We start from the raw sequence: 70,755 nt of genomic DNA, 5'->3' as shown, positions 1-70,755 counted from the left end.
CACCAGATGGACTTGAACCAGTGTCCAGTCTACAAAGAGGAGGGTCAACACAGAGGAAACATTTCTTCTATGCATCCAAGTGAAGCCAGCCATGGTTGAGAAGAACCTTTGACTTATCTTCACATAGACCGAACTGGTAAAAGAAAGCCCATGTTACCCCTGAGGAACAGATCCTCAAACGACCTGAAGAGTAAAAATAAATTGTTTTATCTGGGCCAACTGTAGGGTCTTAAATACCCAAAAGGAAAGTATAACCAAAGATTAATTGGGTCAATATCATTTTTAAGAGTTCATGTATATAGCGAAAGACTACAAAACAAGAAACAATGCCAGACAGGAGATACCTTCCTTTGAGTTATTGGCCAAGGTGGCACAAGAGACTCCCAGACAGTAACCCGGCATAGAACTGGGAAAATGAACAGCTGGCCCCAATCTTGTCTAAAGGAATATTGACAACTGATTGCTGTTAGATAAGGAACAGCTGATGTTCCTAAAACAAGGATCTCTAGATAGGCTGACTAGATTCAGCAGACAGACAAGCACTGGGAAATGGCTGGGACAACACAGTGGACAGTAACAGGGATGACAGAGTATATAGGCTCGAGTTTGTAGGAGGGGAGAGGTTGTGGGAGGGTGCCATTTGGGAAGTGAGTATATAGATGAATAAGATTGTGTGGGATGGTTTGTATGATATGCACACAGAAAAATTGACAAATTAATTTAAAAAAGTCATATTTGAGGAGGAAGCATAAAAATTTACTTCATGTCAAATAGTAAAGCTGATAAACATCAGCAGTGAAATCTACCTGATGACTTAGTATTCAGGTACTAAGGATCCAAGTGTAACCCACTATGACTAGTAATCATCAGATGCATAGAGATTAAAGACACATGTGCAAACATCTAAGCATTAGTAGCATTAAAAATGTAGGAAACAGCATATTTTAAAATGAAATGGAGATCTTCTTTAAAGGGTAAAAACTCATTCAATTTTATCTTACAGGGCTTATACTGAGTTCAATATTGTATAACGGTATTAATTCAACTCTGAACCTAAAAATTTATAGCCACTTTTGAAACAGATGTATCCTTCCTCTGGAGTGTGTTACGGAATATGTTAAAGCTGTAATTAAATGCTTCTTCTAATCATGTGGTTATTAAATTTTAAAAAATTTTAAAAATTCTTCAAAGCATAAAAATTTGCTCCTTAATAATTAGTAGATGTGAAAAACACTACCATTGAAATCTACCTGATGACTTTATATACATGCTCAGATACCAAGGATCTCAGAAAGTAACCAACTGTGACTAGGAATAACCAGATATGTAGAGATTAGAAGCACATGTGTAAACATCTTAGTGTTAATTTCATTAAAAATAATTTTTTTCTGTATGAAACTGTGTATTTTAATAAGGAAATGGAGATATTTTTTAAAGGCTAAACCCTCATTTAATTTTATATCTTATAGGTTTTATACTGAGTACAATATTGTATAACTGTATTAATTCAACTGTAAACCTAAAAATTTACAGACAATTTTGAAAGAGATGCATCTTAGCTCTGGAAATTGTTATTATATGTCAATGCTGTTGTAATGAAATACTTCATCTAATTATGTGATTATTAAATAAATAAATTGAAAAAAAAAGGTTGTAGGCTGGGCTAGGGATGTAGCTCAGTAGTAGAGGGCTTGCCTATGTGCATAAGGCCTGGGCTGAATCCCTAGAGGAGAATGTCATAGATTGACATAATGTTCGGAGAGACATTAAGGCAAGTAGAAATTAGAGAACTGTTAATCAGCCCAGTAAGGAAACAGAAACAATCATTCATCTCATGATGTCCTTGCTTCTGGTATATCATAGGATAAAGAGAAATTTCTTGTGAATTACCAGTTAATTTTCTGGAGCTAGAAATCTTCTAAAGAAGATAATTGGAAGATAGTAGCTATGAAATTGTTCTTTAATTTTTTTATTTAGCCAATGCAAAGTACAATGTAGAATCCAGTTTACAGAAATAATATATTACTGAATTTGGTTATTTGCAGATTTCAAGATATTTTCAAAATAGACAACATTTTAGGTTGAAAATAGACCCTAAATATGGAGTCACATTATTGAATTTCTACAGGGTCCACCTTCCACCAGTATTATTAAAAGTAACACTTCTAAGTGTTCAGAACTTCTAATGGTCATAGCAAAGTAAACCAAACAGAAAACAAAGAAGGTAGAAAGTCTCTGCATGGATCACTTAAAATTCTCCCTCTTCCAATCTACAGGGCCTTCCTGTTCTATAAACGTACTGCGTGTCCCATACTTCCTTAAAGGTAAAATTCTAGTTGTGATTTGGGTTCTACCAACCAGAGGAGCTCTTCTGAGATTTTGATTCATGGCTGAATCATGTGCAGAGAAAGACAGGATTTGGGACTCCTGACATTTGGGTCTCAGGGTTTCCTATTGGAAGTGTAGTCTGTAGCTGCAGTCATCCCCCCAAATTCTGTATGATGCTTATATCCTTAAATAATCTGTTACATACACTAGAGGAGTGACTGTTGTAGCCTGCCTAATACAGTAGATATCTTACAGCATTGCATTCTCAGCTAAGTTGAAATGAACAGAAAAGAAAATGCTCTTTCAAATACAATGCCTTACAGTTGGTGTACTTACTGCATCAAATACCTCATTTAAATATCCTGTATGCATGTGTCTTGGAACAACCCAGGAAGAGTGATAGACTTAAGTGTGGCAGAAGGATGCACCAAGAGGGGTTGACAGATTGAAAACAACTAAATACTAAGCAAGATTTCAAATGTACCATATAGCTGGGCATGGCGGTGCATGCCTTTAATCCCAGGTGAATCTCTGTGAGTTCAAGGCTAACCTGGTCTACATAGTGAGTTCCAGGTCAGCTAGGGCTACTGGGAGGCTCTGTCTCAAAAAGACCAAAAAGAAAAAAAAGAAAAGAAAAAAGAAAAAAAGTGAAATGCACCATATAAAGTTTTCTAGACTGGACGTCTAAAAACTATCAGTTAAGGAAGAAAGAAAGGAAAACTAAGAAATAAGGAGAGGAAGAATATTTAACACTTTATAGGTGGTATTTGTTCTGTAGAATGTGCAAACATTATCTCATTTCCAATGATGGGCAGAGGGATTCCATTTTAGAGGTGAGAAAACTGGGCTTCAAGATCTGGGATTTAAAACCAAGTCCACCTGTCCCAGAATCCACACATTATAATGGTGGTAGAGAGAGACTTCGTAAAATTTGTGGTTATTGTGCTAGTAAGATAGCTCAGTGAGTAAAGGTGCTTCCCACCTGATGATCTGAGTTAATCCCTGGGACTCGCATGGTAGAAGGAGAGGACTGATTTCTACAAGCTGTCCTGTGACCTCCACATCCACGCTCACACACACACACACACACACACACACACACACACACACAAATGTAATAGAGCAATTGTTCAAGAATTTCAGCTTATCTTTGAAGAGATGTTCATTCAATACCTAACAAAAGGCTTGACTATGGAATGAGATTTAGAACTGTGGCCATCTTTTCCTCTTGGGCTTTATCTACAGCTTATAATTTTTTTCTCTACATAAATTAACATCTTTCTATTTTGAATGCTTAAACTAAGCAAATTTGAAATAATAATATGGATGTTTCTATACATTTCTCCCCATTCCTAAAAATGTTGCTAGTTTTTTGCATCAGAGTGCCTATAAATATCTTTGCAGAAGGAGTGTAGGAGTCGTCTATGAAGATGAACTGTGCACTAATGAAAGCACATTATTCCTGTACAGATTTAAACTAAGGAGCCACATAAATGAATAACCTTTCTAAGGACATGTTGCATCACCAATAGAGTTTACTTGATTTATTTTGACGACTGCTTCTAATTGCTTAATATCACACATTACTTGGATAATAAGAAGCTTAATAAACATTGCTGTTTTTAATCAAGAGACAGGCGTGTGCATATATCTACTAGGTAGGCATTCATGAATTGATGTGCATGGGTGTGTGTGCATGGGTGTGTGTGCACGTGTGTGTGTGTGTGTGTGTGTGTGTGTGTAGGGGGGATGTTAAAAAAGAAAGGGGGTCTCTGAGATGAGAAGAGGGTGAGAGATATATGTAGAATGTGCGAAGTTTGGGTGTGTGTGCACGTGTGTGTGTGTGTGTGTGTGTGTGTGTGTATTGGGGATGCCTTCAAAGAAAGTTGGGTTCTCAGATGTGAAAAGAGGTTGAGTTACATGTGGAATGTGCGCAGTTTCTTCAATAAGTAAATATTTCTAATTCTCAGTTGTGAAACAAACAATAACTAAAATCTATTTTAGGCTAAGTTATGTGCTAAAGCTAATTTGCATTTTGGTCTTTTGTGGGGATGGTTTATTATATGTTAATCTAGCGCCCTCTTGTGTAATAGGTTTTAATAACGAAGTTTTGCAATTTACTGATCTGCATTTGTAGTGATGCATAATCATTAGATAATAATGTTACTTTATCTCCTTTTGATTTCCAAAGTATACATAAAACAACACAAAAGTGAATAAGTTTGTGAGTCCCACGCCATGCCATGAGGTTGGAGAACAAAAAAAGCTTTTCAGAATCAAGACATTTCCTAAGAAAAATCTAAGAAAAATAATTTTACAGTAAATAATAATTAGTTGTGATGGATTTTTGGAATTTTCGGGCAAAAGGAAAATGTGGAGTTCCAGCGAGAGACGGAATGGTTGGCCCTTGTCTATCCAGGGGCATGCTGTTCTCGCTGGTGGAGCTGGCTCCAGGCTAAGTAGCTATGAGGAGCACAGTCTTCTCAGTGTTTTCATATTTCAGGAAATCTCATGTGACAACTGTTGAGATCAGACTATGCCTTACTCTAAGTTACTCCATATTGTATAAAGCAGTGAATTTTCAGTCTGTGCTCTGCCCTAGGAGACTCCATTTTATGAGCAGCTTTTGACTCCATTTTGAGGGATAAGGATGACTGCAACCCCTGGGTGGACCCAGAAGCTACACCATCTGTGAGGCACCACCACCCAGCACAGACTGATAAATGACTTATTCCTGGGGGTAGAAAGCTAATCCTTCTATAAATCTATTGGGGTGAATTCAGAGTGCATGGGCTCATGGGTGTATTAAAATCTTATCAGGAAACCAGGTCCAAGAACTTGCCAGACCAAGGAAAGGGTCTAATTCTCCTTGGACCCCATAATATAATGAAATCCTAACACTGTAATAGTATGAACCCACATCAACCTGTCACCTGATTCCTGGTGTGTGCATCAAGGACTGACAAGCAGAGGACTATCCTTGGAGCTTTGGCTCAGCTCAGTCCCCCTGCTGCTGATGGAACCTACTCTGTTGCCTGCCCATCCACCTATTCACCTTTCTGGACCTAGACTCGGTTCTGTCATTTCCTGCTCTGGACCTGGTTCGGCCTTACATCTTGCAGCTTAATGCTTTTCTTGCAAACTCTCACTCCAGAAACACCCTCAGCAGCCCCCCTCTCCATGCTGGTCTGGTTCATTTATCAGTACAGACTCTCTTTTGGTCCATTTCTGAAACCTTTGAACTCTGCTTGCAACCCTTTAAATTTGTATTCATTTTGTAAGCCATATATATGCATATAGATTTGCTGTGTGATATGAGTTAATATTGTAATTAAGATTGGAATAAAATTACAGTCTTAATTTACCCTAATAAACTTAAAAATAATGATTGGAATAAAAGAACCTGCTTTCGCCTCAGCCAGTTACCAAAGTGGTTGGGATTATATGAAAAATTCCTGTCAACGAAACTGCAAAGTAATGTGAATTTATTGTTGTTCAATAAATTCTAATATTGTGGAAAGACACAAATGTGTTTGTTCACCCATGTTTCTGGCATAGCATGCTCATGACAATAACCAATAGAAGAAGTGAGGCTGCTGTAATCAAAGACAGAGATGGTCCCCTGTGTGTGGCACCCTCTCCTCACAGTGACTGAGGATTGTAGAGTTTGTAAATCATCAGCCGTCTCTAGACCATGAATTGACTTCACAACTGCTGGCTTTTCTCTCTCCCACACTGCTTTGGGTTGAATTTTGCCTCCCCAAATGCATATGTTGAAGTCCTAACTCTAACCCTTGCCCCCAGAACCTCAGAATGTGATCCTCCATTTTGTTTTGTTTTGCTTTGTTTTGAGACAAGGTCTCACTATTTAGCCCAGGCTGTCCTCCTATACTTTATCCTGTGTAGCCTCAGGAGTGATGGAATTATAGGCAATGGCCAACAGACCCACCAGAATATGTCCTTATTTGGAGATAGGGTCTTTATAGAGGTAGTGAAGTTGAAATGAGGTCTCTCAGACTCCAATACAATCCATTAGGATGCTTACAAATAGGGAACAATTTAGGCTGAGTGGGGTGGTACATGCCTATAATCCCAGCACTTGGGAGGTGGAGGCAGAAAGATCAAGAGTTCAAAGCCAACATCTTCAATGTCTATCATACGTTTTATGTAGTCCAGGGACCAGCCTGGACTACATAAAATCCTGTCTTTAAAAAAGGAGTAGAATGAAATCTGTGAACACCAGGATTGGTGTGCTTGATGCAGCCTGTAAACTACGAAGAAGCATGGAACAGTCTCTCTCTTTCTCTCTCTCTCTCCCTCCCTCCCTCCCTCTCTCTCTCTCCCCCTCTCTCGCTCTCTCTCTCTCCCTCCCTCCCTCCCCCCCTTCAGAAGGAAGTGCCTCTGCCATCACTTCTTCTACCCTCCAGAATTATGAGAGAATAAATTTCTGTTTTAAGCCTCTATCATGGGTTACTTTGTTACACAAATACATCACTTTGCTGTTAATGGCACAGGCACCTTCTCACTGCTAGGTGAAATAGCACAGTCAGCCCAGAATTAAGGTTTAGGCTGAGCAATTAAAAGTCCCCACGGAGAGCGACATGAGAATATTGAGGTGTCTTTGAGAACAGCAGAGCCTTTCTAGGCTCTTAGTGAGCTTGGCCTGGGGTTGGGGGGCTACTGTTCTGGACAGCCGGTAAAGCCACCCCAAACCAGTTACTTTCTGGTTCTCATCTCACAAATTCAAAGAATGAAATTCAGGAACCACCAATGGCAAATTTTAGAGAGAAGTTTATTGCTCACTTATAGGTGGGAGCTTAAGAGGGAGAGCAGGGGAGGAGAACAGAGCTCCTGTACCCCAGGAGGGGTGGACTGGTTAGTTTTTATTGTCAACTTGACACAAACTAGAGTCACCTGGGCAGAGGGAACCTCAACTGAAGAATTTCCTTGATCATGTCTGTAAGAGATTGTCGTGATTAATGATTGATGTGGGAGAGCCCAGCTCACTGTGGGTGGGACCATCCCTAGGCAGGTGGGCCTGGGTTGTATAAAAGAGCTAGATGAGGGCTGGAGGCATGCTCTGTGGTTAAGAGCACTGGCTGCTCTTGCTCCCAGCACCCACATGGCGCCTAAGAACCTTCTGTAACTTCAGTTCCATGGGATCTGAAGCCTCTTCTAACTTCCATGGACATTGCACAACACAGGCGCACTTATATACATGTAATAAAATACACTCATACACATAAAATAAAAATAATAACATTTTTTAAAAAGAACCTAGATGAGTGAGAGATCAAGACAGTAAATAGTGTTCTGCCAAGGTTTCTGCTTGAATTCCTGCTCTGACATCCGTTGATGACAGATTGTGGCCTGGAACTTTAAGCCAAATAAACCCTTTTCTTCCCTAACTTACTTTTGGTCAGAGTGTTTATCACAGCACCAACAATAAAAGCAAGCTGGAACATGGGGTCCCAGGAAATAGGGTATGATTGAGCTGCTCGTGTGGGGCTTTTAAAGGACTTATGGCAGGAACTGGGGTGAGATGTAGAGAAGGGGATGAGCTGGTCAGTCCAGTTGGCCTAACCAGGTGTCCAGGTGCCTCCTCGCAGCCTTAGTCCTGTAACTATGTATACCCTCCAGGCAGAGCTGCTCATTTAGGAGATACGGAAACAGGAACCAGCGCTCTCTTCTGGCATTCCTGACCTCCAGCTAAGACATTCTTAGAACTGTGGCTTTGGGATGCCTTCCCCACCTGACCAGTTTCTATCTCCTGTTTTCATCAATATGAAAATTTCATAATATAAAACAATAATCCAATTATAGAAAATACCTGTGAAATTTTTTTCTAGTTGTCTAATAGAGTTCTAAAATTTCCGTTTATGGGAAGTTATTTTAAGGAACCTCTACACACTAATACATTTTCCCATTAATATATTATTTTTTTTAATGAGACTATTTTTCTGTGTGTAGTCAAAGCAACATTTTATCACTTAAGATTTTTATTTTAATGCTATATAATAACCAGCCCATGTTTAGAATTCCCTCAGTGTCTCCCAAATAATATATACCTGACTTATTTAAAACATGATCCATTTTGAGACTTTGTACTTCATCTGATTGCTCTTTCTCTGAGTCCTTTTTGATCTCGCTATCACATTTTAAAGGTACTGTCTTACTGAAAAGAGTAGTTCACATGAGGAAAATAGTATAACTCAAATTCCGAGTTTATCTGTTTCACTTAGCTTACTTTTATAAATTACATATTAGATAAAAATCTGTTATATTTAAATGTTTGAGGTGAGAATATATCCACCTGGTGCGCTTTACATCATGTTACCATCTGTTGTAGATGGGTGATATCTGTTTGTCAGCCAGGAGATATGAAGAGGCTACTGGGGTGGGACAACATGTCGATCCCTTGCTTGCAACCAGCAATTAACTTCTTGGGTTACTGTGGCCCCACACAGATACACAGTCACTTATGTAATAGCATCTTCACAAGTTCGCTGATGGTCAATATTTAGCCAAGTATAAAGTGTTATGAGATAATGCCGAATGGGGCAATCCCATCAATTGGGACCTTTAGGTTTCCTTGAGGAATAACCTTTCTGGAAGGCAGAGAGTTTATCTTTTCTCATAAATTTTCAAGGTGAAGTGTTAGTTAACTAGATGCCCAAAATAGTGAAAAGTGAGGTCTTCTCTTTGACCTATTCCTTTCATTAATATAATTATGAACTCGTGGTCTTGTTTTTAATATAAATTCAGTGAATTCCAGGGGCTATGGAGATTGTTCAGTTGGTTAACCTTTTGCCACATGAGCATGAGGAGGACCTGAGTTTGATTTTCAGCACCCCATAAAAAAATCCAGGTGTGTTAGAATGTATTTGCAATCCCAATTCTGGGGAGCTAGAAACAGGAGGACCCCGAGTCTGGTTGGCCAGCCAGTCTAGACTAATCAATAAGCCCCAGGCCAGTCAGAGACTCTTTTGCCAAAAATTTCCTTAGAAATGACATCCAAGTTTGATTTCTGGTTTCCACTCATACATATATACATGTATGTGCCTCTGTACATACCAGTGTACCCCCACATGAACACGCATACCTCCCCACACAAAATAAATTTAATGAATTTCAAAAACCTATAATCATAGAATGCGAGCGCTTGTTCAATTTGCACTAGTGGGAGACTCTTCAGGCTGGCCTGTGAGTCCTTTCTGCATGACTCCATTAGTCTTTGGAACTTTCCTTGTCTTTCTAGACACAGATCTAGATTCTAGATGCTTTTCACAAGCAACAGTATAAAAGACTCAAATCCCAATTCTAAAAGAGCTAATTGCTAATGTAGTAATATATCTTGGATATGTTGGTGAACAGAGTTAGAAAATACATATGTATGTTTAAAAAAATGAATTGATCTCATTAACTTCCATTAACTTTCAGCATTATGATAGTAGAATTTCTATAATTTTATGCATTTATCACATACTCTTTATATTTTTGTATATAAAGTAAAAAATTCATTTTTAAAAACTCATTGTAGGCTAAGGAGATTGTTCAGTGGGTAAAGGGCTTGCTGTGAGGGACTGATGGCCTGAGTTTGGCTCCTCAAAATTTATATAAAGTGACACAGTAACATACACGTCTGTAATTCCAGTGCTCCTCCAGGGAGACAGGAAACAGAGACAGAAGGTTCTCTAAAAGCTTGAGGATTAGCTAGCCTGGTATACACAGCAGTGAACAAGAGAGACCCTGCCTCAAACAAGGTGCAAGGTGAGGACTGATGTCTATGGTTGTCTTCTGACCTATATGGGCATGCAGTGGCCCACCTATACCTGTATTCACACACACATACACACACACACACACACACACACACACGGCGGGGGGGGGGAGGAATACACAAATGACTATGAAGTTGAAAAGAGTTTAAGATTTTGTTGTCCTGGGGCTGAGGAGATGGCTCAGCAGTTAAGAGCACTGACTGCTCTTGCAGAGGACCCGGATTCAATTCCCAGCACCCACATGGCAGCTACGAACTATTCCTAACTCCAGTTCCAGGGCACTCCGAAGCCCTCTTTCTGACCTCCTTAGCAATGCACAGCACGGGTGCACTCACATACATGCAGGCAATACACTCATACACATAAAATAGAAATAATAAATAAAATATATAAAAAGATTTTGTTGTCCTTAGAATTCATCCCATTAGTCATACATAGTAAAGATTTAAATTTTAAAGTTACTTGAAATTCCTCTAGAGTTTCCCTAATAATTTATTATTACAATCAGGTTCATTTGTTTTGTTTGACCTTCATTTTAGCAACTGAGAATTTAATTAAATTGTATTATTTAGTAGGTAATTGTGGGAATGATGTTTCTGAGAACGACTCTTTGTAACAAGTCTTTGCAAAGTGGACTTTTGTATAACACTGAAGGTCATATATTTTGAGGACATTTAGAATGATGTTTATATACTGTGTATTCAAGCTTGTTCAGAATTAACTGATCTCTGTGAAAAACAGTGTAATGAGTCCTACAACGATTTGGAATCCCAATGTAATTAACTCTTACAAGCTAAGACAATCATATAGCTTTAATCTTGCATCATGCTCCCTGTTTGTGACTCAGTTATGCCCAACTCAGAACAACTTACGTGAGAGCGGGATTTGGCAACAATGACGTTAAAAACAACGTGTCCCCCACAAATGTTGTAAGCAATGTGAAAACATGGGTTTATGACATCTGTTTGTGGTTTTGTATTCTGTTCTGAGTCAGTAGGGTCAGAAACACAACTTCTTTTGCAAAAATTGTTATCAAAGATTTCTCATGTCTTTCACATACCATGCTTGATATGCTGTTTAATAAAAATAAGAAGAGCCCTTTGTGAGGGAGAATAGAATAGAGTGGAATGGAATGGGATGGAATGGAATGAATAGAATAGGGAAGAGAAGAGAAGAGAAGAGAAGAGACGAGAAGAGGAGTGAAACAAAAGAATACATACAGTTCCGAGAGAACAGTTCTGAGACAAATCAGAACACCTCAGAACAGATTGGGCCCACTCTTAGCTTAAATGACTTTAATCCAGCACTTGCTACAGGTAATGACTCAGCAACAGAAATCAGATAGAACTCTTTCTATCTCACTCCTCTACCTTTTCACCCTAACAAAGAAATCATATTTAACACATTTTAAACCTTGTAATATTTATTTTAGCATGTATAAAATGTTTTACTACTTTCCTACATAAAAGGCAGCATATTACTTATTGTTGTACTTTCTTGCTTATATCCTAGACACCTCTCCATGACAGTTTATCATTCTACCTTTTCATGACTTTAAGTAGTACTCTACAAAGTTGTCCATGACAGCGCCTTTTGAATATTCTCACTATGTTTAGGGATAGATAGAATGATAGATAGAATCCAGAAAGATGAATTGACATACTATCCCCTGCAATAGTGGTTTGCAGTTGTCCCTTAGAACCCAGGAGAGATGAGTTCAAATACTCCTGTGATATAAAATCCACAGGTGCTCGTCTCTTATATAAAATGGCATAGTGTTTACATATGACTTATGCACATGATCCTGTATACTTCATTTTTTAAAATGATGTGAAGTCATTTTTATTTCAGTACCCGACAAAATACCCCATAAATTAAAAAATAGGTCTCTACAAGTCACATTTCTGTCTTCATCACCAGTAGCAAATATATTAGGCGGGAACATGTCACTTCAGTAACCTTGTAAGGAAAGTACAGGACACCGCAGGCAACACAGAGTATCGTAATTTTCAAAACTTTAACCTTTTCACCCATTTGGTAAATATACGATGTTTATAATTTAATCATTTGGCTAGCATTCCACAAATAGACCTGTAATTTAATGATTGTTGCTCATGAACACATACACAGTGCTTATCTACACAAACTCCAGTTTGTCTTCATGTACTGGCAAGGATTGTATACAATCATAAGCTGTGTTTGTATTGGTCCCATTGAATATTCACAATACAAAGGCCCTTTAAATCACCTCTAGATTACTTGTAATACCTAAAACAATGCAAATGCTGTGTTGATAGTTGTGCTGTATTGTTTGGGAAGTAACAATAAGGAAAAAAGATTGCATATTCAAGCAAGGTGCAGATTTTTCCTGAATGTTTTCTATCTTCAGTTGGTTGCATCTGAAGATGAAGAGTACATGGATAGGAAGGTTGGGTTTGGCATTTATTTCCTGGGTTCCTCCAACACTCTGAACCAGATGTGGATACTTGGGGCAGGCCACTCCGCCTGATTCCATTTTGTGTGGTGTTGGTGGTCACAGCGCATTTGGCTTTTGATGGATCTGAGATGGGTTTCTGGAGCAGAAGTGGCATGGGTGATTAGAATACTTGCATGTCCATGTCCACTTCCTGGCAACAGGGTAAACAGTGCCATCTGGCAGTGGTTGCAGGGAGAATCCCTTTGCTAACCTCCTTCGATAGTTGAGCCCTGAACCTGATTTTCTAGTTCACCCACCATTTCTCAGAGCTTCCTGCAGTTCTTTTAGTAAATTCTTTTTCCTGCTTGATATGCCTGAATTTGCTTTTCTTCCTTACAACTAAGAACTCTAACCTAAATACTCTTTATAAAAAAAATAGTGACTCAACCATACTAAAAATAGAGGGAGGAAAGAAATGGCCCATTTTTCCTTACTTCCTTGGAAATTAAGCTTGACCCATTCTTGGTCTCTCCTTGACATTTGTTTCATCCTCATTATTCTGCTGTGAAAATATGCCAGAGTTTGAATTGCCCAACGCTGAGCTACCCTGATGGACTTTGGTTTGTCATAAATGTGCCCAATTATTCTATTTTGAAATAAGAAAGTTTGTAATTTACTTTTGACTTTACAGGAACAAGTCAGTAAGTAGTGTTTCTCCATGGTCTCTGCTCCAACTGCTGCCTCCAGGTTTCTGCCCTGAGTTCCTCCCCTGGTTTCCCTTGAAGATGAAGAGTGATCAGGATGTGTAAGCTGAAATAAACCTTTTCCTCCTGAGTTTTATCTCAGCAAAAGAAGAGTAACTAAAGAAGAGAAATTGGCATCAGAGTGGGGATCTTGGTATGATGGGCCTGGCCATCTTGTGTGTTTGTGTTTGTGTGCGTGCATGTGTGCATGCATACGTGCATGTGTGTTTTGGGGACTGTGGAAGCATTTGGAACTTTAGGCTTGCTGGATAAGCCATTGAGTGCTTGGAGCTTAGTGAGCTGTTCTGTGGGTACTTGGAACATAGTTCTAAAAGAAATGGAGACTGGAGGCTTTGCTTCTGAGTTTCCGAGAAAAGTTTGAGAGTTCCTTAAAGACTCTAGAAGGGCTGTTTATGTGATATTTTGAATTAAGAATCTATGGAAATTGGGCTAGAGAGATGGCTTAGCAGTTAAGAGCAGTTGTTCTTCCAGAGGACCTGGGTTTGGTTCCCAGCACCCACATGGCAGCTAACAACTATCTGTAACTCTGATTCCAGGGGATTCAATGCCCTCTTCTGGCTTCTGCAGGCATTGCGAAACATGGGTGCACTTCCATACATGCAGGCAAAACAGTCATACCCAGAAAAAAACGCAAGAATCCATGGAAGCGAAACCTTTTGTGCTTTACTGGGACATTGGCTACTGATCAGCTGGAGCTGAAAAATCAGCTGTGAGTGTGGCTGCGGGGACGGCGGGGGGGGGGGACAGCCATGGGACCTGAATGGATTACACGGAACTGCAAAAAGACCAGGGGATTAGTGTGGTTTTATTTCTTTACTCTTATCCTTGCCCGAGTGCAAAAGCACAGGCAACTCTATTTTTATACTCATGCTCATCAGAGCTACAGTTGAATGTTTACAGAACAGTTGATAATAATAAAGAGGCTAGAATATAGCAGTTAATCAAAATATAATGACCAGGATAAACATACCACCATAATATGTCTTGAGAGATAAAGGTGTCTCCTGAGAAACTAGGGGAGTACCAGCATTCTGGAGATAACTCCTCAGCAGGCGTTCCTGCATAAATTTTCTCATGAGACAAGACTCTCTAGGCATACATGTCCAAGATTTGGCTAAACTTACTAAGCATATTTTTAAAGCCATAGGAACACTATTTCACAATCCCTTCGTGAGAGAAACCAGAGACGAACATCACTGAGGTGAAACATTCTGGGAAGTATTTCCTCAGGGATAGCACAGAGAAGGGGGTCCAGAGGGGGCCAAGGCTGCATCTCAAGCTGGCAGCTAAACTTAGTAATGTGTAAACGTCTCCCATATGGTACTGGTTTTGAAGGCATAAAGAGACCATGGAGAGATGCTGAGGCTTGGCATCATAAGAGGCCAAGAGAGGTCATTGGTGGAGGTGCAGCCTCAGTTGCAGTGAAGACCCCACTATTTTGGAGATGCCAGGATTGTGGGATGACCACCAGGGACAGTGGCAGGTGAGTGGAGCTGGCCGGAGCCTACTGTGTGCTGTGTGCTGTGGACAGCAGAGCTGGGGAAGTGGAGCTGCCCAAGCCTTTTGGAGACCAGAAGATCATGAGTGAATCTCAGACACTAAGCTATTTATACTGTTAAATTTCTGTTTTGTTTTTATTTGATTTTACTCTGGTTCTTCCCCCTTTGGAGTAAGAGACAATTTTTTTTTTTAATGTTACAGAATTCCATAGTTAAGAGAGTTTGGATTATTTTAAGGAGACATTAAGCTTTTAAAATATTACAATTTTTAAAAAAATAATAAAATATTTTTTTAAAAAGAAGGGGCTGGAGAGATGGCTCAGCGGTTAAGAGCACTGAGTGTTCTTACAGAAGACCCAGGTTTGAATCCCAGCTCCCACATAGCAGCTAGTAACTGTCCGTAACTCCAGCTCTGGGGGATCCAATAGCCTCTTCTATCCTCCATGGGCATTGCACAAAATGGGTGCACTTACTTACATGCAGGCAACACACTCATACATATAAAATAAAAATAATAAATAAAATATTTAAAATATTGCAATTTTTAAGGACTGTGGAACTTTTAAAGTTGTAATATGTTTTATATTGTGATATTAATATATTAATGAGAACTTTGGGACAAGAAATGGAAAGGTTATGGTTTAACAGAGTGTTTGTGTGTCAAGTTTATAAGGGGTCAATTGTGCTAGATAGCTTCAGTTGTTGACATGACACACTTGGGAAAAGAGAACCTCAGTTGGGGAACTGCCTCTGTTGAATTATCCTGTGGGCATGTCTGTAAAGCATTTTCTTGATTATTGAATTATATGGAAGGGCCCAGCCCACTGTGGGTAGTGCCACCCCTGGGCAGGTGATCCTGGGTGGCATAAGAAAGCAGGTGAAGCATAGGCCAGAGCAGCAAGCTGGTAGTAAGCAGCCTTCCTCAATGGTCTCTGCTTCAGTTCCTGCCTCCAGGTTCCTGCCCTGGCTTCCCTCAGTGATGAACTGTGATTAGAGCATGAAAATCAAATAAACACTTTCCTTCCCAAGTTGGCTTTGGTCAGAGGGTTTCATCACAGCAGTAGAAAGCAGACTAGAACAGGTACTGAGAAGTTTGTTTGGCTAATCTCAAAGTTAGAAGTCCAACAGTCTTCTTTTCTAATATCAGAAGCAGAGCTGAGGGAACTCTTCAACTCACGTCCAATTATGATGTTGCAAAGACTGGAGAATGTAGTAAGAAAGAGTTTAGGTCTTTTTCACACTTCTAAAGGAGATGTAGCTAGTGTGCCAGTGGGCTGGATGTCTTTAGGCAAATGAGAAAGGACAGGAGAGAGCTTTGCACATCTAGATGTACAAGGGCTGAAGAGCAGAGCAGAAGCAATCATCAAGAGATGACAGCTCCTCACCTGCTGCTTGTATCATGAGCTTTGTCACGAATTATTTGGTCCAATTCATTTCCTAGATTGCCAGAGCTTTGTGATGCTTCTGTCCTTTCCTGTTGTCATCATCACTATTATGAATAGATGGGAGCAAGTCTTGGCTAGCACAGGAATGAAGCGTTTGTCCAATTAGGATGTTGGAAAGACCTGGTCACCAAAGAGAGTCAGTGCAGGGCAGTGTCCTGGACACAGTCTTCCTGGGAGGAGTCAGAGCTTGCACTGAAGTAGAACTGGTATTCAGGGGCCCAGAAGCCCACACCCCACTGGAAGCCACAGTCTTTGAATGTCAAAAGAGCTACAGCTAGCCTGGATATATTCAAGAAGAGAGAAGAAGAAGGGTTCCTATGAAAAGTGTGGTACGAGAGGACATGAATATTTAGACATCCCCAAACCTTTGCTTCAGATCTGGGCATAAAAACAAGGACAAACACCATCTTAATTTTTTCCCCACTTTGTTTCCCTTCCTACACCACACAGGTGATCTCAAATACTCACCATGTCCCTCCCTCTACATGTTGACTCTTCCCTTGGGGCTAGGAACCCCAAAGGTAGTCTTCTGATTGACTTCATGAGCCTCATGCCCTTTGAGTTTTCACCTCTTGATTCCCATCCATTAATCTGCAGACTGAGCTCCTTTTTAGAATGAACATGCATGTTTACAAATAATGTCTGGGAACTTGCACTCCTCATGAGGGATTGTAGGTCTTACGAGGCAGACAATCCACCTTCTATGGCATGCCTTGTATTCTGCACTACACAAATGGATGCTTTTAAAAAATATGATATTTTGGACCACCAACTCCGCTCCGGATCCACGTAGCCCACCAAGCCACCTGCCCTACGTTCTCCTCCTCCGCTGCAGCCGTGGGAGTGCAAGTGGGCAGGTGGAGATCGGAAAGACCTGCGTGGTGCACTACACCCGGATGCTTGAGGATAGAAAGAAATTTGGTTCCTCCCAGGACAGAAACAAGCCTTTTAAGCTTATGCTAAGACAAGCAGAAGGTGATCCGAGGCTGGGAAGAAGGGGTGGCCCAGATGAGCGTGGGTTAGACAGCCAAGATGACGATCCCCCCAGACTATGCCTACAGGGCTACCCGGGCACCATGGCATCTTCCCACCACATGCCACTCTCGTCTTTGATGTGGAGCTTCTAAACTAACTGGAATGACAGAAGTGGCTTTCTTCCTTAGCTCCCTTCACATGGATCTGCCAAGGAGGGATCTGGGGCCTTAAGATATAGCTTCTAAACTAACTGGAATGACAGGAGTGGCTTTCTTCCTTAGCTCCCTGCACATGGATCTGCCGAGTTATCTGGGGCCTCAAGATACATGCACGTGAATCCATGCGGAGCTTTTTCCTGATGTCCCAATCCACTCTTTGTATAGACATCTGCCCTACTGAATGTGTTCCGGAGCTCAGCTTTGCTTTGGACACCTCTATGTCCTCTTCCCCTTTCTTGTATGTGTGTTGACCTAAATGATATGCCATAAACCTCAACTTACTCATTTTGTTTTGGGGGTGAAGATTCAGTTTCAGTCTTTTGGATCTAGGTTTCCAGTGAAGTATACTATCAAGTGTTAACAGCACAGCACAAGTGATGGGTTAACTTTAGAATAGGAATTGGTGTTGGGGGTTGGGTTTGCAAGAATTTTTATTTTGTTTTTTTTTTTGGATGAAATTGTATCTATTATATATTTAGACATTCTTGCTGCTGTACTGTAAAGTCATCGTAGATTTGAGATGCTATTGAGGGCTGGGTTATTCTCCAGTATGAGGAAGGTCCTTCTGTTAAGTACAAAGCCCTGCCCAAAGTGAAATGGGAAGGCAGAGGCCTTTGCCTCTGTCATCCTCTCCTTGCCGCCCCTGAAACTTCCTGCCTTTTAAAGCAGGTCCCATTTCACTGTGATGTTGGACACTACAGGTATCTATCACTGGGCCAACAGGGACCTCTGAAGCCTTTTTTGTGACCTGACTTAATTTTTTTTTCATCCTATGGTTTTTCTCATGGATTTTCAGGACTTTTGTAATCCTGTAACTATTCTAGCACCACTTCCTAAATTTTAAGAACTTTAATAGAAAGTTTAAATAGAAGGTGTTCTTTGTAGACCACCACTCAATGGATGCCCAGTCATCATGACAAATCCTTGAGTGTTCGCTACAAAAAGGATGCACAGCTTCCACATCTCCTGGGTTTTGATGATTTGCTTTCTGCTGATCTCTGCTTCCTGACTTTTCCTCCCTCAATCACTTCTCACCCTTGCCGTCCTGTGTGGTGATTTGGTGAGAGAAATTATGCTTTTGTCTCCCTTCTCCCCCTTCCCCCCATACCACATATGAGTTTCAAGTTTTATTATTGTAATAAAAGTCCTTTATGCTGGCTTTTTAAAAAAAATATATAATTTTGCATTAATTCTTTGAGAATTTCTTACATGTATACAATATATTTTGATCATATTCTCCCCTAGTCCTCCCCCAACTCCTTCCTAAGTTCATGTTCTTTTTTGTAAAATTACCCACTATGTCCTATCAGTGTTCCCCATTTACTCATGGGTGTGGGGCTGTCCACTGAAGTACGTTCAGCCTACCAAAGGCCACACCCTTAAAGAAAACTGACTCTCCCTCTGCCAGAAGCTGTCAACTGTCAATCGCTCCTTGGCTAGGGGTGGGGGCTTTTAAGTTCCTCCCTTCTCTGTCCTACAGTGCTAACTGGCTTGACCTTTTGAAGGTCTTGTTCAGGCAACCAAAGCTGCCATAAGTTCCTACATGCAGCAGTCCTGACATGTCCAGAAGATGCTGTTTCACTCTGTAACCTCTGGCTCTTACAATCTTTCCTCCCCATCTTGGGTTCTCTGGGCCTTGTGGAGAGGTGATATAGATGTTCCATTTGTAGCTCAGCACACCACTGATACTTATTCTCTGCACTTTGACCAGTTGTGAGTTTCTTTATTAATTGCTTGTCTACTATCCATAGAAACTTCTCTGACGAGGCCTGAGAGCTGTACTAATCTATGGGTAGAGAGACAAATGGACAGTTTTTAAGTGTTAACTGACAATTATGCTTCTCAATTCTGGCACTCTGTTCTCAGCATCAAAGGTGGAAAAACCAAACAGTACTAGGTGTTCCAAATCTGTTTACTTGTCTTTCCCAAGAGAATGTCTTGCATTTCCCCTGGGCAGTTTCACTGGGTGGCTCAGTAATTATAACTTTGTCCAACAAGATTTCCTGGCAAATGCCACTGTGGAGCTGAAGTGAATAACCGTTAGGACAAACCAGGATCTCTGGCTTCACCTATTGGATCAAAGAATCCAGAGTGCTTGTTCATGTTTTCTTGCCTTTGCCAAACATTTAATTTCTTTACAAACTTTGCATTGATGGTGAAGTAGTGGGAGTTAATATGACATACATATAAAATAACTAATTCAGTTTGACACTAAGTGAGAACTCTCAATGGGGATGATTCTTACTGTCTTATATTGGGAGAAGGCGTTTTAGTCATTGTTCTCTGATGTAATCATATCTTGTTATTGGAGAAAATAAAACATTATTAGCATTTTGATATGCTCTATTCTATGTTCCCTGCAGTTCTTATATCCTAACGTAATTGCAAATGTTAGCGCAGTAAGAACATCATGAAAAGTAGGTATGCTCTCTGTACATTATTCATGGCCTTCACTACTCAGGAAGAGCTGGCCTAGTTTCCTAGGTCCACAGGGACACTCTACATAGCTCACATTCAGTTTGACTGTTAGCAAACATGGCAGGTAGTATATTTTTTTTTCGGTCAAACCCACACAACCCTAATTTAATGAACAAGTGGAAGTTATCTTGGGAAACCAATTTTTAAGAAGTCTACCATTTGGGAAGTCTACCATTCAGTGATGGATCTCTAAGGACCCTGGGATGGGATTCAAATCAGGAAAATGCATTAGGAAAATTATACTGCTTGTCCTCTAGCCAAAGAGAAATTGTTACCTTTTCTTCCTAGAGAGATTTAAATGAGGACTAGAAAGGAACCTGCCAACCCAGTCCAGTGGTTCTCGATTTCTATCTGCATAAAAACCACTGAGGAAGTTTGGGAAATCACAGAATCAAGTCTTCTCCATTCTCATCCTTACCCTATAAAAATTATAATTCACTGAGTGGGGGAGGTGAAGGTCCTAAGAATCTTCCCTTTAAACTAGTATACCAGGTGATTTGGAGCAGGTGGTCTACAAACCCAATTCAGAGAAATACTGGTATGCTACATTCACAGTGCTTCATGGGGAGCACACAGGGGAAAATGATACCATGAACAAGCACCAGCGCATACAGTGCAATTGAAACAGATACAAAACACTGACAGAATATACAGTCTTGCATTTATATGGCATTGAACAATTTTCAAAGAATCTTCATATTAGCATATTAATTGCCTCCTGTGTCAACTATGTGAGAGAGGCAGGGAAGTGAATGGTATTTCCATTTTATGAAAGAGAGAGCTTAAGGGGCCGGAGAGATGGCTCAGTGGTTAAGAGCAAGAGCTGCTCATGCAGAGGACCCGGGTTCGATTCCCAGCACCCACATGGTGGCTAACAACTGATCATAACTCCAGTTCCAGGGACATCTGACACTTTCATTTGACCTCCATGGGCATTGCACGATATGGGTACACTTACATACACGCAGGCAAAGCACTCATAGAAATAAAATAAAAATTTCCCCAGTTCCTATGTCTTTTAGATGATAAAAATGGATCATATGTTTATGATCATGGAAGGAGAAAAACTATAATGATAGGTACATCAGTACTCTTTAAACAGGGGCATAAAACTGTATCTACGGGGAAATCTTTTTGGGAACACTGCAGATGTTCATCCACAGGGTCCCAATTTTTTTAAAAATAAAAGCTAAGCAACTGTCATGCAATTGAAAATTCTGAAAGGTCAATTTTGTGTACCGAGAGAGGAAAAAAGAGGGACTAAAATTAGAAAATTACAGGTGTATACCACCGTGACTGGATCATTTGCTTTTTTCAACAAATGAAAACATTAGTGGAAGAATATGCCTGCCAACCCAGCACTTGAGAGGTAGACACAGAAGAATCAGGAGTTCAAAGCCAAAGCTAGCCTTGACTACATAGTAAGTTTGAGGCTTGCCTAGACTCCATGAGAACCTGTCTCAGAAAACAAACAAAAAAGTGAAATGCTTTCTTTCTTTGATTGATTGTCAATACTGAATTTTTGAGGGATTGTAACAACGAAAAGTGCTTTTCTCTGCTTAGTTACTTAACGAAGACAAAACCTTGGAGGAAAATGACATCTAATTCCCATAGATGTGGTTTAACCATTTTTAAGTCTCAGATTCTCCTTAGGAATCTCATGAACGTAAGGAAGTGTCTTTGAGTGTATCTGCTGGTGAAGTGTTGCAGAGTTCCAGGAGCTCAAGGAAGACCAACTGTATCCATGAACACCAGTAATTTAACCTTGTTCTAGAAGTTTGTTCTTGTCAAATGCAAATGTGGCAATATTTGCTTAGCAAATATTTTTAGAGCACCTACCCTACCCAAAAGCTCTATGTTGGACACACACTTGCAAGCATGTTTCAAGCAGTCCTCCAGGTAATTCTGATGCATGCTAAATTTTACAACCCACTAGCTTAGGTCAAAATAGGCTGTACTCAGTCCCTGTTCCCAGAGAGTCTGATTTATTTGTTCTGGTGTGAAAGTTCAAACATCATTGTTTTTTAAACTTCTCTGGGCAATTCTCACAGGTAGGCATAGTTGGGACCCCTTGTTTCAAACATTGGAGATGTGGTTTATGGATCTGGATAAATACAGTCTTACAAGAAGAAACTCAGTTATTCACACCTAAGTGTGTATGGCTTCCAGCATGCACAGTGTACTAGACTAGGGACTTAAAATGTGCCCATTATGGGGCTACTCTACTTGAATCACTATGGTACTTTGCAAGTTGTTATTTTAGTTCCTATCTTCCAATTAATTTAATGTGTGCAGGACCCTCAAATTTGTTTTCTTGTTAATTCTACATTAAAGTTGTAGAGTTCTTTTTTTTCTAATGGAGAAAATAAAATACAATCTCTGAGTGCTCTGTATGAAACTGGAGTATAGGAAATCCATTCTTGGGGTGGAGACATTTTACTCCTAATTGCTGTCCTTAGTGACAAATAGATCAATTTTTGTTACTAATCAGCCACTCTGCTAACAATTTTTGTGAGACACATCTATTTCACAACTAGTAGAGAAATCTTTGCTCTGTGAGGGTTCTAGGATTTTGATTCACACGAGAAGCAATTTTGCAAGTCATTGCCCTCTGGAAGATCTATCTGCATGGGTCCACTAAAGTCACATAAATCTTACTTGTAACGCATGAACACAAAGAGCTTAAAAATATCAGTTATGAGCCAGGTGTGGTGGCTCATGCCGGTAGTCCTAGCACTTGGGAGGCAGAGGCAGGTGGATCTCTGTGAGTTCAAGGCCAGCTTGGTCTACACAGTGAGTTCCAGGGCAGCTGGGACTACAGGGAAACCCTGTCTCAAAAAAAAAAAAAAAAAAAAAAAATCAGTCATCATTTTACTGAGCTTTTATCATAGGATATATTACATACATTAATCAATATGTTTCTTCATAAGAGCCCAAGTTTTTATTCTTACTTCTGCTTTATAGATGATTGTCCCAAGTTACATATGTCACATTCAAGTCCTGATCTTTTTTATTCCAGTGTCCATGGACTTTTCTATATATTATAAACTCCTGTATCCTACGATATACAGAGTCCTAAGATTAATATGCTGCCTCCGACTGCTATGGGCAAAGGCTCAGATGGCAGAACACTGAACTCTTGCAACTGAACATTTAAAATATTTTGGAAATTATTTCAAGAGTTGGCAAGGTACTTTCATTGAATGTTGGGTTTATCATAGCAGTTGTATGAGAGCCTATAGAATGAATTAACCCAGGTACACCATGATATATTACTGCATTCAAACAACACAGCATAGAATACCAGATTAAAAATTCTATGCTTCCCTTGATAAGTTGGAGAAAAGTTCATCATATTTTTTAAGTAAGAAGCTACTCATGTAGGGCCTTTGCATCATATCCACAAACCTGTTTTACCTCCCAATGTTGTAAATTTAGTTCATGAATAGTAATTTGTAAACTTACAACTTTTTTTTTTTTTGGTCTCCTTGAGACAGGGTCTCCCTGTAGCCCCAGCTGTCCTGGAACTCACTATGTAGATCAGGCTGGCCTTAAACTCATAGAGATCTACCTGCCTCTGCCTCCCGAGTGCTGGGAAACTTACAACTTTTTAATGTTGGATTATACGGGTACACTTTTTTAAACACAAGAAAAAATAGAAAGTAATAAAGTGACCAATTTCAAGGATAATAAAAGTATCATGCAAAAATGATGACATAATTTTGGCTCAGGACCCATGTTTTTTTAATCGTATCTGTGGCCTCTAAATACTTACACCTCATACTGGTTCAGAAATGCCAACTGCAACATTCCTTGTTAGGAATGTTGTTTTTTCATCAACATTTGTATATTTTGTGTTTGTGCAAATATATAGCAGTTTGTTATATCAGAGTACCTTTTCATAAAATTAGAATGTCAATCCAGCCAACATTATTTAAGTTAGCTATTTTTTTTTCCTATAGACGTGGGTAGGGGGGCACAAAAATCAAGCAGTTATCTTATCAAATGCCATTGTGTCATTTGTGTACTGTTTTAACTGCTCTGGAAAATAAGAGGTAGAAATAACATAATTGTAAAAGTTCAACAGTATATTTTTATAGCTTTACTCATGAACAGTAAAACTATATATTTGTCACTCGAATCAATTTATGATACAATCAGTTTATAAAATATAGTACTAGTATCTTTTTAGAAGTGTTTTTGCAATGAACTTTTAATAATATAAGAAATATCCAACAACAATTCTAAGAGAAAAAGCAAGATACAAAATAGTTAAGTGGGTGTGGCGGTGCATGCCTTTAATCCTAGCTGATCCCTGTGAGGTTGAAGCCAGTCTGATCCTATATAGCTAGTTCCAGATCAGCTGGGGCTACTGGGAAACGCTGTCTCAAAAAACCGAAAAAAAATCCAAACAAACAAACAAAAAAAAACAGGCAGCCCACAGGAACAGGCAGCCCACACGGACCTGGTACATGGCGCATGCTCCCGGTGCTCTACTGGAAGCAGGTTGTTGATAAGTGTAAGAATGATCCAGAACTGGAAAAGATCCAGAGAGAGAGAAGCTCCTGAATGGACATCATCACGATATCAGGGACAAGGAGGACAGGGGGGTTCGGATTTCCATGGAGAAGAGGGACGTGATTACACTTCACACAACATCTATCACCACTTCACTCTGGATGAGAACTGTGTGAAGGCATGCGGCTGTTTGTGGGAGTCCTTGTGGACGCCATATAGCCGGTTCACCATTTTGATGCCCAGGCACCAAACACGAAGTATCTGGAAGGAACAGCACAGGAGGTCCATGAACAGTGACTGCGTCTCATGAGGCCCCACTACGACTCCCCATCAGAAGGCTGCTCATCTCTCCGCGTTTCTGCGTGGGCTTGATGCTAGCTGATCTTACCTTGGCAAGATTATCTGATCAGAATCTTTTTAATGAAAGAATCTATAAAAGAGGTTTTTACTTGGAAGCTGCAAAAATGTAAACAAGTTCCTTTAATTTTCCCTAACTCTGTCAAGACCAGGGGTCTGGGAGTCCCGGGTTAGTGCATTCATGTGCAACAAGATGCCTGCTTTATGTCCCAGAGGGTAATTCTGCAGGTGTCTGTCAGTTGTGAAGCTACATGTACCCCACCGAAGGGGACAGTTGTATCCAGTGCAGCTAACCAGATGGAGGATGCTTTTCTCTCTCACTGTACCTGGGTGGGGAAGTGGTCACACAGATTTGCTTGTGTCTCTGCCTTCTTCAGAATAAAGTAGTTGCCTTAATTTTTTTTTTAAAAAGTAAAAATAAAAAAGATACTGTTGTTCATGAAGGTATATATAAATTCATAAAATATTAGAAAGCAATGTAGCAAAACATTTATATATGGGAGGTAGGGTTGTGGGTAATGGATATTTTAATATTTTTTCAGTATTTTATAAGGGCATGTATTTACTTTAAAGTTATTATTATTTTATGTATATGAGTGTATTGCCTGCATGTGTGTAAGTGCACCGTGTCCTGCCATGTCATGCAGTGTCTGAGGAGGTCAGAAGAGGGCATCCGGTCCCTTGGAACCGGAGTTAGGGACAGTTGTTAACTGCCACGTGGGTGCTGGGAATCGAACCCGGGTCCTCTGCAAGAGGAGTCAGTGCTCTTAACTGCTGAACTATCACGTCAGACCTGTATCTACTTTTAATAAAGAAAGAAAAATAAAAGTTATGAAGTACATAACAAGTCAACCATCACATAACTGATTCACTGGTTGCCATGATAAATTCACTGATTGTCATGATAAATATTCCCAGTCAATCTCTTTTTAGAAATATCCATTTTGATAGTCAGTTTTTCATCAGTGTGCTAAAACACCTGACATAAACAACTCATGGGAGGAAGAGTTGTTTTAGCTCATGGTTTCAGAGATTTAAGTCTGTTGTCAGCTGACTGTCTTATTAGGCCTGAGGTGGTGAGGCAGAGTATCATGGTAGCTGTGCTACTATAGTAGAGGAAAGATGACCACCTAAGGGCAGTCAGGAAGCAGGAAGAGAGAAAACATAGGGGTGGGACAAGTCATATCCATTGAAGGCATGCCCTCAGTGACCTACCTCCTCCAACCTTTCCACACTTTCTAGCTCCCACCACCTCCCAAGAACACCATCACATTATGAGTCCATGAGTAGAAGAATCCATTGAGCAGGCCACTTGTGATCTTGTCGCCTCCCAGTGACTGCATCTGCCAGCTGGGGACCAAGCTTTACACACACAAGCCTTCTGGGGGATGTTTAATAGCCAATCATCATGTTTGGACAGAAGACTTTTTTTAAACTCATGTATTTGTAGAAGCATAGGTTCATGATATGTTCTTTGGAAGCTTTGTCTTATAAAACATTGCTTGCAAACTCTGTTTTCATTTTGAAAATAGAGTAGAGAGTTCATGATACAAAATATGTTCTCAGTATTACTTATTAGATAAATGAATGACTACAAAATAATACCTCAGGCTGATGCATGGAAGGGGCACCACTCACCACTTTCTTTCGCTCTTGAAAGCTTAGATTTCTCTGTCCTATAACCAACCTACATTTTTCATCATAGTTTGCAAATATCTTCACCAAAATTTTCTCTAAGCCTTCTATAATAAGATAGCCTTCCATATCCTTATAAGCACAATATAAATCTATTGTATTAAAAATTCATAGGTCTTAGTGACAGTGTGACATTTTTTTCACTCAATAAGGAAGAAAACATTAGATCTCAAATTTGCTCACAATTATTTGAAAACATGAAAAAACAAAAATATCCTCCTCAAACATAAGCCTTCCTTGCTGTTTGTCATAGTTTGGCAGCCAAATTCATGGATAACGCATGATAAGTAATGCTCAGAGTTTTGCTTCCAACTTCCTTGTTGACAAGAAGATTGAAACTCTGGGATACCATGCTCAGAAGCTAGACCTCAGTGGAGATAGTAAGCAATGGTTACTCTTAAATCTAAGAAAAGAGAGGTGACTAAATCTACCCACTTGGAAAACCCTTTATCTATTCTTCACAGTAGTTATAACTTGATCCATTTGGGTGGGTGGCTTGAGTGCTCTTCCCTAAAACATTACCTCCATTACTCCCACAAATAATTTAGAGCTTCCTTTTCAGCAGATATAATTAGCTTATGGCATCTCAAGATAAAAGTATCTTTTAAACACTTGAAGTTAATTATTTATTTTTTCCCATGCTTTGAGACTCTGGAGAATTTGAAGCTATTTTGGGCAAAATATAAATATAATTTAAAAAATCAGAGCCAGTTTAAAACTCAAAGTAAAATGCACATATACACATACACGTACATATACACCCACACATACACACACATACAAACACACATAACACACACAAACACAAATGCACATACATACATACATATACACACAGAGGGAGTCCCACAGATATACAAGTAATATCATTTGATATAATTGTCTACAGATGAAAAATAATATAGACTGACTTTCCTGGGAAAAGTCCAAATAAAAGTCAGTTACACATCATTCTTGTCCAAAATAAGAAAACTTGGTTTCTCCTGTGTGCTTTTCTGAATGAAATTACTCAGTGGACTTGGGCTGGAAACACTAAATGGTAGTTACACGTAGCCTCAATATTATTGGTACAGAGGATGTAGATATAGGTTGTACAAGGCTTCTTCTTGAATCTTCCAAACAGGTCAATTCCATGGTACTAAAAAAAAAAATTCAGGTGCTGGAAAGATGGCTTAGTGGTTAAGAGCACTGACTACTCTTGCAGAGGACCTGGGTTTGGTTCCCAGCACCCATATGGTGGCTAACAATTGTTTGTAGCTCCAATTCCAGGGGAATCTGATGCTTGCTTCTGACCACTGTGGATATTGCACAACATGAGTGAGCTTACATACATGCAGGCAATATACACATACACATAAAAATAAGTAAATATTTTTAAAAAGAATCCAGAGACATTAGCGTCCATTGACTCAAGGGTTCAAGGATGGAACATTTTAGGTTCTGTCATAAACACTGAATAAAATCTACATTAAAGTAGAAGGGATGAATTGCTTCACCTTTGATCATTCATGTAGCAATAGACACAGACATGAAATGTCTTTGGTTAAAGGAGGTTTCAGTCAAATACTGTAAAATCAGTCAAATTGTGGATTTGATATTCTTTAATAAGCCAATCTATCTTGAGGAGTCATTACACATAAAATTATGTTTTGCTCAAGAAAACTGAGGGACAATTGTTAGACTGAAATGCTTTTTATGAATGGATTTTTTTAAAAAAATGGTAACAATGTTTATACAAGGTAAACTTGTAACTGAATAGGACAAAATTATTTTAAAATATTCAGTAAGATAACATAGGTCTACTCCAGTTGAACTTCATCAGTTAAAATCAGGTCTGGGAGAGTTAACCAGTACTGTTGAACTTGGGAAAATGATTACATATGAATGACTATCAAATGACATAAATAACTTGGAGGGACATTTTAATACTGTAAAACATCAAGCAAGTGCCAGAGATTATTATCACATTTGTTTATGTTTTCAAAGTGACTATAGAACTTTGTTTACTCATTGTGATAATTAATTCCATGTGTCAACTTTATTGGCAAAGCAAGTAGAGTGTTTCAGGAAGAGATTAGCACTTGAGTGGGCAAAGAACGATAACGCTCACCAGTGTGGACCAAAATCATCCAGTCCATTGTGGGTGTGGACAGAGCAAAACAGGTAGAAGGAGAAGGGCAAGCTTCCTCCAAGCTTCAGCTGGACATTTGCCTTCTCTGCCCTTAGACTTCAGTGCTCCTAATTTTCAGGGTTTACCCTTGGGTTGGGCTTATGTGATAGACTCCTCTTGTCTTCAGGTCTGTGAATTTGGCCTGGAACTATACCTTACACAACTGGTTCTCCCAGATTCCTCACCACTTGTAGATAAAGGACCATCAGGCTTCTCAGTCTCTAGTCTCATGATCCAGCTTCATAGAAACATATATGGAAAGATATTGGTCTTTGCCAGAAAACTCTGATTCGTATACCCACGCATTTCAGTATTTATCTGAGAACCTACCAAAAGAAATAAAAACTTGATTATTTGATACAGAGGAAGTAAGATGCAACCTCTAGAACAAACTCTGATTAAAAGATGCAGTCTTATGAGTTACCTGATGTTTTCTTTTTAAAAGTAAAACATCATAGGGCTTTCTTTTCTTCCTCTGTAATCAGGCCTTCTGTGATGTCATATAATTATTCAATAATAAATACGTAATACCTGGTAAAATGTTTTAAGAACAACTTTTTTAATTGCCCCAGGTTGTGAGCTGTACTTCAATTTCCATGTGGGATGGTTTTATTGCCAGCTCTCAGGGCCCAAAAGACAGACCTGCAACCATTTTTACATCATATAGAGAAGGGCGGTCATTTCCTTCTGGATGTTGGGGACACTATGTGTGATGGTTAGATGTCATGACAGCTCAAGGTATACATTTAACTATTGGTAAGGAATTGGAATTCATTACTTTTAAATTTTGAAATTGATATTTAGACAGTTTACTTCTGACATCAGGATAGATAAGAAATGACACCAAAATTAGATTCTTGTATTTATATAGAAACGATGCTGCAGAGAGACAAGAGACCAGGGCATTTCTTTTCACCAGAAAGCCATTCATTGAGCTAGCATCCGGCTCTGTGAACTGGTTCTCAAAAGCAGAGCCTAGAACATAGACGACCCAGCCTTTTATATCCTCCACTGGTTCCCTTTACAGTTCAGTTTCTTTACTCCCATATATGGTAACACACATATCCTGACTGGGTGCTCTTTCTACACGGTCATGAAAGGCAGAAGTGTGTACTACACTCAGGCACAGACCATGCTGTGGTCCCTTTTTCTTTGTTTTTGTTTTTTTTTGGGGGGGTGATACTACCACTAAGAGATGCTAAAAGAAACAGTGATACTAAGAAGAAAACTTGCTAACTACTCAAGCATATAGACATTATTTAATCTAATCAGAAAATGCCATCTATAAACTTCAAAATGAGACATTATTAGAATAGTTTTAAAAAAATTTTTTTTTAGATTTAAATTTCATTTCAAGAATGTTGCCTCTGATTTCTAAAAGATCATTTACAAGAGAAAAGCCAGAATTGTCTGTAAAATCTATGAGTAGACTCTTTAAAAAAATTATTTATTTGTGTGGTTTATGTGTGTGTATGCATCTATATGTGCAGATGCATGCACTTGTGCAGAGGCCAGAGGAGAATGTCCAGTCTTCCTCTTTGTCACTTTCTGCTTGAGACAGAGTTTCTTGCTAAACCTTTCTCACTCACCCTTTTTGACTAGGTTGGCTAGCTAGCGAGTGTCCCAGTACTGTGGTTACAGGCTCTTGTAGTCATGCCAGGCTTTTATGTGGGCTTTGAACTCAGGTCTTTGTGCTTTACTAGCAAGCACTCTTACATAACCATCTCCCCAGCTCCCTCAACAGAGGCTCCTTTTTTTGAAAAATATTTTTATTTTTTATTATTTTTATTTTAGTATATGAGTGTATTGCTTGCATGCATGTAGGTGCACTCATGTTATACAATGTTCACGAAGGTCAGAAGAGGGCATGGGATCCCTTGGAACTGGAGATAGGGACAGTTGTTAACTGCCATGCCAGTGTTGGGATTTGAACCTGGGTCCTCTACAAGAGCAATCAGTGCTCTTAACCTCTGAGCTTTCTTTCTAGCCACCCTCCCCAACAGAGGCTCTAAAAAGCCCCTTCTGCAGGACCTATGCATCTTTCAGTTTGTAAAGATCGTTCCTGGCTAGGGGGATGCTAAGTTGGTAAGGTACTTGCATTACGAGCAGATCTTCGGAATCTGTGCAAAAAGCTGGGTGTGGCGCTATACACCTGAAATCACAGTGATGGCAAGATGGGAAGAAGGTGAAGATGGGAGTTCCCTGGAAGCTCATGGGTCAGCTAGCCTACATGGCAAAGTTCTAGGCCAATAGTGACCCTGTCTCAAGAGGAGGGAGGACCCTGATGACCTGCATCGGAGGTTGTCCTCTGACCTCTACACACCCATCATGCACATATGCACCTCACCCACAAGCCCTCCTCCCCCATACCTCCTCCTTCATATTTCCTTATGAAGATTCCCTGACAGAATTTCCATCCCTACCCTGAACTACAGCTTTGATTTGGGGGAGATACCAGTATCTAGGAGCTTCAGAAACTGCCCAATAATTTTCAAATTTTAGCAGGATTCCCCAGGATGGTAATGGTGACTATGTTTTTTGATAGTTCTGATTCCATTTATTTAAAATCAAGGTAATTTTAGTAAATGTTTGACTTTTTAAAAAAAAAATCAAGTAAGCATCAATCAGTATTACAGCTTACGCTATCAAGTTTGGAAAAACAGAATTTCTTTTATTTTCTAAAAAACACCCTGAAATTTTCTGCTTTCCACCTGTGTGCCAGGATACCCCTCCTCGTCATGCCCTCTGGGATGTTGTAAGGTGGAACTAGGAAGGGAATTCTTGAACTGGTCGTCCAAGAATCAAGATCTCACCACCTCTGTCCCAGGAGCCAGAGCCCCGTTCATATGGCCTCCATGTCTCAGAGAGATTTCTAGTTTTTTTCTGAAGAAATTAGTTTCCTTCCCATTTCTGAACCAAAACACTTTGTCTAGACTCAGGTCCTTATTTCAGCCGCATATACTCCCTAAATCCCCTCCCACTCTAGTACTTAAGGAAAGGAACACCTGGAAGATTTGTAAACTTACTAACCTTCTGACCAGTCACCTCCCTCTGATTCTCACTGGGTGAGGAAACAGGAAGCGAGACATAGATTTTTCTCTTACCCGCACATAATTGTGTTTCTCTGGGCTTTTTCTCATTTGTTTTTATCCTGGTGATTAAGCTGAAAGTGATAACCAGACTTCATATGCTGTATGCTATTCCAGGATGATCACTTCAAATGTTTTCTAAGGTGACCCTGTACAACATGGACTATTTCAGACAACCCTTATTCTTCACCTCTCTCCCAGCAGAACACTGATGTCTACAATCCTGCTAAGCACAGGGCTACTTGAACCAGTAATTTACAATATAATTATGAATGACTTAATGCTAATTAATTTTAAATTCCTTAATGTTAATTTACGCATGCCACAATTAGCCCTTAACCATGAGCACAAAATGAGGTTGCTAGAATTTCATCAAAGTCTGAGAGCTTATTCTTTATACTCCCATTTCTCCAGTAAGCCTTTCTTAACAACGAGAATGAAGCTCTTAACATTATGAAGACCAGATGATAATTAGAGTAACTTTTTATATAAATATATCACATTTATGGTAGCTTATTAAGAGTTAAATGCAAAACTGATGGTATATAAGCTACTTTGAAAATTCTAAGCAGTGGGACTAAATAATATATATAATTAATAAATTTATGTAGTTAAAATGCTTATTAAAATGTCTTTCTTTTAACATTTATAGTTATTTTCTGGGCTTTTTTTACAATTTTAAACAATTGGTAGAGAAAAAAAAGATGGCTAAATACATTAGAAGTTTAGAAGTTGTGGGAAAAATGGTTTTTCTGGGTTTGACATGACTGTTACCCCTTGGGTCAAAAGCTGTCAAGATAACTGATTAGAGATCCTGGCCCACAGTCAAGGCAGGAACACACACATCAGCCTGACAGGATGATGGATACTGAGCTGGCAGCACTTCCTCCTGGACAGGGGAGAGCCTTCCTGGGAGAATGCTAATCAACTTCCTTCACTCTCTGCATGACCTCTGCTCCCTCTTGTTTACCACCCTTAGAGTAAACAAAGAAATGTAACCAAGGAGTGGTGGGACCTAGGTGGGGCATATGCCCCAGTGTCACCCACCACTCTTTAAGAAACCCTGAATAAAATTCACTCACTGGACAAGTTGGATTGGATCAAGTCATTCTTTTGGCTACTGAGTCATCCCGATGTGGAAGAAGACTTTCTTTGACATGTCTCTGGGAAGTTCACATACATGCAATAGTTTGCCCTTAAGCAGGGACTTGATCTCAGGACCCACATAGAGTGCTTGCTTGCTCCCCAGGTCAGTGGCCATCTCTCCTCCTACCTTTTAGAACTCCAACCCCCAGAGTCTCGGGACCTGTATAGAGCACCTGTTTGCTGCCCAGGTCAGAGGCCATACCTATAGCCAAACATATAGCCCATATATGCCACTGTTTGGTACAGATTAGCTTGCATGGCTAACTTAAACATTTATATGATTATGCCCCACTGGACCTACTCAGATAAAATGATGCACACACATTGCTGTATACAGGCACATGGGTGGCTGCTGTACAGTATTGCAGATATGGAAAAATGCTTAGGAAAATAAAATGTTTCTATTTCACATGGGGCTTTCTGTCTCCCTTCATGGAAGACATGACATAGGACTCATTGCCCATGCCTTCCATGTGACTGGACTGGCAGGTGCATCCTTGGCTGCCTTTTCTGCCGGCAGAATTTTTCCATTCTACCAGCTAAGTGGTGTTATCTGCTAATCGTATGAGCTCTTTTCCAAGAAGCCCAGCTTGATGGGAATACCTACTTAATTTTTTCTATTCCCAAGCAAGAACTCTAGATACACTAATACAAAGAGAAGTCCTGGCCAACTTTATTGCCCAAACTATAAGCCACCATATTTCTGTTAAGCCAGAGGACCACAAGGATTTTAAAAAAGGGATGTTACAAAATAAGATGAGGTACATGGTGGGTTTTTTTCCCAACAACTCAAGTCACTATCCCACAGTCAGAGCCAGGCCCTTCTAACCTAGAGTGTGTGTCATTCTAGAAATGAGTGGTTGTTGCTGCAGTCTATACTGTTTTTATGATATTAACAGCCCAATGTTTGGCACTCAATACACACAAATGTCATCTATTATACCCATATAATACCCTCTAGAAGGTTCAAAAAGTACCTACCTCTCCACCTATATTCCAAAGCATAGAGGACAGGGTGGAGTGTAGGAAACTGCTCTTTGGGGTTTGACATGATTGTTATCATCTGGGGGCAAAAGCCATCATGATAACCAACCAGGGATAACTAACTTGGTCCATAACCAAGGCAAGAACATAAACAAAACTACACATCCGAGGAAGGAGGTAATGGATACTGATATTGTTAACACCCCCCTCCTAGGAAGAGGGGTGTTGTTACTATGAAAAAGCATCTCTTGAAGAGATCACTGATCACTTTTCCATGCCTACTTGCTGCCTATATATTGCACAAACAAAAAAGAAACAAGGGATGGGGGGTCTTTATGGAATGGTGCCTCAAAGTTATCTACTGTTCTGTAAATAACCCCAAATAAAACTCATTCCTTGGGCAATCTAGATTTGTTAGAGTCATTCTTTGAGCTGTTGACACCCTCCCGAATCAGAGGAAGATATTCCTTTATGGCTTCCCAGGAAAACCATATTTACACAGTAGAAATACGGATAGCACAACATTTATGAGGATTTTTAGCTTAGATAAGATGATTTAAGATGTGTAGTATCATAGCCGCATTTTGCTTAGATTTATGCTTAGATGATGTGATTATGGCTACTATTTTTTAAATGTTTGCACATTATCTGCTACTTTATTTGAAGGCCCCAGAGCAGCATTTTCTTGAATGAATTCATAGCACTGACATCTCATTCAGACTAGGCTTCATTTACATTTGTGTGGATTAGTGAGATGTTTCTCTCTGTGGATTTTCTCCAGTTATGTGAGGGACATGAGCTCACAGGGAAGGCAGAATTCAATTCAGTTTAATTAATTCCCCTGCTTGAGACATTGAGGTACAACTTGTCAGTGTACATGAACTTTCTCTTTTCACTAATTGAAGCTTATTTTGGAGAAACCGAATATAGTTGAAAGCTTTGATGAGTTTCATTTTATAATCAAAATTAAGAATAATGCAAGTTTTATTTATATGTAGTTCATATACCAAAATGCACACATTAAACATATATATTTTTAGTTAGGCGTGGTGGCACAGGCCTTCGATCCCAGCACCAGGGAGGCAGAGGCAGGCAGATCTCTGTGAGATCCAGGCCAGCCTGGTGGACACGGGGAGTGCCAGGCCAGCTGGGGGTACAGGGAGATCCTCTCTCAAAAAAAAATATGTGTGTGTATGTATATATATATGTATATACATATATATGAGTTTGATCATATGTGTGTAGTATGATCAAATGTGTAGTATCACCATGATCAAGATCTCAAGCAGAATTTGGGGTATAGCTCAAGGGTAGCTTATGCTCTTCCTAGCATGTACAAGGCCCTGGGTTTGGTGTCTAGCACTATACACACATGATTTTTTGAAGGTATCAAACATGTCCATCACTCTTGAAAAGATAAAAAACATTTTAACTACTATAAAGCAAAAACTAAAATGTAAAGAAAAAATACATGTTTATAACAGGCAAGTACCAAGTGTTAGTAACCTTAATGTAAAAGGGAGCTTTTTAAAAATTGATTTCTCTCTGTGTGTGCATGAATGTGTGTTCATGTGTGTATAAGTGTGGACATGCCATGGCATGCCTGTGGAGGTCAGGAGACAATCTTGAGTGTCAATCCTTACCTTTCACTTGTTTGTGACAGGGTCTCTCTTGTGGTCCACTGTGGCATAAGTCAGGCTAGCTGGCCTGCAGGTCTGGGGATTCTTGTGTCTCAGGTTTTCATTTCCTGGGATGGGTACTCTAGGGTCACAGACAAGTATACTACTTCATCTGGCTTTTATGTGAGTTCTGGATCTTAATGCAGGCCGTCAGGCTTGGGCTGCAAGCACTTTACCCACTAAGCCATCTCTTCAGGTCTAAAATGAACTTTTAAATTATTAATGAAAAATAAAGGAGAACAAAAGATGGACAAAAGAACTGATGAAAAATGCAAAGATGTGATGCGCATGGCAAATAAATACATTGTTAAAGTAAAAGTCAGATTTCCGATGGCCAGAAAAAGGAGGTAAATGTAAGGAAAGGCAAAAATTCTGTGGTGTTAGGCTGTAAGATCAATGTGAATTCATGGATTTAACATATTTGAAGATTAACAGTTATAGAAATAGGAATGGGGTGTGTGTGTGTTTGAGTGTGTGTGTGTGTGTGTGTGTGTGTGTGTGCACATACACATATTTCCTAGATCTGTCTGCATACACATATTTCCTAGATCCTAGAAACAATAATTTATTGGTACCACTGGGCACTCTGGCACACAAATCTGGTCACTGCATATCATTTTCAAATAAAATGGAGGGCTCCTGTTCCTTGGATAGATGGAGTTTCCAGGTCTAGGAAAGGGACAGCAGAAGAGTCCGGAGTATCTGACACTACTGGAAAGCAAGGAAGTACTGAGCACATATGTCCATCATGTAAAAAGACATGCAAGGGGTTGGGGATTTAGTTCAGTGGTAGAGCGCTTGCTTAGCAAGGCAAGGCCCTGGGCTTGGTCCTCAGCTCTAAAAAAAAAAGGCATGTAAGAGTGAACTGAAAAAAAATGGTGTAGCCTGAGACAACAGGAAAACAAAGTAAATGACAATAATTACTACTCATAGAGCAGAATAACGCAGGAGTCCCAGTGATCTAAATAACGGAACAAGTGAACAAACAGGAGAGAAATAAGAGCTCTCCTTTAGCACAGAATTCCAATCAATAAAGTAAAAAAAGGGTGGGAACTGACAACTAGCATTTGACGGACAATACAGTAATAATCATCATGGTTGAGAATTGTCAATAGATGCTGAGCTTGAGAGGTCAAAGCAGTATGAGAACCAGGATAATCGTGCATATTAAATCATCCTTCTGACACATACTAGTCATGAAGATAAATACAGTAAATCAGTAGCAGAGAAACTTGAGTGACGTTGAAGTCAATAGCAGCAGGACAAATCAGCATCACACGCTTCCAATGTGCTATCCTGAGACCTTCACAGTGTTGCTTTTGTAGTGTTCTTGAAAAAAATGCTAAACATAAATTTAATCAAAGGAAACCTCAACGACACTTATATTGATTCACCAAAAGTCTGAAATACATATAAGACAGAAAAAATTAAAACAAAACAAAGATAAATAAAAATATTGAACTGCCTAAGATTAAAAGGGACAAAGGGATGTGGCAGTTTTATACAAAGTGAGTTAAAGGGGTCAATTATACGGCAAAGTTCATTAAGGCAAGCCCTAAAATAATTTTGCCTAAGCAAAACAATTTAGCAGATTGTGATTTCTTACACACTATTTTGTTTAAAGAAATGAAGGAAGGCTAAGGAGATGGCTCAGTGAGTAAGAATGCTTGCTCTGAAAGCAAGAGGACCTGAGTTCAAATCCCCAGTAACCATGTAAAAGCTGGACATGGCCACATATACTTGTATCCCCAGCATTGGGGCTCAGAGACAAGAGAATCCCATGAGCTCACTGACCAGTTGGCCAACCAAGTCAAAACATCAAGTTCTGGGTTCCGTGAGAGACACTGTCTTGAAAAGTTAGAGTGTAATAGAGAAAGACCCTTGATGCTTTCCTTTGGCTTCTGCATGCCCAAGCATGGACATGTACACCCTCCTCAACAAGTGTACATACACCACAACATGTACCAAAAGGGGAGGGGGAGAAAAGACAAATGTAATAACTACAGGGAGAGGAAACCATACAGAGAAACAAATCCCATAATGACTGAAATTGAGAATTCATCAAACCGACGTAGTTGAAGAAAAATTAGGGAACCAGGAAAGAAGGTAGGAAATGTTATTCAGAATGTGACATCAAAAGACAAAGGGATAAAAAAGTAAAAGAGATGAGAGAATAGAGAGGGTCTAATGTGTATTTAACTAGTCTCGGGGCTGGAGAGCTGGCTTAGCTGTTCTGAGCACTGGCTGCCCTTACAAAGGACCTGGGTTCAGTTCCCAGCACTTACATGGTGACTCACAACCATCCATAACTCTAGTTCTAGGGGAGCTGATGCCCTCTCCTAGTCTCTACAAGCATTGCACAATATGGGTGCCCTTATATACATGTAGGCAAAACATTCATACACATGAAATAAAAATAAATGGATGAGATATTAACTTTAGTCTTACAAGGTGAATCAAATGAATAGGATACACTTCTGATTTCCTTTAACTATTGTAAGAAATTTACATCAAGCATCAATTAATGTGTGCACTAAAAATCCCCAGCAAAAGTTAAAAATCTTACTTTTAACTTGTTCAATTTGTCTGAAAAGTTGGACTCTCATTGCATCATCATGTAATTGATCAAGACCAAGCAAAGAGAAAGCACTAACACACACACACACACACACACACACACACACACACACACGTGTGGTTTTTCTTTTTCAGTTTAGGTAGAGAAAATGATTAATTTTCTGCAGATTGTCAGTTTTTCAGAGTATTACATCCACTACTCATCAAGCTTCATTTCTGAAAGAGTCTTAGCATTTCTTTAATCTTTTAAAGGCTGAAAAACTGTGGCTGGAGTGAAGGCTCAGTGGTGAAGAGCATTAGCTGCTTTTGTAGAACACCCAGATTTGGTTCCCAGCACCAACATGGCAGCTAACAACCATCTTTAACAACACTTCCAGGGGATCCAACATCTTCTTCTGGCTCCTACAGATATTGCACACATGGTGCACTTAACATACATGCAGGCAAAACACTTATACATATAAAATAAAAATATATTAAAAGTTTTTAGAAGTTGAAAAACTGTAAGAAAGTATCTTACAGGTTTTGAGAAGAAGGGGCCATGAGAAAATGGGAATTGTGTAGAAGAACGTCAAACCATGTTTTGTTTTGTGTTGGCTATTCTGTGCTTGATTAGCTGTGTCACTTGAATGAGCCATTCTACCTCAGTAGCCAAAGCTATTTCACGCCTGTGATTCCGTGTTCCAGGACTGGAGTAAATCTGGCTTCCAATAATGGCCATACATAGTGGCCTTGGGGCTGTAGCCCATAATCGAAGGTGCAAGACACTGAGTACATTATTTCTAGGAACACCGCAAGGCAGCTCCATATATGTTTATGAGTCTAGTGGCTTTAGCTGCTTACCATCTGTATCTTCTTTCATCTTCCTATTTGTAGACTTTCATTGGGGATCTACAACTGAAGTCTTGAAAATGAGAAATATTTTTCCCTGATACCAAGGCTGTAGTTCAGGGTCTTGTAGGGCACCAGTTGTCCTATTTGCAGACCTTAGACACCAAGCAGGTGGGGCTTCCCCTTTGAGTAGTTACCTCTAGTGCCTGGTCCCGAGGGGCACTGCTTGAGACCCCTTGGCTCACAGAGACCAAATGATGTTGATCTTCCATGTTTTTTCTTAAAGCCTTATTTCTTGCACTGTCTAGAGCACTACTTCAAGTCTGTGTGCATCAGGAAAGAAGGGAAAGAAAGAGGAAGAGGGCAGTGGAGTCACCTGAGCCAGGCGCTAGAGTGACCCTTCTTTTATGGCCACTTACTTTGCTCAGGCTACTGGTGTGCGTCAGAAGATGAGAGTTCCTTCCCAGAGACATGAGGAAGTTTGAACATTTCTATAAACTCATAGTGTTCCAGGAATCGGCCTAACCTTGATGTACCAGGTGTTAGGAGTCTATATATCAAGTAGCATGGTTCCCTAAAAGCACCCCCTGGTGTATTTTCCCAGCTCTCTATGAGTCCTAAGAATCCTAGGCTTTATGTGAAAAAGATCTTGTCTGTTAGCTGGCTGGTGAAAATTCCACAAATGCAGTTTGTAGCATCAAAAGAGAAAGAGACTGCAAGAAATATGTCCTTTTTAGTTCCTCTTTATCAGGCACAATAAAAAAATATTTTTATTTTATAGTGTTTTGCCTTCGTGTATGAAAATGCCCCATGTGCATGCAGTGCCCAAGGAGAGCAGAAGAGGGTGTTGGATCCCCTGGAACTGGAGTTACAGATGGTTGTTAGCTGCCCTGTGGGTGCTGGGAATCAAACCCAGGTCCTCAGCAGGTGCTCCTAGTGGCTAAGCCATCTCTCCAGCCTGGCAGACATCTTTTAAAAAAAACCAACCTGTTTATTATTTAAAATACATTCTGATTGGTGTCCTTGTAAGATGACAAGGTAGAAACTCAGTGATGCTGAGAGAAGGCAGTGAAGATGGGGAATTAGAACAATGAATCTGTAACCTGAACAGCACCTAAGATTGCCAGAAAGCCACCAAGAACTGGGAATACGCAAAGGACTCCTCTACACAGTTTAGAGGAGACATCTCTGCCAATGTCTTGATTTTATCATTCTCACTGTCAGACTTAATCAATTTTATGCTGTTTTAAATACCCAGTTTGAGAGAGAGAGAGAGCTAGAGAGCGAGAGAGCGAGAGAGCTCCAGTAATTTTCTTGGCGAGAGAGAGAGAGAGAGAGAGAGAGAGAGAGAGAGAGAGAGAGAGAGATTGATTGCTAAGTGGTCTGTATTGTTAGAATATGGGATTTTAAAACCCAATGCATATTCTCTACACTAATGAGAGACCTGGGCTGGGATAAGTGGAGCGCTGATAGAAGGACATAGGCAAGAGGCCCTTGTCTTCTTCCTTTAAAAATTCTGAGATGCCAGCTTTGGAAATTGAGAAGATAGTTTGTGGGGGCTGGTGAAATGGCTCCGTGGGTAAAGGTACTTGCTGCCAAGTCTGACAACCAGAATCTGATCCTCAGAACCCATATGGTGGAAGGAGAGAGCCAAACGCTGCAAGTTGTCCTCTGACCACTACAGGGATACCATGGCACACGTGCACTGGCACTAACACTCACACATGATACACACTAAACAAACAAATGTTAAAAAATTTAAAATTAAATAAAAAGAAAAGAGAGTTTATGTTTATGACAGAAAAAAAGGTTGTGGTCATTGGATGTTGGAATGAGATCACCAAGAGGACCTATCAGTATCAGTTCAACTTTGACAGGAAGTCATACTAGTAGAGGACAAACGGTAGCAGCCAAAGCACAGCAAGACTGTATTAGGAAATAAGACATCTGACGGATTTCCTTATGCTGCAAACAAGTTGGAATTAGTCAACAACTGTCTGTCTGCAGACGGATGACTGATCAGGGACCTGGGCCTTTTGGGGTTGAAGTTTCCGGTAAAATGACACAGCTCTTATGTAAGTACTTCCTTGTCTTGTGTTTTTTTTTCAGTGACCTGGACAAGGCAAGCAATACCAAATTTATGTTTGATGGACTAGGTGACAGAGTCTCCACCTGGATGTGTGCACTAGGCTCTGGGATGGCCCACGAAAAGGGGACAAAGGGAAGCTTAGAAGAGGTTTCAAAAGGACTGAGCAGGTTGGTGAGTCATGAAATACGAACAACTTGTGATGTTTATGGAGATATTCATCCTAAACAATAAAGACCCAAGAAAAACAGGACAGCCAAGAAATCACATGCTCTACCTTATCAAGGGGTTTTGATCAAAGAGTCACATGATAGAAGGCAATCTCTATCTGCCTGAAGAAGGATTTTCAGGATGTCAGTTTTTCAAAGAAAAAGTTCTGGTGATAAAATTTGTTAGCAAGTCTTTATGAATTAATTTATAAAGTCAGTAAAAATTGCAGCAGGATTTAAAAAATGTATTCAACAACTATTCTAAATATAAAAAATACTAATATAAGATCAATTTTGAAAAAGAATAGCAAAAGTGTTGTTACCTTTGTCCAACTATAATACACATCACAAAGCCATAATAATGAAGCATTATGGGTTTGGTGTAGCCACAGATAAACAGGTCAGTAGTCCAGAGGAGACTACAGCAACACACCCATTTATGATGGGGAACTTGGCATATGATGGAGCTAGCACACAGATCAATGGCAGGCAACATAGGTGTCCAATAGGTGCTATTGAGGAGACTGGTGGGTGACAAAGGAAAGACATAGTTGGAAAATTTAAACAATATACAAAAATGGGTGTGGATGGATGCAGATACAAAAAGAAGTAAATGTGAAGAATATACTTTTTATTTGTGGTACTAGGGGTTGAACCTAGGACCTTTCACATGCAAGGCAAACAATCTACCACTGAGCTGTATTCTCAACAGTTGAAATCTTTTTTTTTTCTGTTACTTCTAGACAAGGTTTAAGTTGACCATGCTCATTTTGAACTAGCTCTGTAGCCCAGGCAGGCCTTGAACCTATGATCCTCCTGCCTCATCTTTCCAAATAGCTGAGATTTCAGGACAGAACCACCAGGCTCAAAGGAGAGATAAAATTTAAATCAAGTAGAGAAAATAGACGTGTATACTTGTGATTTGGGGGGTAGGTAGAACTTAAAACGCCCAAAGCAAAAGGCTTAATGTGAAAACTATCCAATTGCCTATTTTTAAATGAAGAATTTTGAATTGATAGCATAGACAAAGTTATCAGATTTTTGACAGATTAAGAAAAGTTATTTACAATGCTAACATGATCAAAGGTTAAAAATTAGGCTATGTAAAGTGGTAATACCAGGATTCAAAAGGCTGAAGCAGGAGGATCATGAATTCGAGACTGGCTTGGACTATATAGTGAGATCCCGTTTCAAAAAATAATTTAACGTGCAGAGAATAAGAGACTGCAGTATACTTATCCCTAAATGGGACACTTATACCATACCCTCTCCTCCCAAGGCTTGGGATCATAGCTGAAGAGGGGACAGAAAGATTGTAAGAGCCATAGGTGGTGGATGGCCACAAGGAAACAGTTTTCTAGACAGCTGGGTAGTTACACACATGAATTCGCAGCAATTGTACTACATGCACAAGACCAAGCTTAAGCCAGACAAAACTCCCAGCATTAAGTGGGTGGGGGAAGTTGGGCAAGAAACCCCTAACCTAGCTGAGGAACTAATGGCAACTGATAGCTGCTGGGAGAGGGAGAGTCAGTTTACTTTAAGGGTGTGATGCTGGACAGATTGACCAGGCTCCAGGGGGTGGACCTGGAAACTCTGTTTTGTGGTATTAAAACACCCAAGGGCATTTGGGGAACCCAAAGTAGGCTCAATAGGCCTTAAAAAATAATAACAGAGGATGGGGTACAAAGGTGGGGGTGGAGATAGGGAAGGGGATCTGAATAAGATCAAAAACATTGTATGAAATTCTCATAGAATATTTTTAAAAGTATAAATAATATTTAGAATATATGGGCACAACATAAGTAAACAGGAAGGCTAGTTATAAAACAGCCATTAAGAAGTCCTGAGAGACTTTGACTTCCTCATTTATTCACTCAATAAATGTAATATATTTATTCATTCAATAAATTCAGTGCTTATCTCATATCAGACTATTCTAAGCACTGAAGATAAAGTACACAGAAACTCTGTTTTGTGGTATTAAAATTCTCCTCAGTGTTTTCTTCCTCAATAAGATAAAAGAGTTTGGTTCTGATATGTGAATTTTCCTTTTTTTCTGATATATGAATTTTCCTTTTAAATTATAATCATGTAACTTTTCAGCTGGGAGCATAATTGGATGCATTTCGTTTAGATTCATATTTTTAAAAATTTATTTAGTGGGAGGCATGCATGTGCCACAAAGCCTATGTGGAAGCCGGTTCTCTCCTACTACCAAGAGGGCTCTGAGACTCAAACTCAAGTTGTGGGCTTGGCGGCAAGAACCTTTATCTACCAAGGCATCTCACTGGCCCTAGAGCCATACTTTTGCACATTGACAAATAACTCCCCAGGGGGACACAGGTGGCTAACAGCTGACACTCTGCTGCTGTTTAGACTGTAAGCCCAGTAGCTAGGTGGAACCAGAATGCCTCAAGCTGAATCTCAATTCTTCTGCAACATGCATGTCACTGGCAGCTTCCCCAAGCTTCTCCAAGCATCAGTAAAACAAGCAACAAGAATGAGACTCAGCTTAAAGTTGGTGTACAGATTAAATGAAGTAATATTAAATCGAACAGCAATGGGCACTTGACAAAAGCTCAGTGTTAGAGTAAGCTGGGTGTGGTGGTGTGTGCCTTTAATCCCAGCACTCAAAGGCAAAGGCAGGCAGATCTCTGTGAGATCGAGGCAAGCCTGGTCTACACAGTGAGCTCCAGGACAAACGGAAAGGGAGACCCTTTCTCAAAAATGCAAAAACAAGAGCAGCAACAACAAAAACTTCAGTGTTATTTTTATTTCTCAGTCTTGATAATGATTCTTAATTATGATATTATGATTTTAAAAAATGTTATTTTCCTGGGCATCAGATTTCAGATATGCAAAGATTTGGGGTTTTCAATGAAATAACTGGTGTCTTTCCATAAGCAATCAAAAAAGAAACATTTGGTCAGGTGTGGTGGTGCATGCCTTTGATCCTAGCACTTGGAAGGAAGAGGCAGGCAGATCTCTGTGAGTTCAAGGCCAGCCTGGTCTACATAGCGAGTTCTAGGCCAGCTGGGGCTACAGGGAGACCCCCCTGCCTCAAAATAAACAGAAAGACCCTGTCAAAAAAAAAAAAAAAAAAAAAAAAGAAAAAGAAAAAGAAAAAAAAAGAAAAGAAACATCTGCTGCTTTCCCCACCAGTTTACCTGATGGTGTTTGAAATGTATCTCAAGGATTAGCCACTGATCTTAATGAATGAAGTCTTGATGCTACAGATGGAAGAGACCTGTGTTCCCAGCACCAGGCTTACTAGACAACTCCTTATTAGATTCTGAGGCTGGAGAAGGTAAGTGCCCTGCCCTGGGGCTGCACAGGCTGGGGCTCTAGTGTTACACATGCGGTTATGAAACCACACGTAATTGTCAATTGTCTGAGGAAAGACTAATGTCATCCAGCTGGCTTTTTCGAAAGGGTGTGATCTGGAAGCTGAATAATGCTCACTAACTAGAGACCTAGCTAGGCTCCGAGAAACAGTGCTATTCCATCTATGAAGTTTCTGTTGACTCTGTCATTCTTCCACTCAGTAGGTGGAGTCAGCTGTTGAATAAACAGATCCAACCCAATTATAAGGGGGGAAAAAGATGTGTCCTCTGTCTTTTAGGGTTGCTGCTGGTAGTGACCAGCTGGAGAACTCAGGTGCAGCAGACAGCAGTGCTCGAGAGCATGAGCTCCACACCAAAACCCATAGGGATTATCGGAGCGCCTCTGTCCAAGGGACAGGTGAGTAAAAGTCTGGCTTTATACTGGAATTTATTGGAAGATACTGTGTTTTAACTCTTGCCAGGTGTTACTGTCTTGTTGTAAGTTTCCCTGTACAATCTGGCCTCTGGGCTCATGGAATCAAGTCCTCTTACCACTTTGTGGCATGGTAAAAGTATACAAGGTCTTAAACCCACTAAACTCTCGTGGCTCCTGATTCCACCCAGAGTCTGTTTCATTTGAATCTACTGAGGCATTACTTATGCTTAAGCAAAAGTATTCTCATCTGGGTTGAAATGACCTATATTTGCATTGTAGCTTCTCTGCTAGTTTTTGTGGCTCTTGTTGGTTTGATGTTTTCTGAGTTTGGAGCGGAAGAATTGTAAGAAAACATATTGGTTTGGTTATACAACTAGTGCACAAGGAAAAAATGTAATGGGTTGGTGGCTTGCTTTAATTTGGATCCTTAAATATTATTGTTTTATGCAATGCTGTGAAGAATTCATGTTATTTTGAGCTTTAATGATTCTATAAAACTATTAGTTCAGACGTTAGGTAGACTGCTTTATACATCTCTCTTTGAGGGCAAAGAACAACCAAAAAATACTGCAGATTGACACCCCTGTCAGGACTAATGGATTCATAAATCTCCAGATTGCCTAGACCACCTAAGTGTGAGTCAACACATGTCAGCAACATCTAAATGGACTGTCTTTTTTTCTCCCTGCTTGGGTACACTCATTCTGCTAATTATAATGAGATGACAGAATGCCTTAGACTTCAACATGATCTGTGTTTAAAGAGGAAGAAAAAAAAATCCAAGACAAACCAGACAGTATACGTGTTGTAACTCCAAATGTTGTTTTGGTTTTAAATGAGGTATTTCTCTTGGATTTTAGAATTAGGGAGCCTCTTCCCTTCTTAAATTTCAACTCTCTCTCTGAGCCCTGGCTTTTTACTGCAAAACAGATTGGAAGAGGTCAGAGGTTGGAGGCCCAAACTGTATTTGGTCTGTCAGTAAATACTGTTTCACCTCCCCCTGGAAACCCTCCAAAGAGCTCTCCCAGAACACAGGGGCATTTTGCTGACATGTATTGCTTTTTAAAATTCATAATACGGGAGCTGGAAAGATGGCTCAGTGGTTAAATGTACTTTGCTGCTCTTTCAGGGGACCAGAGTTCTGTTCCCAGCACCCATTGTTGGGTGGCTCACAACAACCTGTATCTCTAGCTCCAGGGGATCTGACACCATCTTCTGGCTCTGAAGGCACCTCCACACATGTGTGTGTATAGACACAGACACACACACATCCACACACACACACAAATACACATATAAGTAAAAATAAAATATTCTTAAAATTCATGGTAATACTTATTCTTTGTATAGAATATTTTATTTTTATTTTTAATTATGTGTGTGTCTGTGTGGGGGTATGTGCACACGAGAGCAGTGCCCACAGAGACCACAGAAGGTGTTAGATTCCCCGAACCTGGAGTTTCAGGTGGTTGTGAGCTGCCCAGCATGAGTACTAGGGACCAAACTTGAGTACTCTGGAAGAGCAGTACGTGCTCTTAACTGATGAACCATCTCTCTAGCCTCTCACCTATTCTTGAAACGGTTTATAACACAGAGAGAATTGAAAACTGGCACAAATGAAGGAAAGGAGGGAGGCAAACATGAAAAAAGGAAGGAAGGAAGGAAGAGAGGGAGGGAGGGAGGGAGGGAGGAGGGAAGGAAGGAAGGAAAACAGGTTCTGGCCCTTGGATCTTGGTAGACAGATAACGGTGATGGTGGCAGCCCCAGTAGGGGACCATATGTTAAAATGTAGTCTGATGCATTGTTCCATTGTCATAATTCTCTCTTCCCATTGAACACAGCCATGACACTGGGGCTTATTGTCTGGGATTACTAAGAATGAGACAGACTTTCTGTACTAAGCCATCCATCAGAGGGAGAGATGCCAACATAATAATAAGCAGTTGCCCTACCTAAATGAGGTAAAATTTTGACACACTGGCAAAAGAGAGATTAGAGGGCAGGTGGTTAGAAGGTTGGATCTGAGAAGAGCTCCATCTCCTCCCTTACTTCAATATAGGACAATGATGTAGGTATTGTTTTATTATAAGATTGAGTTAATTAAGGCTCAGAGGGGTTTGCTAATTTGCTCATGGTCACAGAGGTTTGATTGTGTGGTTTCAGGCAAGGTTGCTTGATGTCAGGGCCTGGACCCTTGACCTACACTGATGCTCTTCAGAGGGCTCAACTCTATGACAAATCTTTTACTTGTGGCCAGTGAGGAACTGAGCAGAACAAAGTTTAAAAAGTCAATCATGCTGACAAAGCAATTTCCAAAGTGGGCAGATAAAATAAGCGATGAGAAAAGACCAATTATCAAAAGCAGTGTTGATCAAACAAATAAAAAGAATGCTAGAAAATGTCATTGTGAGGGGCTGGGGATGTGGATCAGTTGGTAGGGTGCTTGTCTAGCGTGCATGAAGCAAAGCCCTGGGTCAATTCTCAGCTCCGCACAGTGGTGTGGGCCTGCAGTCTCAATGCCTGGGAGGTAGAGGCAGGAGGATCAGAAGTTGAAAGTCATTCTCAGCTACATAGTGAATTTGAGGCTAGCCTTGGCTACATGAAACCTGTATTAAAAAAAAAAAACCAAAACATCACTGACAAACTTATAACAGAAAAAATACAGTGTCAACTGAGAGGTCTGTGGGATTTGTTCTGACAGCTAAAAAAGAGAAGGGGAAAAGGCTAGGGAATCATATCAAATTGTGAATTCTAACCATCTCCTGCATGTCAGTTGTCCACCAGAACATATAGCACACCACAGGTAAAAATGTTTAGACCGACACCTAACAATGAGACAAAGAAAAAAGCCATGAACCTAAAGGGCAGTATGAGCCAAGCAGTCCCCAGGATGATAAGAATAATCCTGTAGGGTTGAAAAAGCAATTCAGTCTGTAAAGTCCTTGTTGCATAACCATGAGCACTTGAATGTGAGCCCCAGAAACCGATGTTTTAAAAAAATTAGGTCCAGGCATGGTGTCTGGGCATGGATCTTTGTGAATTCGAGGCTAGTCTGGTCTATACAGTGAGACCTGGTCTCAAACAACAAACAAACAAACAACAAAAAACTAACCCCTTCCAAATACAACAAACAACCAAAAACCACCATTGGGTGTGGCGATGTCTGTTTATAATCCTAGAGCTTCACAGGATAGATTTCACTGACCAGCCAGCCTATCCTATTTGATGTGTTCAAGGCCAGTGAGAGACCCCCATCACACAAAAAGGATGAGGACAGATCCTGTGGAATGACACCTTGAGGTTGTCTTCTGGCCTGGACACACACACATATGAACACACACACACACACACACGTGTGCACATGTGCATGTAAGGAATAATTCACTATATAACTCAAAAGAGAGTTATGAGAAATGATAAAAGATTGAGGTGAGGGATGTGCCGACCACTTTAAGTTGGCATTACTGTCTCATGAATCAAGAGATCATGCAATACCTTGTAAATATATTAATATTATATATTAATTCAAAATAAGATTTAAACAATTTTAAGATGGTGCAAAAGAGAAAAAAAATGGCAGCGTATGTGTGGCTAGGGATAGGAATTTGACATTGAGAATTCACTTGGCACCAAGGATAGGTCATCTGTCAATTAACCTGAGAGGAAATATTTGATTAGTTTAGGGCCAAGTCCCAATCCTTGAGATAAATACATGGGACTTTTGCAACCAATCATTTGGCCAAAATTATGTTCTGTATCTTAAATTTTTTTTTCATTTTCTGTATTTTAAAGTTCTATTGGAAATTAAGATCAGGAAGATACAGAAAAGAATTACTTCTTTAGACCTCTGCCAGCCGGGACTGAGAAAGGTTTTTGTGTATCAGAAGCCCTTTAGCTTCCCCAACATCACCTCAGCAAGGGTGAGATTTCTCATGGTAGTTTAAACAGGTCAGAACTTGAAATGACTGGGCTGGTGGTTTGAGCTCTTAGGTGATGACTGTCCTGGTTGCCTGTGTTCTCTCCTAGAGCCCCAAGTTACTGCTCTGTGGCCTGCACTTAGATCTCTGGGCCATACTTTCCTTTCTCCTTGCGTGATTATGCAGCGAGCACTTTACAGACTGAACTGCCTTTTCAGCCCTACAGGATTATTCTTATTCATCCTGGTGTCTGCTTGACTCATACTGTACTGCCCTTTAGGTTCATGGCTTTTTTCTTTTCTCTTTTTTCTGCCCAAGCTGCTCCCCTGGTGTGTAAAGCTTCTCCATGACCCGGTCAGTTTCCTGATCATCTACTCCTGTTGTAAGACCCAGCTCAAAGATCATCTGTTCCGATAGCAATTCATGGCACACCCTGTTCAGACTCAATTAGAAGCGTCCTGTTTTTGTATCAGCATTGAAGCAACAACTTGTGTACAAAAATTGTCACTAAGTGTCCATACTTGATGCCCACTTGGTATTCTTGCGCAAAACATGTGTTTGTTCTGTAGACAGCATGATGTGATCACAAGAGGCATGCAGTTTTTGGAATCCAAGACCTATTGGAAGATAGGTTCTGTCGCTTGTCAAAAGATGGCCAGTATGAAAATCATCTAACTTGGTGATTCTAGCTCCTTCTATTTGGTGTAGAAGCAATTCACTCCACTTCACTGTAAAGATTAAGTGAGAAAATGTATCTGGTTCGGTAGGAGCTCCAAATGATAGCTTAATTCAACTCATTAAACAAGAAGGAAGTTTTTCTTGTTGGCATCTGATAGTCACAATCATGACTGGATTCTTTATTTTTTGGGTCATTTAGCCACGAGGAGGAGTAGAGAAGGGTCCTGTGGCACTGAGGAGCGCTGGTCTGGTGGAGAAGCTGAAAGAACAAGGTAACACTTAAGCTGAAAGATGATCAGCACCTGATGTCCTCCTCACTTTCAAGGAAGGATGGGCTCCTAAGAAGGTGGAGTGTGTCGGGAGTGACATTTATACAACAGAACTGTGGTACCCACTACACCCTACACCCTCAGAGCCCCGTCCTGCTGAAGAAGCAGGGCCTGGGAAGCATGCTCAGTAGACGTTGTTGGTTGAATATTCTCACTTCCTCACTCAGGCCAAACGATTGCACAAACAAATCTATGGGTACGTGAACTAGAGGTTGGGTGGAGGACAAGGAATTTGGGAAAATTGAAAATGAAAATAAAAGCTGCAAGAAATACACCTGCTTCTGCAAGACCCTATTTTTTGTGAAAAGAAATAAAATGAAACAACAATAGCATCTAGTGTGTGTGTGTGTGTGTGTGTGTGTGTGTGTGTGTATGTGTGTGTGAACATAAATGTGTATGATGAAGTGTTGGTGAGGTTGTGGAGTAGCTAGAACCCTCATGTATTTCTAGCATGAAAGTGAGATCAAACAGCCCATTCGGAAAGCAGTTTGATAGCTTCTTAAACATACAAGACCTGTACTTGAATGAGTAGAAGTAATATTTATAGTACTCCAAAGATTGAAACAATAAAATACCCCAAATGGTGAATAGGAAAACGAAATGTGGTATGGCCAGCAATAAGATAGTGCTCGATAGAAGGAAAGACCAGACCATAGCAGAGACAAGAATGCTGATGGGTCTCTACAGAACACAGGTGGGAGGCCAGATACAAGACTACATACTGTAAGACTGGATCAATGTGGAATTCTAGAAAGATAAAAACGTAGCTAAAGAAAGCAAATTAGGGGCTGGAGAGATGGCTCAGCAGTTAAGAGCACTGGCTGCTCTCGCAGAACACCCAGGTTTCATTCCCAGCACCCACATGGCAGCTAACAACTGTCCATAATTCTAGTTCCAGGGGATCTGACACCATCGTCTGGTCTCTGTGGATATTACAGTCATGTAATGCACCTACATACATGCAGGCAAAACATTCATGCACATAAAATAAAAGTAAATAAATGAATAAAAATTAAAGAAAGCAAACTGACAATTCTTGGGAGTGGGACAGCGATTAAGAAGGAACGGAAGTGTTTTACATGGTGGCGGTCACAGGATTGCAGGTATTTCCAAAGCTTGTTGGCTTGTACACTTAAAATGAATGTGTTTAAATAGAATTTCACCTCGTAAAGCTAGAAGGAAGCAAAGAGAATGAGAAAGGGGTGAGGGAATGTGGGATCATGGAAGAAAGCTAGGAAAAGGGGAAAAGGGAGGGAGTTCAACTCACTGGAGAACAGAAAGCTTGAGCAAATGAATCTGTCCTCCATTAAGTAGCATTAAGTTGGTCATACATCAGGTGAAATTTCTTGAGGCTGATACTAAATTACACATACATACAGTTGTAATAATTGCTATGAATGAAGACTAGTTAGTTCAGAACACTAAACTGATCCCTTACCATAGTCTTCTAGGAAGCTCTCGAATTTTGAAGCTTATTTCAGAACTTTTCATAATAGAAATCATACCCAGGTCCTTGGAACTTTGCATTACCTGCAAATTTTTTATGTGAAAAATTATAAATAAAGTTTGCATTTCCCGAGCCGTCTGAACTGTGAGGCTCAGTGCTCAGCACATACAGAATTCCCGCACCACGACTGTGAGGCTGGCAGTGGGAGGAAGAAGCTGGGCTGCTTCAGCAGAAAGCAGGCTGGGCGGGAAGCAAGACTAGCTGAGACAGAGCCGGAGAATTTAGACAGTACTGCCACAATTTCATTTGGGACCTTGACAACCTGACCTCGAATCTCCAGCATCCACCAGAGGTCGACCTCTGGCCTCTGTATGGAGAGAGAGAGAGAGAGAGAGAGAGAGAGAGAGAGAGAGAGAGAGAGAGAGAGACTGCTGGATGAAGACCACAATACATGACTGTATTTCAGTGTCCAGTCCACATGAATTTATTCAGGAAATACAGAGGGCCTGGTCTACAGCAACAGCATGGGAAAGTGGTATCAAGATGCAAAGCAGATTCGATTCTGCCTTTACCATGGTTACTGTCTTTCCTGACTTTGCTTAAACTTCTGAAAACATACTCTGCACATTTGGAATCACCCTCTAGACTGATTTGTAATGTTTCTATGCAGTAACATCAAACTTCTCATTGCAGAGTGTGACGTGAAAGACTATGGGGACCTGTCCTTTGCCGATGTCCCTAATGACAGTCCCTTTCAAATTGTGAAGAACCCAAGGACTGTGGGAAAAGCCAATGAGCAGCTGGCTGGTGTTGTGGCAGAGGCCCAGAAGAATGGAAGAGTCAGCGTGGTGCTGGGCGGAGACCACAGGTCTGTGGACTGGATATATCCTTGGGGGTTGGGCACAAATGGTAGCAAAGGTAGGATAGTCAAGACTGCCCCACAAGAGAAAATGTAGACAAGAAAGCACTCAGTGATATTTTATACATTTTTTGACTTTAAAAAACATTTTAGGCCAGGCATGCTGGTACACGCCTTTAATCCCAGCACTCCAGGGGAGGCAGAGGCAGAGGCAGGTGGATCTCTGTGAGTTCAAGGCCAGCCTGGTCTACATAGTGAGTTCCAGGCCAGCGGGGGCTAATGGGAGACCTTGTCTCAAAAAGACCAAGAAAAAAATTTTTATAGGTTATTTACTATGGCAATATAGACTTAGCTCCAGCTTAAGTCTTAAAGTATCTTTATCTATTACAGCAGAAAAAAATATGAAATATGAATGGATTTCAGCAAATCTTCACCATAGCCTTATATTTTATGCTACTTAATCACTGGGGAAATTCACAGTTCATTCTACTTGATTACTTGGCACCTACAATTCATTTAGGTAAACAATTTAAAAGTATGTTCTTTCCAAGACAGTGCTCACAAAGTATTATCTGGAGCTAAATGTCAGAATTACTGGTGTGCAAGTACTTTGCTGTAAAGCTATAAATCCAATGTAACTGAAAAGTAAATGTGCCATATGTAAATTACTCTCCATAAACCTGGAAAAACCACAGGAAAAAAGAATAAGTATGTGCTTTCCATTATAAAAATTCTAGGCTTTTTGAGAGAACACACATGAATACATAATCAGTTTAACAATTATGTGTGTGTGGTATTCATATTTTGTATAAAATACAAATTTCCTTATGTACGGCTAGAGATGGCTGAGCCATTAAAGGCTCAGGCTCACAACCAAAAAGATAAGAATTTGGTTCCCAGATTTTCTTCTGTTACTATACAGTATGCATGTAACTATTATTTCTTTTCCTCCTGTATAACTTTTCATCAAGGAATTACATCATTATATATATATATATATCCATTTACATATATATCCATATTACCAGATATTTATTTTCAAATTTTCACCAAAACTAAGATCAGTTTTGTGCCCAGAGCCATTTTAATGTTCACACTTTGGGATCATGTGTCCAGAAAGGCCTGACAGGATGGAGCTTAGACATCCCTGCAGCTCTTGATGCAAGAGCCCCTTCCTTCACCGCCCTTAGTTTCCTCTCTAACATCCCTTACCAGGGCTTCTGTAGGAAACCTGAAGTTTTCAAATGGAAAAAATTGCAATTGGAAATGTTAAGAGCGGCAAATACTTAAAAGACAAGAAACTTAAAATCAAAGCAAACATCAAGCCTAATGAACAGTCATGCCTGAGCCTGGACTTGCAGGTGTGCATTTTTCCACTTTGAGAAGCTAGAAGCTTGTGATTCTCAGAGTGATATTTAACTGTTCACAGTGGAGGAGCACAGGCATTGCATAGTTTATCCTAAAGTGTTATCTTCTGTGCAAGATACTAAAGCTCCAATTCTGGCAAAAGTGTTTGGCTCTGGGAGTATGTAGGATGGACTTTGATTGTTAAGAGTGGGACCTATGTGGCAGGAGAGTACGCAGTTAAAGCAGAAAACTTAAGCATTAACCAGAGACGCTCTGGCTGTAGTGGACAAAGGAACTTCCCAGTGATGTTCTCCAGTTATAAAAGAGGTACATCTTGAGAAAAACTGGAGGATTTGGTCATAATTAACTACAGAGAATTACATACTTAGCAAGAGACGAGAATTGAAATGCATCTCGAGCTAAAATTCTTAGTGACTAGTGTTTTGTTTTTTTGAAAAGTTATAATTTGGGATTTTATTATAAGGCAATTTTAAACAGTAAAATGATAAAACATTTTAAAGTAATGTTAGCAATGTCACCGTAGCTTATAAGTGTGCTGAGTGTAAGCTCTATCTTCTCTGTTGTTACAGTGGTTTAACTAGCATATTTATGGGCTGTGCAGAAGCTATTTGGACTGTAAGGAAGCAGGTGCATTAAATGAACTAACAATCTGATGTATGTGATGGCATTGCAAACCTGATATTCACACAAACTTTGTTCTCCAAAGTATGGCGATTGGGAGCATCGCTGGCCATGCCAAAGTCCACCCTGACCTCGCTGTCATCTGGGTAGATGCTCATACCGATATCAACACTCCGTTGACAACCACCACTGGGAACTTGCATGGGCAACCTGTGTCTTTCCTCATGAAGGAACTAAAAGGAAAGGTAAAAGGCTTGTTGGTGCTCTGTTATAAAGGAATGCTTTTCTATAGTAGCTCCGGGGGTAGAGGGCTAGTGGAGAGTGTCTTTCCCCAATTTACTCTTGGTGTAATTTGTAGTAAATCAGCAAAGGGCTGGTTGATGAAGGTGGTAGGGCTCTTACTGGACAATATGCAAACTGATTTCATATAGAGTTTCCCCCTATATCCATGAGAGATTGGTTCTATAACCTCACCAATACCAAGGCCTACAGGTGCTCAAGCGCCTCATACAGTATGGCACAGTATTTGCATATAACCTTCATGTCCTCCCATATATTTCAGTCCTGCCCTGGCCCACTTATAATATCTAATGTTATATAACAAGTTATAGCTGTATTGTTTAGGGAAAAACAATGGGGAAAGGCCTATACATTTTCAGTGCAGACCAAACCAACACAGGTCTAACTACATTTTCAATCCATAGTTGGTAGAATTCAAGGATGCAGAGGGTTAATTATCTTTCCATTGGATTCCTAAACTGCCCTTGTCAGAAGGTGGGGGAGAGTAACCTTTCACAAGGTTCAGGGGTAATCAATTTGCCCAGGATTGTATGTCAAGGACAGTGTAAGGCAAGGGCAAGAAGCAGGTGCTCATTCCTATCTCTGTACTACATGGCACAAACTTTCCCTTTAATCATGTGCCCCCTCTATAGCACAGAGACTATTTGAAAGAGCAACTTTTAAATGCAGATTACAGTTATTTCTCTTTGAGACAAGGTCTGGCTAGGTAGCTCAGGTTGGCCTTGAACCTCCTGCATCTGCCTTCTCAGTGAGATGTCAGGAATGTGCCACCATGTCTGGCTATCTTTACTGTGAGAAGCATCCAGCTAAATCCTACGAGGAAGACATCTCTCCCTATTCGTTAGAAACTTAAAAAAATTCTGCATGAAGTCCTTTTTTGGAAAACAGAAATAAAGATGGAGGCTACTAAAGTAATGGAAACATGCATACTTTTTGATATTAGAAAGAAATCTGGGGACAGCAAAAATGGGGCACAAATGTTCCAGGTAGGCTTGGGCCACACAGTGATGTTGGTAAGGCCAAAGCAATCAAGACTATCACAAGGGGAGGCAGGTATCCCCTCCTGAACTTCACATTATTTTAAAATCATTTCTTCTCAATTTATACTCTAAATGTATATAGGCAATCGAGTGTCTTTAACGTTAAGTGCAGATTTGCTCAAGAGAAACACATTGTTCTAAACAGAAACACTGTTGTTTCAGATCCCTGATGTACCTGGATTCTCCTGGTTGACTCCCTGTATATCTGCCAAGGATATTGTGTATATTGGCTTGCGAGATGTGGATCCTGGGGAACAGTTAAGTTTATTCCTTTCTCTTTTATGCTAGGTATGCTTTACCGGTCAAACTTGTAAGAGGAAACTTTATTTTTAAAGATCTTGTTAATTTTAAATATGTATGTGCACGAGTGCAGTATCTGCAGAGGTTGAAAGAGTCAGAGCCCCTTGGAGCTGGAGTTACAGAGTTGTGGGTTGTACAATGTGGGTGTTAGGAACTGAACTCCTCTGCAAGAACAATGTGTGCTCTTAACTGCTGAGCCATCACTTCAGCCCAAGAAAATTATTTTAAACAGCGTCACAATATATACATGTATTGTAGATATAACTACATAATAAAAGTATATTCATTTATATACACATGTATGGATCCAGGCAATTTATAACTTGAGTTACTCTGAATATACAAGAAAGATTATGTGCATATAAACACAGTTCATAGGACTTACTTTATATTTTTTAGTCACATTAATCTTTTCACTCAAAGGAAACACTAGGGAATAGCCTTATTAACTATAGGTTAACTTAACTCTCTTCTTTTATAGCTATATTATAAAATCTCTGGGAATTAAATATTTCTCAATGACTGAAGTGGACAAACTGGGAATTGGCAAGGTGATGGAAGAGACATTCAGCTATCTGCTAGGAAGGTAATGATGCTCTCTTTCATGTGCACCTGTTCAACAAAGGCTTGCCACTGACACTAATCAACATAAGTTATCAATAAAGTCTCAGTAAAGCTATAGGACTCCAGCAAGCTGTTTTTATAAAGTAGGATAAGAACTATACTTGGTTACTAATTATTAACCACTAGTGAAACTTAAATTCTTTCTTATTTCTTAAAAGAAAGAGAAGGCCCATTCACTTGAGCTTTGACGTCGATGGAATGGACCCATCAATCACACCTGCTACTGGTACACCTGTTGTGGGAGGTCTATCTTATAGAGAAGGTATCTACATAACAGAAGAAATTTACAAGACAGGTAGGTAAAAATCAGAGGCACAAAGGAACAAGTGTACACTGGGTCTCTCTGATCTGAAAAGCAAGCCTGTTGCTACTTATAAAATGCCCACCATATATTGTGTTAACTAATCTTTCCTGTGGGTTAGCATCTCTTTCCTGCTAGATAAGCTTTGCAGTCAGTCAACACTGACCTTAAGTCTGCTATTTTATCATTTGCATTATCATTTTTTGTTGTAGGGCTACTCTCAGGACTAGACATCATGGAAGTAAACCCGACTCTGGGGAAGACGCCAGAAGAGGTGACTCGAACAGTAAACACAGCAGTAGCATTAACCCTGGCTTGTTTTGGGGTTGCTCGGGAGGGTAATCATAATCCTATGACTGAGTACCTTAACCCACCCAAGTGAGTGTGGGAGCATCACATGAAAATCTCACAGCTGATGGCATAATTAGCAAACCCAATAATTTACTTAAGCCAACAGTTACTCTCCCAAAGACTTGTTCTTCCAGAAAGCTGTCTTTCCAGTTAGTTAGCATACATTCTACCAGCTCCCTCCTGGTAGAAAATCCAGGATGTGTAACAGTTCTAACAGCTCTGAAATTAGAAAGCATGTATTTCTCATTTGGCATGAGAGTCATCCTTAAAGAGGTATAAACTAACTTCCATGAGCTGGCATTTAAAATACACAGCAATGTAAAAAAGGCTTGCAGCCTGGAGAGTCATCATGTGTCCATGTTGTTCAAAGAATGTGATTTTTGTAATAAACTCTTTATAACAAGATTCTGTGGTCTGCATCTTTCTAAGTACACACAACACACATACACATGTACATATTATACTACATGTACATCTTGCTTAAAACTACTATAAAGACTCCTGAAAGTCATGGAAATAATCACCCCTAAGACCTTGGTGAAGCAATTAAAGCTCAGGCTGCTTTCTTCATCTGGATGATCATGTGCTTAGGCAATCTATAAGTTCACTGATATTAGATTTTTTGCTTTTTCTAAAAAAGCATGTTAACTGTTGATAATTTTAGTATATATAGGTGGCCTTAAGGGAAGAAGGGATTCCCCCAAATTTATTCTGGAACTGCCATTTTGTTTCCAAGAGCTACTAACAATGATTAGGATTTCACCAAAAATTATCTGTGGCTTTGAAAATTCCCACCCACTAATCACTGCAATTATAGGATGTCTGATTAGCTAAAACCTTTACACATTCTAAAAACCTACCTTGGCTCTGAGATATAGTGAAGAAAGAGGAAACACAAAAAGAAAAGCATGATCATCAAAACAAGAGAAGTCTTTTCCTCCCAACTTCCTTAGCATCAGAAGGGAACTCTAATAAAATTTCTCCATCAAAGGATTTTTATTGCTTTAACAGATGCATGCTGATGAAGCTCAACCACCTGAATTTTCACACTTAACCCCCGATTTTAAGCCTGATTACTGCCTCTGTGGCTTTTGAAATAAAAATTCAGTTCTGAATTTCAAATGTTCAGTGGCCACATGGAGCTATTAACTCATGCACTGCATGGCAGAGGCACAGGACATGTCCACCACTGCAGAGCTGTGCTGATCAGAGCCACCTGATGGTCACTAACTGTTGCCAGAGGTCTCTCTGGGTCTCTTGCGCTATCAGGCAAACCATGTAACATATCTTTATGTGCATTTATTATTATTATGGGGGGGAGGAGTGACTTACAAACAAATGAATACCCAGTGCCTACCTCTGTGCCCCCCAGCTCTGTGTCACAACTCAGAGCCCACCATACCAGATCACTCCCACAGCATGACCATAGTCACCACTAGCTTTCACCCACGCCTCAGGGGCCAGTGGTCTCACCCCAGGTTCGTAAGTGCCAGGCCATTCTGTTCTTGAGTAGGCCCAGCTGCTGCGCATTCCTCACACCCACGGTTCCTGGCGGGTTCCTGGCAGCTCACAGCTTCAGTCCCAACATGGTGCCACAAGCCCCTCCTTCCGTGGCTAACTCTCCACAGTCAACTCTCAGCAGCAGGCCCTGCCCCTTGGAGGAACCAGAACCCCTGGGGAACACACTCCATCCCTTTCCTCTGCTCTTACAATCTTTCTGCCAATCTTCCGCTAAGGTCCCTGAGCCTTGGAGGGGGCGACAGATGTACGGTGATCTCTCTTGTATCGTGGCTAGATAGTGACTTCTTGGGCCTCCCCATTATTTGTCTTTAAGTCATGGCCATTGATCCATCTCAGTGGTGTTTATTCTATAAAGACAAATGGAAGGAAGTAGACACATTTAAAGAAACATGAATGTAAATACAAAGGCCTAGAGGATATCCCAGTAGGTGTACTATATTCATTAAACAGTGTACTTGTGATGGCTTCCCCATTAGGGCCTGTAGCCTTTTTTGATACAAGGTGTTGGCCTGGTCTACAGCACCAGATGTGTGTTCCACCCCTAGGAGTGGGCCTTATTCAATTAGAAATTTGTCAGTTGTACGTATGTTGGTCATTATTGCGCTTACAGGTGTTGCTTGGCATGTCCACAGAGTGCAGCACGTGGGGTCCATTGTTGAGTAGAATCATAGGGGATCTTTTTTTCCCAACCATTTGCATAGTGCCTTCTGGCAATATGAACGTCATCCATCCAGTGGCATGGAGTTTTTTTGGCTTAATCTCAGCTCCATCTCTTCTTCTTTTCCTGTACTCACAACATGCAGTGTCTTCAGCAACATGGCCTTACCGACTTCTCTAGTGTACAACTGACATTAATGGAAATAGCCTTGGTGAATTTGAGGACCTCTAGGATCTCTCTGATCAACAGTGCATAGGGGGGCAACCCACCCCCTGTACTGTAGATTTTCTTAACAGTTGTATAGTTTTGGAGTCTCTGCCTTTCTTACCCAATCATAAAACTCCCATGAATCTTACAGCTATAGCTGGCCTTTGCTTCTTCAGGTATCTTTCAAATGGGTTTCACATCTGTAAAGCTCTTGAAGGAAGGTTAACATTATATATCAAATTAACCACAGACAAGGTCTCACACAGCATGGAAAGGTTTTGTCCATTTGTATTAACTGTTTCTCCATAGATTTTTGTTAGGTAGCATAGCATGGGTATGAGGCATTAATTTGGTTAGCTCTTTATCATCTTTAGTTATCCCTTTGGAGTAATTTCACACTTGGGGGATTTTACATGGAGTCTCTTTGTATTCTTTAATTTTTGATACACTTACAGGTGTTGGCTCCAGTTGCCTAACCCTGCCCTGGGCTAAGGAGGCGGGGGGGTTTCTCCTGTCCCCACTGCACTTGTTGGTTCCCTGAGTCAGGCAGGCCCTGGGTCTGCCTCCTGACATAGCCATATCTGTCATCTTCCCATTGACCACACCAGGTTGCTGGGGGAGAACTTGGTGGGAACACCTTTTGCCCCTAGTATAGCCTTTATCAGAAGAGAAATGCATCTTATTTAATCCTTGGGGGTTCTTAACCACCCCGGGACAGTTTTTATCCTTTGAATGTCTTTTGTAAACTGTTCTGGTTTTAAAGCCTTCCAGAAATGCCTTAGTACTGAATTTGGTTTTCTGTCAATTTTTTCTCTGGGAATTTAGGCTTGACATAAGTCTTGCCACATTTGTCGAGTAACCCAAGTGGACTATTGCTTCAGTCTGGTCTTTTTTATATCTCTTATATGTTCTGTTATTTTACAGACACGTTTTACTTGCTGGTCAGAATCATTTAGATTTGCTACAGCCTGTCTCACTTCACAAAGATCCTGTCCCATTAAAGGGCTTACTAAAACCATTAAAGCCCCATACCATTCTTGAGGTCCCAGTTGAATTAAACTTTCCTACATATCTCTGGTGAACACAGTCTTATCTGGCCCAGTGAACTGGACATCATATATTGCTTTTCTCATACCTAGTTCTCTCAGCAATGCGTGCCCCTCCTTTATAGTCCTCCAGCCCCTGCTAATCATGTTAGTCTCCCTTGGTGACAACCACGTATCTTTAATGCCTTCAACCAGCCATCCTATTAAAGATTGCTCCCCTCTGCATTGGCCTAGGTTGAACAGCCTATATCGAAAGGACAGATAGGTGGTTATATAACTCAGCTGTGAAGCTTCTGAAGGACTTAGACTGACGTCATTTGCTTCCATGTCCCATACTCTTACAAGCCACATGGCTAGGGGCTCTCTGATTGCTTATAAGTTTTTCCTAGTTTTAACAGTATGGTTGCCTAGCTACAACACTGTTAGCTTTTTTCCCCCTTTTGTATCAATGGCTGAATCTGAGGGGCAGCCTTAACTACTTTTATTTTAGGTCATTTTCTTTTTTACTATTCTCTGTCTTTTCCTGAGTCCTTGGACCTTATAGGAGTCAAGGTGTCCCGCTTTTTTTTATTCTCTTAAGCTCTACAACTGGGTCTGTCAGGACCTCCCTAGCCTTTTCGGCTTCCCCTGCCTGGGGCACATCTTTCATTATGCAAAGTGGCCACACTCCCTCTCCGGGCACTCCATTTGGGTCCAGAACCAGTAAAAGATTTTCTAGCCTCTGGATAACCTTTAATAAATCTTCACATACCCACAACATACCCCCACATTCACAACATAGCTGTGGCCCATGCTTCTGCGCGGCTGGCCTCTTTTTAGTCACAGATTTTACAATCCATTGTATAACCCACGTGACTATCAGTAACCCCATTAAGCATATCGGGTTTGATTGCCTTCTCCTCTGGGTTCCTAGCAGCTGCTCCTGGATTTGGCAATCAGAGCCCAGCTGACCCACCACAGAGGCAGTGGGAACAGCACTGCTTTCCCAGACCCACATCCCCAAGGCTGTGGTTGGTTTATCTGGGCCGGACTACTCCAGTTTGTCACCAGAGGTCTCTCTGGGTCTCTTGCACTATCAGGGAACTCATATAACATATCTTTATGTAAATTTATTATTATCATGGGGAGGGTAGAGGAGTGACTTACAAAGAAACGAACACCCAGTGCCTAGCTCCACCTCAGTTCCACGTCACTCAGAGCCTGTCATATCAGATAGCTCCCGCAGCATGCCCACAGTTACTGCTAGCTTTCACCCATGCCTCAGGGGCCAGCAGTCTTGCCCCAGGTCTGTAAGTGCCAGGCCATTCTGTTCTTGAGTACTCCGCTCGGCTGCTGTACATTCCCTAGGCCCGCCACCGATTGCACATCCCAAGATGGTGCCACAAGCCCCTCCTTCTGTGGCTAACTCTCCAGTCAACTCTCTGCAGCAGGCCCCGCCCCTTGGAGGAACCAGGACCCCTAGGGAACACACTAACTGAAAACAAACAAGCCCCCAGTCCCAAACTCCAGGATATAAATACAAAGTACAATAAATATAAAGCCATTTTCTTCCCTCATCTATAAACTCAAAAGTTTCAGTCTTCTATTAATGTGCCTGCTTAGTAACTTTAAAAACCTATCCAGAGAAAATCATATTCTTGTTTTTTAAGCTAGAGAGGGAAAACTGAAGTTTTAACAAATTAGAATGGATAGGACCTTAAAAAAGTGGTGAGGCTACTTTTCACTTCCTCTGTCCACTCTGTATATTACTAGTGTCAAAACTGTTCCCACTGGAGGATCCCAAAGTAAAGAATACATTCCTTGTGGCACCAAGGAATGCACTGAGACTATGTTAATAATAATATTTGGAATTATTCCTACAAACAAGTTTCTGGAACTGTTTAAGAATATTAGCCTAGAAACATTAATGATACCAATATAAAAATTTTAGGCTGATCTTGCACGACAAAGATTTGACTGAAGAATATAAACTATAAAAATAAAGGTCTAGGAAGGACATGCTTTGTAAGAGGAATCTGAAGAGAGCTGGCTACATTCATCATCATCGTTTCTCACAAGTAGTAACACAGTTCCCAGGCAAGGACCATCACCGGCTGTAGTACAGATGTAGCCCAAGCTGTTCATTCAGATTATATCACTAGGCTGGGTGTGATGGCGCACATCTGTAATCTCAGCACTGAGGAGGCAGAGGAAGGCAGATCTCAATGAGATCGAGGCTACCCTGGTCTACACAGTGAATTCCAGGCCAGCTGGGGCTACAGGGAGATCCTGCCTCCCTGCTTCAAAATAAATAAATAAATACATAAAAAGACAGTAAAGTTTGAAGGGCAAATTGCATCATCAAAGAAATCAGACAGTTTATTATTCAACAGACTTTACTAGTTTTCAAGTTTTACAAAATGCCATTTCCCCCCCAAATAGTAAGGTTTCTCAAAATCTAACCCTCAAACAAAAATGTATACTATATTTAAAAATTTTGAGATTATAAATATTCACAGTATTTGAAGAATCCTATTACCTGCCAAATGAGTATGAACCTAAAAAAATCACTTATTTTCAAAAACAGACCAGGAATCAAATTTGAGCACGGCTTTATTCAAATCTATACATTTTCAGTTGTTATTTCTTCACATGACTTCTAACTCATTTTATACGTTAAGTCCAAAGCAAAGTTTTAAAAAAACAAAACAAAACTGCCAGTCGGCCCTGGTAGAAACCTTAGATTATTTATTTGGAAATTTACAATGAAGTTTTACAGCCAGTTAAAAATGAATATGAATCTTGGAAAAAAAAATAACTCTATTATTGTGAAGATGCACCAAAGGACATTCTGTATAAAAGGGTAGTGAGCATTTTACATTTGTTGTGTCTTTAAAATAATGTACATAAAAAGTAAAGATGTCACTTATCACCATAATTAAAACAACTGAAATGGGAAAGACTGAGGGTGTTTGTTTAAAAACCACTGGACTACAGACGCCTCTGTGTTCCTGAGAGGCTCTAAAAGAAAGTTATGAGTGTGAACAACAGGTAGCTTCTTAATCTCGTAGAGATAAAAATACAGACAGGGAGAAGGGAATTATAAGGTGTCAAAAGATTCAATATTTGAATCAAAATAAGCCAATCTGAACATGAACATGCTGTCACTTCTATACATCCCAACAGCACACAGTGTTCAGATTGAGGAGACACTCCAGTCCCTTTCACAGGCAGATGTGATCCTTATCAGTGTCTCTGGCTTTACTGAGTCACTGGCAGGGTCGCTGGCACCTGGTTAGACTGAGGCGCTGGAGACCCACTGTTTAAGGCTTGTGGAGGCACTGCTGGTTCCATCTTGCTAATGTGTGTGATGAATCGAAGGCGGAGCTTTAAAGCTGGTTTTAAATTACAGATAATCTTCTCTACCTAAGAAATGAGAATACAATAAAAAATATTTGCCACCTTTAATGAAATGACTTACAGTATCCTGAAACAGTATGCTAGAGAGGGATGTGGGTGGATGGGAAGTTCCTATACATGCAAAAGTAGATGAAATTCTTTTCTTCTTACATAGAACACATATTCTCCTCCTGCACATATTTTATATATGTAGTGGTATACACATGTGTGCATATGTGCATATAGATACACATATATGCATATACAAGAACTTACCACTTATTTAGTTAACTGGTCATTCTGCTATCATCAACTAGAATAGTTTCCACTGGAAATTTAAACATCCAACAACTTGGATATATTTTAAAGTTGTCTGGATAACTCACATTTGCAACATTTATCTACAAATCCAATTTTTTCATTTTGATTTATACTTAGAATTCAGTCAGAAAATGTTTTAAGGACATACATGTATCCCATAGTTTCACAGATTTTTTAGCTTTACTCAAATGCTCTTTGATCTGAGGAAAGATCAGTTTGACAGTATTTTTTCTTTATTCCTGTGTCAAAATTTCTTAAGCCCAAATATAAAAATATATTTTTGTTTTAAAAAAAAATCACTGATCAGTTCTCCCCATGTCTTGTATTTTAACAAAAGGAGACACAGAGAGAGACATATTCTTTGATGGGAGGAACATGTTAACTTGCTCTATGTTCCCAAGGCAGAAAGGAGTCATGTCTTCCTAGCCCGGGATCCAAGAGAAGAACCCTCAGGTTCTAGCACTCAGAAGGTAAAGGAAACTTACAATGAAACTGCTTACTTTGTATAGTTAATATAGGCTAGTTAAGCAAAAACCAAAACCTGAAACCAACAGAGCCAAGTTTGAAAAAAATGCCCCCCATCAAAAAAAAAGAGGGGGGAAGAGCATTCAAGTATTGGGAAGGCGATGTACTTTCCCTACGTGCCTCTCATCCACCCCTCTAGAACAGCTCAGACTGACCCTACACATATGAAACACATGTATGACCCACAGAGGTCTTTCCTGCTTTCAGTCACCTGGAGTAGGAAGTATGTCTTCATACACTAAGTTGTTCCATATCCCTTTAACTTCACTACAATGCTTATGCTGTTTTATGGGCCACAGAGCAAATCTAATACTCCAGATGGAAGCCCTCCAAACAGCGGGGATGTGAACATTCCCTAGCACTTTGTCCCTCAGGTTAAGAATTCCCATGCTCTTCAAGCCAGTCTCTTGCTCAGTCTAGCCTGACTTCTGGCCATGCTACTAACTATTCCGTGTCCAGAGTGTTTCCACCAGTGGGGAGAGTGGGGCCTCCTACACTTAGAGCACATCACCTCTGGGGTCTCTTTAGTAGCTACTCCACACTGCTTTTCCCGGACGAGAGTACTATTAATTAACCCCTTAGGGTTTTTCAGATGTTCTGTTGTAAATATCAAGGGAGAAAAGTGTAAGCAATTATTTGTTTTACCACTATATCTAGAATAATGGCCTTAAAGGTCAGACACCAACTCAGATAGTCACTCAAACAGAAAAAGTTTATCACTGTGCATTTCAATTTGATAAGTCAAACATCAATAAAAGATAATTTAACTTACTTGCTCCTTTACGCTGTCACCAGTAAACATATACTTCATGTGATACAGGAAGTCACAGATGGGATCCATGTAATTTAAGTGGGTGCTACACTGGTCTACATTCAACAGCATGTCATAAAATGCCACACCAATCTATGCAATAGACAATGGAAGGTTATTTGAATGACTGTTCAGCTGGCTCCACCATACTAGCACATGGGGCTGGCAGGTGTGAGGGGCAGTCACAGGTCATGCATCTCTATGCAGAGGAACCATGAGTCTGCCTATGTTTATAGTGGAATCACACTGCTACAGAATGGCCTAACTAGAATTTCTCTTCACAATTTAGTTTTTCGCTTAAAATCAGGAGACAGATGATCCCCCTGTCTAGTGCTATCTCTGGAATAAATGCACTCCAAGGATGCTTATTAGGCTTGCATCTTCCTAGTTCCATTTGGTAGCTAATGTTTCTCAAGGTTCTATTCCTGGCTCACTTTCTTTCTCTGTGTTTTTCTTTATAAAGTGCTTGATTTCATCCAGTTTCATGATTTTGGTTAATTTCTCCACACTGTAAATTCTCAAACGTACTTCTGCGTCCTTAACTTTGTCTCCAACCTTGATGACAGGCCTTCTCTGCATCTCCAGTTCAACACACCCAACACCAAATTCATTACAGGAACATTAAGTCCTACTAAACTGATTTCACTACTAATGGCTGTGACCTTCATTTAAAAAAGATGGTCAAGAAATAGATCTTTCAGAACTTACATTATATCAGATCATATTTTACCTCTATCATACACCGAGTTCTCTCCTGCTGAAATCTTTGTAAAAATGGTCCTACAAGATGATACACATAAAGCAACTGGAATTCAGTCTTCACTATAGGAAGAAGTACTTCAGTGAGAAACCTAAAGTTTGAAGATAAGAATACAGACCTCTTGTGAAGTCAGTTCAATTCTTTGGATTTATGATAATACAGTATTTATAAAAGTATTAAAAAGACTTACAAAATTTATGATTTGTTCCTTTTAGTTTTGGTAACAATACTATTTCTTTTTGTGTACACGTGTATATATGTGTGGGGAGGTATATATGTGTCATATATGTGCATGAGTGTGGCTGCAGTGTGCATACATGGAGGCCAGAGGAAGAGATCAGGTATCCTGTTCCATCACTTTCCTTTGTCACTGAATCTGGAGCTAGGCTGGCAGCCAACAAGCTCCAGTGACCCTCTTATCCCTGTCCCCAACAGCGCAGGTGTTACAGGGGCCAGCAGCCATGACTGGCTTTTTATGTGGGTGCTGGGGACTCGGGTTCTTATGTTTACATAGGAGGCACTATTTGTGGTGCTCCCCCCATCCCAGTAACGGTAATACTTCTAATTAACCTTACATATCTCACTGCCACTTCCTTTTTTGACTGATAACTGAAATAAATTACTTCATATTTAAAAGTATTTTTTAAAATTATTTATTATTTTTATTATATGTGTATGAGTGTATTGCCTGTGTGTAGGTAAGTGCACTTGTGTCATGCAATGCCTGTGGAGGATAGAAGAGGCTGTCAGATCCCCTGGAACTGGAGTTACAGACAGTTGTTAACTGCCATGTGGGTGCTGGGATTGGAACCTGGGTCTTCTGCAAGAATAGCCAATGCTCTTAATTGCTGAGTCATCACTCCAGCCCCCTTAAAAGTAATTCTTAAAAAGTACAACTATCAGGGGCTGGAGAGATGGCTCAGCAGTTAGGAGCACTGGCTGCTGTTGCAGAAAACTGGGGTTCGAATCTCAGCACCCACAAGATGGCTAATAACTGTCTCTAACTCCAGTTCCAGGGGATGTGACACTCTCTTCTGTCCTCCAAGGGCACTGCACAATACAGGTGCACTTACATACAAGCAGACATAACACTCTTACGCATAAAATAAGAATAAATCAAAAAATTTTTTTTAAAGTACAACTATTATTAAATGACAGGTGAATTACTTAAAAGAATTAATGCAAATGCCATGCTTATGAAATTTGAATCTAGGTAATACCAATTTTATGGTCAAGAAAAATAATCTGAAAATAGATTGACTCCAGTTTTTCAGTTCAAAAGGTAATTTCTGTGATAAACTCTGGGAAAAGCATGAATTTGATTAAGCTTCTGAAACCACAGTGGAAAATGGGATGCCAGTTACATCTTGCATATGTAAGAAAATTTTAAAATTCAATTCTGAAATAAGGGGTTTTCTGATGAACCAGGAAGTCCACGTATCTAAAACACACTTAACTGCCAATTCTCATGGATGAGAAACATGCCTAACCTGTAAATCGGATTTAAGAAAGCAGCCAAATTTCTTTAAGAAACTCTAACGCTTACTTCGGAATGAGGGAAAGCTGCCCGATGCTGGAGTGGTGCCACACAGCATGTGCGAGAGCTAGTGTATAGCTGCAGCTCATCTCTGAGTAGGACTGATGACAAGCGGTGAAGTCGAAGAGGCGGAATGGATAGCCGACCCACTCTGTTTCCGACGTCAGGCTTGAACTGCTGATAACACTCACAATTCGATCGTGAAGGACAATCCAATATGGCTCCTTTAAAATCAGAGGAGTCTGGTAAAAAAATTCCACTCGTCCAGTGTCTGACCCCAAAGCTTACACACTACCATCACTTTCACATCCTTTTAAGTTTTTCATTTATCCAGTTTGTCTGTAACAGAGAGTCTGAAACAGAGCTGAGTAGCTTTCTAACTGGTCAAATTAACTTGGGGAGATGTAACTGTAAGTTCAGAGGCTCCATACATGCTTATTTAGTGTCTGATATTTATCACAGGGTAAACTGACTTTATCAATATTTACTATACAGACAACATTGGTACAGATGTAAAAATAAGAAATGCATGGAACTATATTGTGAAAGTATATAAATAAAAAAAAAACTGACTCACAGAACTATCCAAATAAGTTTAGAAAGCACTCTGCTAATCAATACTACTTAAAGATACAAGGGACAATGGAATGGCCTCAGTAATTCCTATGAGCTGGAGAAGACAGGGAAGGAGGACTTGAGCTAGCAGATGATGGAAGAAGAGGAGCTTTGGCGTGATATCTTATTTACTAACATACCAGAACTAAAACATTTCTCAACAAGCATAATGTCCATGAGGAATGGCTCTGGATAGAGAACGTGTTAAGTGGACAAAGTAGATCATATTATGAGGTAAAAATGAAAGCTGGACAGACAGTGTAGAGATCTGTAAATCTAGCAGATACATTCAGAATGGAAGTAGAATGGGAAAAGAGTCAATGTAATTGTGTGTGCATACTTACTATGTAGCCAAGGATGACCTTTGAACCTTTCATCCTCCTGCCTCTACCTCTCAAGTGCTTGGATTATTGATGTGTGCCACCATACACAACTTATATGGTATTAGAGATGGAACCCATGGCCTTCTATATGTTAGGTAGGCACTCTACCAACTGAGCTATATCCCCAGCCTTCACTGTAACTTTCTTTAAAAGAGTAGTGATATGAAAGACTTTAAAAAATGAGATGTTGGGATGGAGATGGCTCAGCAGTTAAGAAAACTGGCTGTTCTTACAGAAGACCCAGGTTTGAATCCCAGCACCCACGTGTCAGCTAACAACTGTCTGCAACTCCAGTTCCAGGGGATCTGACAGCCTCTTTTGTCCTCCATGGGCACTGCATGACACAGGTGCACTTACCTGCAGGCAGGCAATACATGCATATACATAAAATAAAAATAAATAAAATTAAAAAAAAGAGAAATGTTTCATTAGCTTGCATGATGACCTGTTAAAAGCTTATTCTGTATCCATTCTTTTTTTTTTTTTTCTTGGTCAACAAAAATAGTTGTATTTCCTCACTGAGTATAAATTACAATTATGAACTCACTGGTAGGGCAGTGATGATCAAACCAATTGCATTCATCCATGCGGTAATGTTCTCTCTTGGCACTAAAGGCTGACTGCAAGCAGACAGGAAAAACAAAACAAATGTAAACTTATAAAGACATTTTATATGGTTGACGATGGATCTTATTTTGAAAACACATGTAATTTAGACAACTGACAATCTATCTATTCCAAAAACGAACAAACTTTTTAATGAAAAAAATTTAATATACACAAAATAAACCTTTGGGTTTTTTTTGGTGTCCTTTAACAAGAGCTGTAAGACTGAAAATACTGCTTCAATTTTTTTGTTCATTTTTGAGGTTCTCCCTGTAGCCCCAGATGTCCTGGAACTTGCTAGATAGACCAGGCTGGCCTAGATCTCACAGAGACCCACCTGCCTGTGCCTCACATGCTGGGATTAAAAGTGTTTACCACCATGCCCAGTCTATTTCAACTAATTTATACTTTTTCCCAATCATTATATCCAGGGACTTAGACATACAGCCCCAGACCCTGAAGATCTTTAAAGAGGATTGTTAGTGCACATTAACATTATTCCTAAATTAAATATCAAACAGGTGATGTAGAGTGCCAGTGGGGATGATGTAGGTCTTCTGAACCTGGCCAGCAATCACTCCCTTTTACCTACATCACAAAGATGAGAGCAGGAACCAAAAGACAGTTGCTATGCAGGGAGCATGGTTTAGGGCACAGGCTTGTCTAACGGTTCCCCAATAAAGTATCACTCTCTTAAGAAACAGAGGCTCTTACTGCAAGAAAAAGAACACAGACCTTTTCAGGACGACATTCAGAAGGGCATTCCCAACATCTTTGCCTGGAACCGCTAAAGCCATGAGTTCCACACAAGTGACATGCAGAGCATGGGCTGCAGGGTTGGGGAACTCATTGAATCTCCAGTCACAGTTTGGGAAGGGACCAGGAGACTTTCCAGCCATTGGTGCAAATGGTTAAGGCAATAACAACTTGATTATTCTGAGATTAATGACTCACATATATAGAATGCTTTACAGATTTCATGTTTTCTATGTAAGCATCTCATTTGATTATCAATTTATCAGATTATGGGCTGTCAAGAAGTAACTGATTAAGGGACACATGATACAAATCAATACAAGTATATTTGACATGACTGAAGGACACTGATAGCAATCACTCATAAAGAACAAGGGGTTGGTCTTACAGGTGGGCTTTTATAACTAAGATACTGGAATGCAGGAAATGCCACCAGGGAAATCCCAGGCTTCATCAGCCCATTTCTTTCACAGACACAGGACAAGTTTT

The 70,755-nt window shown here is 40.1% G+C and overlaps 2 protein-coding genes and 1 pseudogene across 4 annotated transcripts in view; 2 read left to right on the top strand and 1 right to left on the bottom strand.

Annotated features, from left to right (window-relative positions):
• The first annotated feature begins 17,129 nt into the window (after window positions 1-17,129).
• LOC108490144 lies at window positions 17,130-17,365 on the top strand (annotated as a pseudogene).
• A 27,505-nt stretch (window positions 17,366-44,870) lies between these two features.
• On the top strand, window positions 44,871-57,547 carry Arg1 (arginase 1). The gene is made up of 8 exons (XM_008822121.3): window positions 44,871-44,989; window positions 49,802-49,874; window positions 52,072-52,246; window positions 54,312-54,471; window positions 55,729-55,823; window positions 56,348-56,452; window positions 56,649-56,785; window positions 57,004-57,547. The coding sequence occupies exons 1-8, from the start codon at window positions 44,933-44,935 to the stop codon at window positions 57,171-57,173; spliced, it is 972 nt and encodes a 323-aa protein (XP_008820343.1). The 5' UTR covers window positions 44,871-44,932; the 3' UTR covers window positions 57,174-57,547.
• Window positions 57,548-63,148: 5,601 nt separating this feature from the next.
• The window catches only part of Med23 (mediator complex subunit 23), a 57,413-nt gene continuing 49,806 nt past the window's right edge, over window positions 63,149-70,755 (bottom strand). The window contains exons 25-30 of one of the 3 annotated variants that reach the window (XM_008822118.3): window positions 70,246-70,411; window positions 69,452-69,524; window positions 67,916-68,130; window positions 66,340-66,460; window positions 65,571-65,702; window positions 63,149-63,979 (exon numbers count right to left, since the gene is read on the bottom strand). In XM_008822118.3, the coding sequence (XP_008820340.1) occupies window positions 63,815-63,979; window positions 65,571-65,702; window positions 66,340-66,460; window positions 67,916-68,130; window positions 69,452-69,524; window positions 70,246-70,411 (872 nt within the window). In that variant the 3' untranslated portion in view covers window positions 63,149-63,814. The remainder of the gene's footprint in view (window positions 63,980-65,570; window positions 65,703-66,339; window positions 66,461-67,915; window positions 68,131-69,451; window positions 69,525-70,245; window positions 70,412-70,755) is intronic. The other 2 variants (XM_017795349.2, XM_008822119.3) reach the window with 2 other exon arrangements.

The sequence above is a fragment of the Nannospalax galili genome, unplaced genomic scaffold (assembly GCF_000622305.1).
Source record: "Nannospalax galili isolate Female #2095 unplaced genomic scaffold, S.galili_v1.0 scaffold186, whole genome shotgun sequence".
NCBI classification, from domain to species: domain Eukaryota; kingdom Metazoa; phylum Chordata; class Mammalia; order Rodentia; family Spalacidae; genus Nannospalax; species Nannospalax galili.
The sequence above is the reverse complement of the archived record's forward strand: the minus strand, read 5'-3'. Positions and strand labels throughout refer to the sequence as shown.

Bases quoted from the DNA above. Each gene is read 5' to 3' on its own strand.
- Arg1 (XM_008822121.3), top strand. From the start codon at position 44,933: ATGAGCTCCACACCAAAACCCATAGGGATTATCGGAGCGCCTCTGTCC. The intron at 44,990-49,801 runs GTGAGTAAAAGT...TGGGTCATTTAG, and splicing joins CGCCTCTGTCCAAGGGACAG to CCACGAGGAGGAGTAGAGAA. The intron at 54,472-55,728 runs GTAAAAGGCTTG...CTGTTGTTTCAG, and splicing joins TGAAGGAACTAAAAGGAAAG to ATCCCTGATGTACCTGGATT.